General features: G+C 38.4%; 3 protein-coding genes across 3 annotated transcripts in view; 1 reads left to right on the top strand and 2 right to left on the bottom strand.

The window, feature by feature from the left end:
• Window positions 1-396: 396 nt before the first annotated feature.
• Window positions 397-17,070, bottom strand: LOC140242770 (tryptophan--tRNA ligase, mitochondrial-like). Its single transcript, XM_072322529.1, has 6 exons — window positions 16,736-17,070; window positions 9,867-10,118; window positions 8,209-8,289; window positions 2,676-2,761; window positions 1,752-1,870; window positions 397-995 (listed from the first exon to the last, which is right to left on the bottom strand). Exons 1-6 carry the CDS (start codon window positions 16,874-16,876, stop codon window positions 547-549), a joined length of 1,128 nt encoding a protein of 375 aa, XP_072178630.1. The 5' UTR covers window positions 16,877-17,070; the 3' UTR covers window positions 397-546.
• A 3,397-nt stretch (window positions 17,071-20,467) lies between these two features.
• LOC140243034 (dehydrodolichyl diphosphate synthase complex subunit nus1-like) lies at window positions 20,468-28,065 on the top strand. The gene is made up of 5 exons (XM_072322774.1): window positions 20,468-20,845; window positions 23,890-24,045; window positions 24,736-24,885; window positions 26,661-26,760; window positions 27,844-28,065. Exons 1-5 carry the CDS (start codon window positions 20,539-20,541, stop codon window positions 27,932-27,934), a joined length of 804 nt encoding a protein of 267 aa, XP_072178875.1. The 5' UTR covers window positions 20,468-20,538; the 3' UTR covers window positions 27,935-28,065.
• An 11,648-nt stretch (window positions 28,066-39,713) lies between these two features.
• LOC140242400 (uncharacterized) overlaps window positions 39,714-60,948 on the bottom strand; it is a 54,862-nt gene continuing 33,627 nt past the window's right edge. Inside the window, exons 11-23 of the mRNA XM_072322136.1 lie at window positions 59,819-59,890; window positions 56,821-56,892; window positions 55,266-55,337; window positions 54,311-54,382; window positions 53,029-53,100; window positions 51,992-52,063; window positions 48,129-48,419; window positions 47,564-47,670; window positions 46,665-46,992; window positions 45,908-46,020; window positions 44,953-45,065; window positions 43,981-44,157; window positions 39,714-39,926 (exon numbers count right to left, since the gene is read on the bottom strand). Of these exons, the coding sequence (XP_072178237.1) occupies window positions 39,714-39,926; window positions 43,981-44,157; window positions 44,953-45,065; window positions 45,908-46,020; window positions 46,665-46,992; window positions 47,564-47,670; window positions 48,129-48,419; window positions 51,992-52,063; window positions 53,029-53,100; window positions 54,311-54,382; window positions 55,266-55,337; window positions 56,821-56,892; window positions 59,819-59,890 (1,774 nt within the window). The remainder of the gene's footprint in view (window positions 39,927-43,980; window positions 44,158-44,952; window positions 45,066-45,907; window positions 46,021-46,664; window positions 46,993-47,563; window positions 47,671-48,128; window positions 48,420-51,991; window positions 52,064-53,028; window positions 53,101-54,310; window positions 54,383-55,265; window positions 55,338-56,820; window positions 56,893-59,818; window positions 59,891-60,948) is intronic.

Genomic DNA, 60,948 nt, shown 5'->3' with positions numbered 1-60,948 from the left:
TTGGCAGGACACAAATCACAAAGTCATGATGAATGCAAGCATGTGTGAATGCAGCATTGTACAAATAACAAAGTCGTGATGAATGCAAGCACGTGTGAACGCAGCATTGTGTCATCTATGCTAGTGCACATGGACTAGACATTGAAGTGACTGAGTATTAATAGTGATTGTATATTCAATACTCAAAAATATTCAAGCAAGGTTTTGGAGTCATGGGTCTGGAACATAACCCTTCACCACAGAAATTTATATGTTTCTATATCAGAGGTTTCAAGGATCTATTGGAGATCCCATCATAATGTCTCCCACTGTTAGGGTCTAACACACACATCAATGATGAACTTGACACCTCTGGACATCCACGTACAATGTACATCCACCACCGTCATATGCATTCAACTTTCCAAATTTGATTGAAAAAATATAAAAAGATTTGAGATGACTTGTCATAAAATTCCATGAGGCCAACTTGGTCACATTCCAAGCTTGGTATGACAGTTTGATGGAGGATACTGAAGCAGCTCTTTAGGTTTCGCCAGCTTTCTGCTATGACAAGCCCACCATCTTCTTAACTCTCTCATAGTTGGGCTGCGCAATCTCACGTGCCTTCTGCTCCCCAGTCCTAAGTACGCTCTCCAAGTAGGCTACATCGTCCCTTATCTCGTGGAATCTCTCGCGAATTGGCGCCAGCTTCTCGCTAATCACGTCCGCAACCACCAGTTTGAACTGCGCCGTCGTTAGGATCTCAGACCGCCTGCATATATTGGCGGGGTCCTTGCCCGTGAACGCGCACAGGATCGACACGATGTTCGAGACCCCCGGCCGTGACTCCGGGTCGTACGTCACCTCCGTGGTGAAGTCGGTTTTGGCCTTCTTGAACTTCTCGTTGATGTCACAGTGGGAGTCGGTCAGCATTATACGGCTCCTTGGGTCCCGCTCCGACTTGCTCATCTTCTGCTCAGGGTTGCGAAGGCTTTTGACCTTTCTGAATTCACCTGGAAGCATAATTGAAGCAACAAAGAGAAGCTTAATCCTAGCTCACATTATGAATCACTTAGAACAGCCAAATTTTTCTTCAAACACGTTTTTGATGAACACATGTCACACAGGAGGTTTGAACTAATTCAAACTTGATCGAATCTTCTCTAATCAATTTTAGTCATGAAGAATGTTCTGCAGTCAAAATTTCAATGATCACAGAACATGCTGTAGTGTTCCACACTAATGAAGTGTCACTATGTTTCAATTTTACTTTAAAACAAAAGATAACAAGCAAAGGAATACAACAGGAAGGAATACAAAAATCATGCCTCCCAGCCATGAAGAATATCATAGATGTTGGCCATTCAAAGAAAAATAATCATATAGCCTTGTCATGAAATGAACATCACAACAGAGTTTGGAATTTAGTCTCCATATTTACTCATTGCACATCCGTTATAAAATTTTCTGTAAAAAGTTTCATAGCTTTGAAAAACAGAATGTTTGCCAAAAGTGCTTGTGCACTGCAGTCTCAGAATAATGTGGCACACAGGGGGTTCACATAGTGACACACATTGAGTTATTATTGTGATCTCTGGAAGCCAGGCCAGTGCTTTCTTTACTTCCCTCCGAGGTCTGGGGTCAAAGTGCCTACAGTATACACTTTTGTACATGAGTTAGAAAGCTTTACACATGATCTGAAGAGGACGATTATCATTACAGGAATGAAAGGAGCTTGCTTGCTTCTTTTTGTTTGTTTTTTTTCTTACCCACAACTGCCTTTGGGGCTGGAAAGAACTCTCCGTAGGCATTGTTGAAGATGCGGGCCAAGTCCTGGGCCAGTTCCAAGTGGGGGACTTGGTCCTCACCGACAGGAACATGGGTTGCTCTGTGTGAATGTCCATCGTACAGGGTAAAAGGTGTCATATTGTGTGTTGACCAACAAATGCATCGGAGTATTGTATATGTGGTAAACTTTATACACAGACAAGACACATTTGGACATCGATGTAATTAATGCAATATATGTACTTGCTACATGGTATAGACACAGTCATAGCAAATTGAAATGCTGTCACAAATGCAGAAAAAATATGAAAATGCTAAAAGTAATGATAAAACAGTAATAATGATGAATAACACTTATATCTACAGCACTTAATACTAGCACTACTAAGGGCATTGATACAAAAAAGAACTTCAATTAAAAGAGAGTATATAGTTTCCAATATTACAATTATTATATAAAAACACAAAAACTAAAATTATAAAATAAAATATCCATTATATATGTAGAAGATGTTCATTTAGCAAGTGCCATTTTAACCATTGCATACAAGTATCACTAATTTGGACATCATATTTTGCAAGATTGCACTGAAACAAGAGGCAGGCTTTGCACTGTTTAAAAGCCAAGCTCTGCAGATGGGAATCATATCGTAGTAATATCTATGAAAAAGAGATTATGTACATTTCACTGTTGATCTCTCGCAAACAAACCATTTGCATGATCCAATTTGCCATGTTAACACACCAAGCACGATATCAAGTCATTACAAGAAAAGCAAAGAGAATCTTCATCATATTATGGTTTCTGCTGAAGACAAACAAACTGTGACTCTTCTGTACAAAATAAAGAAAAAAGTATACATTGTACATGAGAGATAATAATGCTATTGCCATGGTAACCTCACTTGTAGAGAAGAATATCTGCACTCTGAAGGATGGGGTAGGTGAAAAGACCGATGCAGGACTTGGACTTGTCATTCCCAGCCTTGGACTAGGAAAGAGAGATAGGAAGTCAGAAGACATGACGGTCTGGTAACGAGAATAAAATTATCTCGTAGACAAAGATCATCAGAGCTCCCGTATCAATATCCCGCTCAGTAGATAACATTGTGGCCCACTGGTACTCGAGGTCATATCAAAGATCAAACCTTGTGGGTAAACTTGGAGCGATCTAGTATCGCAAATACAAAACAGAACGGAGGTCCTTTGCCACACAAAATAAAACAAGAATGATTTGTACTTTAAATAGATAGAATATTCCCTCTACAGTCATGAAGTAATAATGTAAAAGCTGATGTTTTGGTGAGGTTCTGATATTGCAAATTTTGTGAATAACTGTTTGGGCACAAATTCACCAACACAAAAATATTGCCACCTGATCCATGACCCATCTGATGGCATTCAAAAGGCTTACTTTCTGCAATCAAAATGCAATTCTAAATATTGTATTTATTTGCACATCAGAGCAATTGTACCATAAATCCTAACCTCTTACTTTCAGAAACATGATGTGCTTCTAATACCAGGGGAGGATCCAGGAATTTTGTAAAAGGTGGGGGGGGGGGGGGGGGGGCGTAACTAATATTTCTGGTGCCACTTCCGGGTTTCATTTAATTTTGCCTGATTTCTTTTGTTTTTAACAAAAAAATAAAGGGGGGGGGGGCCTGCACCGGTTGCGCCCCCCTCTGGATCCGCCACTGAATACTGTAAACTCTGTGGTGGACTTATCTTCACAAAGACAATTAATGCCCTAAACTTAAACCCTTTCTGTACCAGGGACTTTGGACAATGTGTACAATGCTATGGGGTTTACTGTGGCTATCAGCAGCACACAAGGCACACAAAGGGATACAGACAACGGGTTTAAAGGGATAGTACATGGTGGAGATGAGAATTAGGCTTTTAACTTCTTGCGAGATACCAAGAAAACACTTATGAAATAGTACAGAGCATACCATTTTAAGAGAAATTCAAAGTTTATTTGATGAATATCGGGTTTAGAATGACTGAAATATCCAAAAACAAAGTAAAACAAAATGATCGTAATAAACGTTGGGTCCCACACTTTATTAGAATCACTCTGTTTTGGATATCTGTCAATTCAAAACCAATTTTCACCAAATACATGCTAACAATGTAAATGTTGAATTCCTCATGGAATTACATGCTCTTTCATATTTTATAAAAGGTTTCTCATTATCCCACCACAGAATGTTAGAAATCTGAAATTAGGTCTCAACCAAAACTAAACGGTCCCTTTAATAATGACAGGGTTTCATCCCTGATCTGGCAGGGGTATCCCTAGGCCATGACTTTAAGTCCAGGTACACACATGATCTACTCTGATTTACCCATATCTACCCTTGGGGAGCAAGTGCCAATGAACAGATACTGACTGGTACAAGCTCAGGGACAATGGAATGAACTTTGTCCCAGACTCAATCACACAGTCTTGACAGGTCAATCCTTGAGTCTGACACCTGATTAGCAGGGAAGGTCTTTTTCAAGACAGAATTCTCCTTTATTGGACACTACCTCCCTCTCCACCCCTTCCTACCCCCCCCCCCCCATTTCTGTAATGTAGTACAATAGCCATGTTCAGACGTATTTCTAGTCGGAGTAAAAATTTATGCCATGGCAATTAAAATTCAAATTAATGCATATCTTACCACGACCCTTGTGTCCACACGACGGTCGTGGGAAGAAACTCCAACCAATTTATGTGCGAGAGGGTCGGTGTAACTTCCGGAAGTGGTAGCGCCGCGCACATCGACCATGCGATTGTTTTTTTTACCAGTGGCATTTGTCTTCTCCATTCTTGTTGATGGAAATTTCTGCATGAGCGCTAGCTTTTTCGTCACGATCGACAAGGTTAGAATTGCACTACACGCGCACGTGCAGTCGCAAAATGTCAACATTGCAATTTGACCCAGGAAGTTTTACCTAGGTCGTAAGGTATGTACATGTATGTTCATAGATACTCCGAGGGCTTGTCTGCACGGGCAATTTACTCCGACCGGCTAGTCGTGGTAGCCAGATACTCCTGAGAAAACTCAGGAGTATCTCGTTCGGAGGAAGAAGTCCTGGTAAGTTCCGCGGAGGAAGTTACCACGACCTTGTTCAGACGGGCACTACTCCGACCTATCCTCCGAAGTTACTCCGACCAAGCTTCCTCCGACCCTTCCTCCGAAGTTACTCCGACCAAAACTGCCTCCGTCTGAACACAGCTAATATCAATGTTTTGTTTCTGACTGTATAGTAACGAAGCATAATGTACACCTGCTCCTTCCAATATTTTCTGTAATGTGTATTCAGATTCTATGCATAGCATTTGTTCACAAGAGTTGCCCTTAACATCTACAAAGCTTGCCAGAGGCTTGCCCTACCTAGCAGCAACCAAGTGAACTTGCTGCCTATGGAACTGAATGGGAGGGAACAGGTGAATGAAATGCTTCGATTACTAGACTGTAGGAAAAGAAATATCCATACATTGTAGTATATGGTACAGAAGGAATAATTCAGTTGTTGCTATGTGGGGCAAGCCTCCAAGGGCAAGCTTTGTTATTAAAGGGAAGGTAAACCCAAAGAGCAATGTGGATTGAGTGAAAGCAGCAACATTAGTAGAACAAATCAGTGAAAGTTTGAGGAAAATCAGATAATCAGTGCAAAAGTTATGAATTTTTAAAGTTTTGGTGTTGGAACCTCTGGATGAGGAGACTACTAGAGGTTATGACATATGAGTGGATAACAATACAAAGAAAATATAAAGGAAATTCAACAAAAATTCATTTTTCTAGCATTATGAAAAGGCACTTGACTAACTGCTTTCAGAAAGCAGGGGGAATAATTGCTACCCTTAACATATGTCAGTATCAAGTTGATGGAATTTGTAATTTTCATTAAAAAATGCATTTTTGTGGAATTTTCTTTATATTTTCGTTATAAATTGTTGTCCTCTCATACGTCATAACCTCAAGTAGTCTCCTCATCCAGTGGTTCCAACACCAAAACTTAAAAGATTCATAACTTTTGCATGGATCGTCCGATTTTCTTCAAACTTTCACTGATGTGTTTTAATAATTTTGCTGGTTTCACTCAATCCACATTGCTTTTTGGGTTTGCCTTCCCTTTAATAACAAAGCTTGCCCTTGGAGGCTTGCATTGGTGAATGAACCATGTATTGAATTTGAAAACATTACTGAAATGGTCTTATTGCCTTCATTGGGAACTGACTAACCCCAAACCTTCAAGCAATATGTATGACTAACCCCAGCTTGATATCTCTGGCATTCATGTCTGTGCTACAGAGGGTATCCTCCAAGTCACGAGATAAACTCATGATAACAATAACACTTTGCCAATACATCATGCCGCAACAATGTGTGACCTTGTGGACGTGCTATATACTTTGTGGTAGTTCCTTTTTTTTTTTTTCTTTCTAATATGGTATATGAATAGCCTTGTATGCGTCCATTCAACACACAAAAGCCACATCACATACGAACACTTGCCAAAGTCTTCTTTTGTAGACCTGTTTATACTACAAAACTTTGTACACCCTATTCTCTTTGAAGTTTTGAACCACATACAGCTGCCCCTTGCAGCTCCACATTTCAATAGATGAATAGATGACTACCAGGTAGATCCCATGAGCCTTAACCTTTATAACTTGTTGAAGGCTAGTTCCGCGTTAACTCAGTCATATTATCTGTCTGAAATATTGAGATACTGTATCTACGGGAAATGCGGATTGTAGCAAAAATCAGCTCGTCCTCAAAAGATTTAATCTCTGATTTTACAAACATCAGAGTTCGATGTGTTTCTGGAAGTATAATCCACATTGGGCTGCAACCTTGATCTTGGAAAATTATCACACAAATAAATGCACAAGCTTAAAGCCCAAAGAAAGTTCTGGTACGCCTGCAAAAGTTGTCAAATTTTGCTCCAAAATGTGAACGTGTGCCTAGGAAATGTGCGGAATAACGCTGTAATAACAAGATATTCGATGGGTAACAACGAAAATGGGAAATATCAACCAAAAACGTTCAGTCTCAGAACTTACCCGAACGGGGTCAGGCTAGACTCGGACTCGGGGATAACTCGGTCTCGCTGTGCTTGACGGCGGGATGAGTTGTATTGGTTGTCCCTCTGGATTGTACAGCGTTGTACTATGCATATGGGAGCGGCCTGTATAAACTACATTGTAGCGTTCTGGCTACTCGCAGTAATGGTCCGAGTTGTTACAACGCGCGCATCAAAAACCTCTTTGGCGCGCATGCAAAATTAGTGTGCGCCTCTCAAGCACCTCTAAAAGCAATCAAAGACGCTTGATAAACAACAACAAAAACTTCAAAGACCGCGCGTCTCAGCAACTGAGGTAATGTGCGTATTTAGGCTTGAGGACCGCGCGCTGTCCATTTGTTTTGTACAGGATTAGCACGCACTTTCCTGTCTGCTCATCAAGGCCTCGTTTGGTACCTGCAGTATAGAGTACTGATGAACATGGCGATCACGAACTGTGTGTAAATTGTCTGAAATAGGGTCGAGTTTTCCCTAAGACCGAGTTAGTCTGGAGCCTTCTGGAATAAAAGTCAGTCTACCGACTTTTATTATTTTTCTCAAAATACTCCAAAACGACTCATCATTCCGGCAAACCGCGTCAGCCAGGTAAGTTTCTTTGTAGACTCTTTCGATATATTGCAAGCAAATATGAAATGGTGTCAGACGGGTTCTCAGGCCCTTACCAGAACTTAGTTTTCACTTTAAGCTGAAGCAGCAAAGAATGTTTTCATCTTTCACCACCAAAACACTTTACAGGTTTACAACAATTTGACTGCCAAACTAGTGAAATGTACAAACAAAAACATACATTACTTGTAGGGGCCTATTCTTCCAAATTACATTTCTTTTGTAGATTGCTTTGTCAAGATACTGCCTCATACAATGTACGAACTTGCTAGGACTGCATAACACACATAGCTCTTGGGGAATTTGTTCTTTTGATTGAATCATTCTTTATTCAAGAAAATGTTTATACATAACCAGGTCAATTATCCCTTTAGATAATTGAAGGTATACATTGAAAGTATTTTATGCTGAAAATGCCTCTTCCATAACAATCAAAGGATATGACCTTAAAGACTGGAGATATTTTCAATAAGCATTCTCCCTTCCCTATATTAAGACCATCTTTACCAGACATACGGCAGGGCTGCACACTAAAACCCATTTTTTTCTACTGGTTCTGCCTGTCTGTCGAACCAGTAGGTAGGCCTACCTAGTTTTTCCATTTTTTTTTCTGGTCCATTCCTGTAAAAGTTACAAGTTGTACTGGTCCAACAGTGATTTTTATGGTCCTGGACCGTCGGACCAGTGCCAGTGTGCATCCTTGCATATGGGTATGTAAGAGTTTAGTTTAAGGATGTGAAATGGACTCACCTTCCACTGAGGGAACTGGCCTAGTCTTGGTATGGTCGTCTTACAGCCAAGGATCCAACTCAGCTCTGCATGCTGACTTACCTATAAGCCAATTCACATCAAAAATTTGTCCTCCTGTTAACATTACTGTTTCGTGAAATCTTCTTGTAAAGCTACTAAAAACACTAATCACCGAGGCACTACATAAAAGTTTATTCACACGATCAGAGTGTGTATTTTTTGTACTGTACAATGCACAATTAACATTTGCTAAAAGAAATTACAAAAAAACCCTTTCTAATACTATACTTAATTTGTATGTCATGCCATAATCATGACACACTGATCCATAAGTATAAGCAAATTTTGCATCTTTCTATTACAGAGAACATGAGAATGACCCCCCCCCAAAAAAAAAAACAAAAACAAAAAAAAAAACACCTTTGCTATGACCCTCCCTCAAAAAAAAAAAAAAAAAAAAAGATAGAGAAACCCTTTGCAACAGCATCAACAAAAAACAAATGTTGCAGCCTTTATTTAACTCTTCATGTGCCACGTTGGCACATCCGGCTCAGTCGACGGCGTGCCAACTTCGCATATTCTGCTCAACAAACAAAGCCGCCAAAAACGATCGATAAATTGCTAATCACTGGTAATCCTGCGGCACAATGAAAGCGTTTTTCATGCTTTTGTTCCTCTCATTATATGGCTTGCATTCTATGTGGTGATTGACTATCAAGTGGTGTTCCCAACTAGATTTGCTCGTACATTCTAAGTTTCTGTCACGGTTTTATGTGCAAAAGTCATGCCTTTACAGTAATGTAGCAACTAGTCATTCGAAAGAGAAATTGAAAATAGATTCATCATACGATTTATATCGAAACAAAGTTTGGCATTCCTCTTTAACTTTGCCTACTATTATGCCCATCTTAACAGAAATTTGAAGAGGTTATAGAAATTGGAAAAACAGAATTCTTTCTCAAATCATGACTACTTTCGTGTCTCGGAATAACGTGGCACACAGGGGGTTTCCACCATGGCACATAAAGAGTTAAAAGGGGAATTATCAATGCAACAAGTGCTTTGAAATGATGAAATGATAAAGAAGGTTGGTAAATTATCCTAAACTCACTCCCCAACATTTTTTTTGTCAAATGATTGAAAATAAAAAAATTTTGGTAATATATTTTGGAGTATATAATGACAAAACATGGAAACGGGAGTGAATCAGAGTGAATCTTTCCCTAACTCATGCTGGATGGCTGAGCATCATACTCCAGCTTGATCTCAGTCTAATGATCATGATGATGATGATAGCCATGATAATAATGAAAAAGGGCATTCATCTTTACCACAACATTTGTCAAGAAAAGATAATCTATGAAGTAACATTCACAAAACTGTATTTCCCCCCTCGTATGCCATGACATGGATGACATGGATGACATGATGATGATGATGATTGCGATGATGATGATTATGATAGTGATGGTGTTCATTCCTATCATCATTATCCTTTTAATACCATCATCACTCATCAAGCCTGCATGGGAGGGAGAGAGGAGAGATTTTTAATAGCCATTTGATTCCACTAATGGAAGACGATTATATCTAAACCTCTGAAAATAATTTTAAAAAAAGAGGGGGGGGGGGGGAGCTGAATCTTGACCCCAACTCACACTCGATTGCTGGAAGAGGATACACCTGTCAGGATCGATGCCGCAAGCAAGGAGCACAGCAACCGTCGTCAGGATGCTCTCCCGGAGCTGGGCGGGGTCCTGGGGCAGCGTGATGGAGTGCAGGTCGGCGATGCTGAGCACCATCTCCGTCTGCGGCTCCTTCTGGAGCTCCACCCAGCTCCGGATGGACCCCAGGTAGTTGCCGATGTGGGGCACGCCCGTCGGCTGGATGCCGGAGAAGATCCGCCTGACCTGAGCACAGGATTGTGAAGAATGCAGTGTGTTTGTTTGTGTGTGGGTCAAGGTTCGGCGATCATGCTCATACACTTGTTCAGTGTATTAAAATGGTTCACAGTTCACTGCAATTTACTACATGCATAGTATATCCAAATCTTTATGAACCATCCAGTCTTTAACTATTAGTTAGCAGCATCAACTCTTTAAACATACGACCTGTATTATTGTAATAAGCGATTTTAAGAATACATACAGTATAACAAAGTATCTGGCTTCTACAAGTATTTAGTGGTTTAGATACTGACAGTCTAACAGATAAACACATGTCTTTTTTTATGATCAGTTTTAATTATCATTTCCATCTCTTTAAATGCCATGTTAAGAATGTAAACAAACACAGGAGAACACAACAGAAATGTGGAGGGGTGGGAGGTCTCAGTTTGACAACTCACATAGTAATGAGAGATAAATAAATTGTGTGAATTTTCTCACTTATACTAATTTTGATGTGAATTTGTTCATCTTTATAATAGATTTTAGTGCTACAGCTCTCAAGTGTTCATCTTCAATAGATTTTAGTGTTTGACAGTATTCTCATGTTGACATTATTCATCTTGCAAGGCAAGACAACAAGAAGAGAAAAAAAAAATCATCCTACTTGCCAGAATGGACATTTTGCCTTTTATTGGGACCACTTTGTGTTGCTTTTAGTACGTACTAGAATATTTCAGCCCTTTCAAAACTGATTTTCATCAAATAAACTTTTAATTGCTCTTAGAATTGCATCCTCTATAATATTTCATACGAGTGGTTACTAAATCATCTCGCAAAAAATGTAAAATATGAATCCCCATCTCAACCAAAACTATACCATTTGTTTTAAAGTTATGACTGACTGACTGAACACCCAGGACTGTTTTGTTTTTCTCTTACAAATTAATTTCCCTCTCTTCACTCCTATTACTTGAAAACGCACTTTCCAATGTGTGTGCGTGTGTGTGTGTGTGTGTGTGTGTTTGCATTCAATTGAGTGGGGCAGACCACTTCACTGAACTTGCACTCTGCTCTCTGCAATGAGCAAAGTGGGATCATTTACACCGTATATAATTTGACATGACATTAATTAATGAATTGTGATAGCTAGACACCTGGGACTTATTTTATTTTGTTTTACAGTTGAACCTCTCGTATCCGGACAAGTCGGGACCGGGGCTCATCTGGATAAGGGATTTGGTCGGATACGGGAGACTCAATGCTTTATACACTTACGTATACATGTACTGATGTAGCGAATTGTAGTACCACATGTAGTAATGTGTATACTGCAACCTTTCGTTGTTACATTTGGGGATGTTTGGGGATGTTAAAATGTCTGAAGGTAAGCAATTTGGAAGGAAATTTGATGTAATGTATGTTAATCATGTTCGAAGTAATATGTAATTCATGTGTGTTTGTGTAGGAGTTCTCAAGGAGTTAGGAATCCCCCTTTCCTCCCGTAATTATTAAAACAAAAATCACGGCGAGATTGCGTCCGTATAATAGAGAGATCCGGATAAAGGGAGGCCGGATAAGAGAGGTTCAACTGTACTTGAAAACGCACTTTCCAATGTGTGTGTGTGTGTGTGTGTTTGCATTGAGTGGGGCAGACCACTTCACTGAACTTGCACTCTGTTCTCTGCAATGAGCAAAGTGGGATCATTTACACTTTATATAATTTGACATGACACCTGGGACTTATTTTATTTTGTATTCTTTCTTTTTTTAAATCACATCTGCTCAGGAAGAGTGCTTACATACCTCTCACTAGACCTGGGATAACAAGATGACACACAAAATTGTTCAGCAAGATTTCCTGGGCCTTACACCACAGCCTCGCAATCGCAAGAGTTACCGACTGAGCCACTGCATTATACATTTGTAACCGGAGCTGTATTGCCATGCTAGATGCTATGGAGCTTTGTAATACATCCCATAATTTGCCACAGATTTTAATATTTCAAGGACAACACCCACGATGAAACTGATATGATGCCATTATGCACCAGCGTAGAACAATACAGCTAAAACTGAGATAAGATGACTAGTAAACAAAGACTAAAATCAATGAACTGAACAGCATGATTCATTGACACATACTGTAGGACACCTGAATGACAATTCATGCATGGTTTGTGGACCATTGCACTTCTTGTCTGAGCTAATTTGCATGAAAACTGCCTTTCATTCTTGTGACCAAAAAGGCACGAAGTTAGCATCCCAAATCACTGAATCTCACATAACTTAACCCCTTGAGGACCAGTCCCGAGTATACTCGGGTAGGTGTCTATGGGAAATGCGTGTTGATAGCAAAATCAGTCCGTCATCAACAGGTTAAACAACAGACCCAAGCAAGGTAGAAGGGGGGGGGGGGGGATTTACCCATAGAATGTTTTGAAATCACTTCAGCAATATTGTAACGTGTTCACATATGAGCCTGTTCAAGATACAACAAACTGATTTCTACAGACATTTGATTTTATTTGTTTGCTCTTTAAAATCTCTAAATTCTAAGCTGCTTGGTGGGGCATCATTTACCCCATTTCCTCTCTACAACAACCTAACATCATTTACCCATAGAATGTTTTGAAATCACTTAAGCAATATTGTAACGTGTCCACATATGAGCCTGTTCAAGATACAACAAACTGATTTCTACAGACATTTGATTTTATTTGTTTGCTCTTTAAAATCTCTAAATTCTAAGCTGCTTGGTGGGGCATCATTTACCCCATTTCCTCTCTACAACAACCTACCATCTTAATGTCAGAACTGCTGGCTATCTCGTACAATGTACTAGACAGAGGGCTGAGAAGAAGGGGAGGGGGGGGGGGGGACACTGTAAAGTCAAGATGAGGACAGGAGTACAAAAGATCTAACAAACATTTGTATGTACTTGGGCAAATTAGTAGTAGAACATTTTGGAAACATGTAGTAGAAAATTTTGGAAACATGTTGCCAAAAACAAGTTTTTGCCCTTCATGGAGAAGTATGCACTGAAGATCTATTTTTTGTTGTAAATGGGGATATGATTTCATAATATTTGGAAATCATTTGTGTGTGTGATATTTTTCCTCAGTTAAAAAAAAAAGAAGAAGAAATGGTGGGGGAGAGGCAGAAGCACGGGGGGGGGGGGGGGGGATGGGGACAGGATGTCATGCTACACACTGACTGGATAGGATGTACATTGTAAATTAATGCAGTCAAACCAAGCCTAATAAACAGAAAAACAAAAATTGCTGGAAAAGAGACTGATCTCTGTTCTACTGTATCTCCTTCTATTCTACCTGACCATGCAGCACTGGAATATGAAACAAAGAGGCTAGCTTCAGTTCGGCCATATAGTGACATGACACAGCACACCACAGCCTAGTACTAGAAACTTTGCATTCTAATGTTACACACAACCTAACTAGGAATCAAAATTGATAGTCCTCCAAATAACACACAAGACACAACTTTGCATTTAATACAAGGTTAAATTTTGAGTGACTGGACCCAGAACTGCTAGAAAACCTCCTCCGCATCTACATGACTTTAGCCACAAGCATCAAGAAACCTTAAAGGGCACTGTCTAATATTGTCTCCAGTGTGCAAAATCTTAACCCGTTGAGGACGGTTTGATTTTGCATCAACACAGGACTCATCCTCAACGGGTTAACTGCATGGAGCGACATGCCACATACCCCAGTCTCTGACATTGCGTAAGAAAGTTTGGAAAAACAAGGGATGAAAATTGCAGGAAACCAATGACCAAATACACTCACAGTGTATAAAAGTGGATCGAGTGAAAGTGCTCAGCAATATTAGTACAACACATCAGTGAAAGTTTGATAAAAATATGACAATTTATTCAAAAGTTATGAATTGTTAAAGCTTTGGTGCTGTCGTTGCTGGCTAATGAGACTTACTACACTTCATTATGTCATTATGGACAACAACATAAAGAAAATATATAAAAGAAAAGTCTAAATATTTTCACTTTTCTAGCATTATTAAAGAGGTGAGCATTTGACTTTTCTCTTTCAGAAAGCAGAGGGAATAATATCGCCCTTTTTCTACCAATTATACATCTTGTACGCCAGTATTCAAGTCCATAGAATGAGTACTTTTCATACAGAATTAGACTTTACAAAAAGCGGAATTCTCCTTACATGTATATTTTGTTTATTTTGTTGTCTAAAATAACACCACAAACTGTAAATCTTGTAGTTATCTAGTCTTCTTTTCCAGCAATGATGGCATTGAAACTTGTAGAATTCGTACCTTTCAATTGTATGATTTTCTTTAACTTTCTCTGGTGTTCCACTATAAATATTGCTGATGAGTACTCGCACTCAATCCACACGTTGGGCTTTGGTTTCCTTCAACACTGAATGCTACAAATCAGTGAAAATCTGTGAGAGACTGGATTTACCACACTTTATACACTGACCACTTACTACTTACCACACTTACATTGTACTTGTCACTCAAAATTTCCAATTATTAGATTGTTGCAATGAACAAGTGCGTAGATACGGTAGTCTACACAGGGTGCTCCCATTACAATGAACATGGTTATAGTGGAATTTGTTACAGCACGGCCGGCGGAACTGTGTGCACCATACAAAGGAATGTATTCAAGGTGTCATCACTTTGGGCCCCAACACTTTTCTTAACCCGGAAGTACGTAAGTGGCACTAAATAGAAATAGATAGAGATCTTGAAGTGTGAGCGCGGTAAGGTTATGTTTTTCCACTGAAGATCTTTATTTTTTATTGTTTAGTTTGTTTGTTTTTTGAGCCGAGGACCTTTTTTTTTTTTTTTCTTTTTTGCTTGTTAGCTCATGAAACCTGAAAAATGGGCCCCAACACTTTTGAAAACACTCCGCCGGCCCTGTACAGTACTAGAAATGTGAAAGGCAGAATTATCATCATTTACTGTCTTTGGTGGAAAATTCCCTTTAGCTTTAGTCATAATGTTATAATACAATTTTGATAGTTTGATATGATGAAAAATTGGCTGACAAGCAGCCGGATTTGGGGGGGTTAAACTCCCTAAACCCCAAAACAAAACAAACAAGGAAAAGTAGAAATTACGCGGTGCGTAATATATGTCCCTGGAAGAAGTAGCATTTAGTAGCAAAATGTACAATATAGGTAAAAAGATCAAGGTCAATGGTCAAAGAAGTCAAAGGTCAAAATTCTATGCAGAAGTTTTGAAGCCCTCACCTAGTGCCATCACATAAAGCAAACGAAATCGAAATCGGGTTAGAAATGGCGAAGGAGTAGCATTTTGTTGCCAATGTACAATATAGGTAAAAAAATCAAGGTCAAAGGTCAAAGAAGTCAAAGGTCAAAATTCTGTGTAGAAGTTTTGAAGCCCTCACCTAGTGCCATCACATAAAGCAAATGGAATCGAAATCGGGTTAGAAATGGCGAAGGAGTAGCATTTGGTAGCAAAATGTACAATACAGGTCAAAAATCAAGGTCAAAGGTCAAAGAAGTCAAAGGTCAAAATTCTGTGTAGAAGTTTTGAAGCCCTCATCTAGCGCCATCACTTAAAGCAAACGGAATTGAAATCGGGTTACAAATGGCGAAGGAGTAGCATTTTGTAGCAAAATGTACAATATAGGTCAAAAATCAAGGTCAAAGGTCAAGAAGTCAAAGGTCAAAATTCTGTGTAGAAGCTTTGAAGCCCTCACCTAGCGCCATCACATAAAGCAAACGGAATCAAAATCGGGTTTGAAATGGCGAAGGAGTAGCATTTTGTAGGCAATGTACAACATAGGTCAAAAATCAAGGTCAAAGGTCAAAGAAGTCAAAGGTCAAAATTCTGTGTAGAATTTTTGAAGCCCTCACCTAGTGCCATCATATAAAGCAAACAGAATCAAAATCGGGTTAGAAATGGCGGCGGAGTAGCATTTGGAAGCAAAATGTACAATAGACACTATAGGTCAAAGGTCAAGGTCAAAGGTCACAACTGAAATTCTGTACAGAAGTTTCAAAGCTCCCATGTAGTGCTATTATATAAAGCAAACAGAATCAAAATCGGGTCAGAAATGGCGAAGGAGTAGCATTTTGAACATTTTGATCGATCACACACGGACGCACAGACGGACGGACAGACGGACACACACACGTACGGAGCCCGTTTCATAGTCCCCTGCTCGAACTCGTTCGGCGGGGACAAACAAAGGGGGGGGGGGGGTTATCGTGTACCTTTGGTTATTAAAGACCTACAAGGTAACTGCAAGCGATCCTAATAAAAATTGGAACCCACTTTACTGTTACGATCACTTTGTTTTCTTGTGCTTTTAGATGTCTCAGCCATTCCAAAACTGAATTTTCATCAAATAAACTTTGAATTCCTCTCAGAAAGGTATGCTCTGTGATATTTGATAAGTGCATGGTTTCTTGGTAGAATCTAGAGTTCTATCTCACAAAAATCAAATTAAGGCAAAAGCCCAATCCTCATCTCCACCAACACGATCTTATCAAGTTCCATCACTTCTACATTCACAGTAGTCCAAGCTTGATCTACTTAGTATCAAACAAACTTACACTAAAATTACATAGGGGCCTACTGTCAAAATGTCATACACTTGCACTCACCTCAGTTTCAGCATCACCAACAACAGAGGCGGCCGCCTGTGGGTTGGCCACACTGCTGGATGTATGAAGCGATTTTAGGATACTGGTTCGCCTTTCACAAAGTGACACGAGACATCGCATTCCTCGACAACTAAACGCCATGATTCAAAATATCCACTAAATCCGATGGTACGGTGGCAATAGTTCAGGAAACTGAAGTTTTCCCAGCTACAGGTGTAGTTTGGAACATACACGCGATACACCGAGCGAGCGAGCATACGACACTCGCCGCGGCGCCGCCGGTCCGTGGCTACCAGCCAACTGTGTCTGTAGTCCAAGTGTGTGGTGCAACAGCCCAACACGATCGATCGCTGATGACTCGAGCTTTCGCAACACGCGAAGGTCAGATTTCGTGCGGCTTTTCTGAATCCTCTCAGTGAATCCACATTTTTTCAGCCTACTACCACCACCACAGAAACCACTCTACTAATATCTGTACAATTACCACGTACTTTATACCTTGGCAACACCAATCCCCACTGATGAGCTGGGTGGATTAAACTGTCTAACGTAACGCTGCATGCATGCTCAGAATCCAGCTAGCAGCCGCGATGTCGATGGGGCCTTTGTCGAAGGAAAGTATCTTATTATTTAGGAGCAGCTGAAAACTAAGAGCACAATAGTGAACTAAGTGGGCGCTTGTTTACTGTTGAAACGATGAGGTTGATATCAATTTTATAGACAAACATGGAAAAAAGCCTCCAAAGTGATAGATATTTTTATTTCTACATAAATGAAAAACATCACGTAAATTGAACATTATCTATATGCCTGTAACAAGGCTATAATTTGATCACATGTCCCTGGCTTGACCGTGGGAAGCTCCTCCCACTTTTCTCTTCAGTGATCTACGAATCCACTGATGCAATACAAACTAAACATACTAAACATTTTACTCCTGCGCCATTGCTATCGCGTCTTCAAATATAATACAAAGTACTGCTGTTTCAAATCAAAGATCGTACAATTTAGAGATTATTGTGATAATATACCAAATGGGTCCTGCATGTATCAAAATGTCTATAGTAATGCTGAAAATTCGTATGGACAGATAAATCGTAAACAACGAATCTTGCGTGAGTAAGTGAAAAAAATAACAAAACACAAGACACTTTATGAACTATAGCCTATTATATACTAGCCTGAAACCGTTATAGGCCTACAGGAATTTTGCCGAGAGTATCACAGATCTTTGATGCCAGCACCCAATGCACACTCACCAATTCATTGATATACCATTTAGTCGAATATTTGTCTCATACATGTCAAAATATATAGTCACATTTAACAAATTATTGCTCTTAATTGATTCATCTTTGAAGTATGGTTGACCGTCAAAGGAAACGTAATCTAAAAGTTCACTTCCACATCATTTTTATTCAGGCTGGCCGTAATGAATTCAGTGAACTAATCAAACAATGGTAAACGTTGTTCATCAAAATCGGACCTGACATATGGGCTGATATAAGAAAACTAACATGATTTTATATTCAAAGAAGTATTATTCCCAGACCAGTAGAAACCTGCAGGAACCAGGAAGCAGTTTATAACTGGTCTTTATACTGGTTTTAACTGGTCTTAACTGGTTTCAACTGGTACCAGTTGAAACCAGAAGGCAACTCCAACTTTCCAGTTACAAAATAGGCAATTCTAATTTAAACCAGTTGATTGATTCGATCCGCCAAGAAACCGTGATTACTATCGCTATTTCGTAGGCAGTATGTCTTCAGCACAAACAAAGAGGTGATATAATAATTTTAGAGACATCATCTAGGCCTACACATTGGTGAAAATCCGATCATCCGTTCTTGAGTTATTGGGCGACAGAAGCTTATCGATGTTCTTTCATGACCATGCTCACCTTTTAGTTTTACCATTGACCTCATGACCCCCCGAAATTTAATATTAAGAGCTGATCAAGCTTCATTCTTGTCTTTTATGACTCTGACATTTGACTTTTGATTTATATATATATTACCCCATATGGTTTCTTTGTTACCTCATTATGATCACACCCTGCAAGTTTGGTGAACTTTGATTGATTCATCTGTCTTTAAGTTATCTTGCAACCAAACAGACAGACAGACGAACAGACAGACACTAATACAATACGGAACCGAAGGAAGAAAAACAAAAAGAAAAAAAAAAAAAACCTCCGTCGACCGGAGGCTACTGACGGAGGTAATTAAATGAAAATATTGAACATGCTTTGCCTTGCGAATCACCCATTAAGATACATGTATCTATTAATCATCACTTAATTTCCCTCTTTGACATGAAAACCATGAATTGGTATTATTTGTATATAGACTCCGGGACATTTTGTGTAAAATGTTTTTAGAAATGAGTATACATATGTACACACTCATCCTCCCCTATTTCTCTTACTGCAATTTGGTATGGGCATGACAACCGCACCTTAAAAAGAAACAAAAAAATTGTCTTCAAAATAGAATCATTCGATCAATAGATAATTGATACATCCCCCATGGCAGAAGTAATGCTGAACAATGCTATTGTGTTGAATGAGGCTATGATGACAATAACATAATACTGCATTTTCGACATGGTATTTTATGTAACAAAAGTATATTAAAACCATACAATCCTGTTTTCAGAGATCTTCGCCCTCAACAAGTGTTATTCTATTTGAATTTAAATGAAACTGAATTGGAATGAAAAGAAAACAAAGATGCATGGACTTACATATCAAGTAATCACATTTTTTTTCAAGGGTATTGACTTTAAGGTATGGTATGGCCTATAGATAAAGCATGCTTCTCTTGATATTTTGGAAGAAACCCCTATTTAGGAAATCGAGGAGTTTTTTTTTTTTTTTTTTTCAAGCTGCAACCATAATACATCACGTATAAGCAATATCTTTTAAACTTCATTAACTTTCTTTTTGGATAACCGTTACTTGCGTTACTCCTGCGTTATGTGTTAAAAACAATGTAGTCTGAACTGTTTTTTGGTTTGTTTTGCTTTTTTTTTGCATAGGGAAGACACAAGAAGAATAGACTGAGTGATATGATACGATTCCATCGTCACTCTTTATAGTTACTGAACAAACCATCATTTTATTCTTTGCTATAAAGTTTGGTGGATGATGCATAGCCGATTTAAACATCAGGGGGCTTACTCATCTTACTCAGCTGGCGCTATTGCACATAAAATGAATTAAATAAAACAGTCGTAGAAAATAAAACTGGATGATACTACTATATAATCAAAGTGTTCACTTATATAATTAATGTACGAACAAATAGAATTATGTCATGGCAATTATTGGGACATGAATGATTGACTCAGGCCAAACCATTCTAAACACATTATCTTGAATTCAAAATGGATCGAATTCACAGACATGTGATCATAGATAGACACAAAATTAGATAAGTATTCTGAGCGCTCTCATTGCAGTTAACATGGATAATAATAACAATCGGATGAAAGGTATATCGACTGTTTCAATTTTGGCAGCTGCTTCCCGTATCACCTTTAAAGATACCATACAATGAATAATTGCTTCCTTCAGTTAAAAATGTACCACGTTCGCAGAGCTTAGAGCTAGAGAGAGGAGAGAGAGCAGTACTAGTATTCAACACACGTACAGAGTAGCGCTAGCGTATCGCGATCGGGGATCGTGCACTCGATGCCATGGATTATGGAGAGAAGGTAGAATTCTAGTTGTCTACATGTAGATTCTCACTGCCTCGGCTTTGTGAAATATTTGTATTTTTATGTCATTTCAATGAATTATCATGGCTGTTGACGCATGTTCAAGTATACTCTTGCGTTTTGTCCACGTACTGATATGGATTCGGATACAAATCGCGGTTCACGTGAGTATCATCCTGAACCGAGTATCGGCTGCCCTCTGCAACTTTGACTTTCAACGTAAACGAATGAGGGAAAGATGCCGGACCGACTGCAAGCAACTCTCCAAACTTCCTTTACACCTTGGAATTCAGATCCTCGAAAACCAAATGTCTGAAAAGGACGTAGCCAGTATGCTTGTTTGGTGTATGACAATGGGAATCCCATACGTCACTATGTTCGATGTGAAAGGTAAGCGCATGCAGAAAGCAAAATATTTTACAGATGGAGATGGATCACAACAGCACAGGTGCCTCTCACTAACGTTGGAGTATCATTGTGATTCATTCATGTATCTATCATCAGATCATCTGATCTATCATGAGTCATGCATCAATAAATGTTAACAAGAATTAAATAACACAATCTAGGTTTGAGAGTTGGAACTTTGCAATCCTACATTCTTTTTGATGTTTAATCTGTCAATACCAATTGCAATAGAGGTCTAGTCTATGGAGATTTTACCACTCAAGAAGAGGTTGCTGAAATGAATTGTCAAAGCGACAAATACCATGAATACCTGAAATTTGAGGCTAATTTGCACAGAAGAAGGTAAACATCAGACAATTTTATCAAATGTGCCAGGTAGGTTACTCACGTCTCACCTTATAATATTTAAAGCAAAGCAGCCCCTAATTCGACGATAGCTCCATCCAAAATTTGACTGTCAGCTACAGTGTGTAGAAACTATCGGCACTGAACTAAAAAGTCTATAGAATCTAGATGCTTTTGCGCACAATCAAATTTTGGCATGAGAAGTCGAACCCTGTGGTATGTTTAAATTTACGAAGGTGTTGTAAAAAGGGTAAATTGGCACCTCGTCTACACCCACCCTGTCCACTGTCCACCTAGTCTAATGCCATCTCGTCTAAACCCACTTCGTCTACTACCAACTCGTCTACCAACCATTTTGTCTATATGCCAATTAGTCTAATTGTCATTTCGTCTACTAGCCATTTTATCTAATGTCCAATTCGTCTAAGTCACATTTCGTCTAACACCCATTATGTCTATTGACTATTTCGTCTAGTAATCATAAGGTCTATGAATAGAATAGTCTACAGCTCATTTTGTCTAATACCCAATTGGTCTACAACTCATTGTCTAATAGTCAATTAGTCTAATAACCAGTCAGTCTACTGCCAACTAGTCTACTGCCAACTGGTCTACTCCCAACTCGTCTACTCCCAATTGGTCTACACCCAATTGGTCTACTCCCAACTCGTCTACTCCCAATTGGTCTACTCCCAACTCGTCTACACCCAAGTGGTCTACTCCCAACTCGTCTACTCCCAACTAGTCTACACCCAACTTGTCTACTGCCAACTCGTCTACTCCCAACTCGTCTACTCCCAATTGGTCTACACCCAACTCGTCTACTGCCAACCCATATCTACTGCCAACTCGTCTACTGCCAACTAGTCTACTCCCAACTGGTCTACTACTAGTTATATATATATTTTCATTTTTTTTTTTTGTTATTTAAGTTTACTTCATCCATTTTCTTTTTTCCCAGTTAAATAGGTTGAACACTCTTGGTGCCCCATTTGGTTTAAATTTTTATGTTCTAATTATGACAATTTTTTAGGAAAAAAAGATAATGTCACAGTGTGTAAAACTTACTGTGTTATTTTTGTGTTGGATGTGTAATTTATATCAGAAGCAATCATGCAGCATTTATATGTCCAAACTTCAACACTCCATCCATTCAACTTTGATACACAATCATAAGAATAATAATCCATCCAACTACACGCCCACATCGTAACAACTAGAATAGTCTAATATTGATTTTTGTGCTAATCAAGGGCAGGGTTTGATATGAATAGTTCATGACAGTGAGACGGACTGGACACTGGACAAAGTGGTATATTCATTATTAGCATGACCAGATGGAAATGATCAGTTTGGGTAAATTGTTGAGAGTAAAACTATATCAGTTGGGAGTACACCAATTGGGTATAGACGAGTATAGACCAATTGGGAGTAGACCAGTTGGGAGTAGACCAGTTGGGAGTAGACCAATTGGGAGTAGACCAAATGGGAGTAGACGAGTTGGGAGTACACCAGTTGGGAGTAGACCAGTTGGTACGGTAGACCAGTTAGGAGTAGACCAATTGGGAGTAGACCAATTGGGAGTAGACCAATTGGGAGTAGACCAATTGGGAGTAGACCAGTTGGTAGTAGACCAGTTGGGAGTAGACGAGTTGGGAGTAGACCAGATGGGTATAGACCATATTGGGTATGGACAAACTAAGGGTTGGACGATATGATAACTAGACAAAGTGAATGTAGACTGAATGACTTGTAGACGAGGTGGGAGTAGACTAACTAGTAGTAGACAAAATAGATATTAGACGACATGGCAAATAGACATTGTGAGTGTAGACGATTTGGCTTTTAGATCAATTGTTTTGTAGACGAAATGCTCCTTAGACGAGTTGGGTATTAGACAATACGGGTAGTGGGCAAAGTGACTATTAGACAATATGGGTACTGGACAAAACGAGTTGTAGACCAAATGGATATTAGACTAATCGGTAATAGACGATATGCCAGTAGACCAATTGGAAAATAGACATAGTGGCTGTAGACGAGGTTACTATAAACCGTAAAAAGCAGGGTCTGGTCCCTTGACACAATGCAGCATACATGTAAGAGCACAGTAAAGTTGAGAGAGTTATCTAGATATCAAGCTGCCTAATTAACGTGTTAATGTTAATGGCGACGTTGGGACAATCAAATTTCAGATGTATTGCAGATGAAAGATAAGTTTTGTAGTCCCACCCACCCATATCCCTGTTAGTACAATGTATAGACCTGCATTATGTCCTTTATGAATAGAAAAAAAAAAAGGTGGTCCTTGCTATCATAATTGTTCTTTTCTTTTTATTTCATTGAAATACAAAATCCTAAACGATCTTGTGATATTATGATTTCTGGTGGTTACCTCAAGCATAATATATCTTGAGGCCGTCCGATAACTCACCTTATCAGTTTTAATTCTGCATATTGTATCTTAGATAATAAGACCACACAGTTGGACACAATGATCTTCATAGTGACCCCCACTTTCAGTAATCCCTGCTTGTTTTGAAACAGAAAGTATAGTTGGCAGCAGATATTTCCAAACTTTTGAACTTCCAGTCTTGATTCAAGAGTGTTTAACTATTTTAGTGAATTGTTCTTCAGACATGATCAGTTCATACTCAATGGTAATTTTCCTCTCTTTTCAGGTCATTTAAAAAATACTGCATCTGATTTTGGCAAGATATTGGAGAAGAGAGTTTCTGAGGTCTGCACAACGTGTGATCAACTTGTCTTCCAGCTTGAAGTTCCAGAGAGAAATGGAAGTTTGTCAGCAAAGATAGTCTATAAATCCAGTTCAGAAGGTTTGTTATATACAATGGTCAATATTGGTTCATGCTGATGTGAGTTTCAGCTTTAACTGGAGTCTAATGATTACAGGTCACATTGCTCATATCACAGTTGATGGGTTCTCTGATAGTCAATTACTGCAAACAGTGCCCAGCAATAAAAGAACATTAATGAGTCCAGTGATCATAGAGTTTGTGCCTCCGTGCAACGTTGAGGATTTGTGTTTTTCACTAACGTTGTTACTGCATGTAGAAAGGAAAGGCTGATAAATATATATGTGTATATATATATATATTTTAGAGTGCTATAATGCGAATTGTCAGATTGTTTTCCTTGATTTAAATTCTTGTAAAACTGATTTATAATCTCCGTATAGTACTCATGTATTACTTTTTAATCCTGTTGAGTTCTGAACAGGTGTTAAACAAATGAAAATACAATGCATCCTTTGTAAGATGAATAGTCAAGTCCCAGTTGAATGCAAGTTAAATTGTGAAGTTAATCAGCCAATTACCCAAATATTTAGATAAAAATGTATAACTATACCCCAGTCCCTTTGATGTGTGAATTGGTTGCATTGTCTACATTACTGCTATATGAGTCAATTTGTGTTGTAGATTTAATCATCCCTCTTTCTCTCTCTCTTTGACCTTACCTGGCACTTGTATGGTTGAGCATGCAGTTTCTGTGTTTTGTTGTTCCAGGAAGTGATAAAACAAGAATAGCCCTCATTTCGTCGTCCGACGGCAGGCAGGATATTGTCAGTGCTGCCAGGAAAATATGTCAGACTGTTGCCGATAAGCAGTCCAGAGCGTCAGATGTCGGCATTCCACAACTCGACGAACATATTAACAGTGAGTGTGTTATCTGATTGAGAAACTCTCTTTAAAGAAGATTTTTAGATAATTTTCAGACTTTTGCATTTGAACATATCTATAAATTGGTTAAACTGGGTACAGAGTTTCAGAATTTATAGTAATTGGGATAAGGAATGGGAATGTTTTTAAAATTCAGAACAAGTCACAGTGAACAAGGATGATGACATACAGTAGCAGCTTCATGTAAAAATGCATAATTCATTTATGAAGCAGAACAAGGCAAGGAGAAAGTATGCATGAATTCTACACAGATGAAGTTGTTGAGCAAGTGGAATTGTAATGGAATTACACGGCGACATTAGGATATGTGAGCCTGCTACTTCACCATCCTTGTTCAGTGTATAGGGTATGGAATGAGTTTTTTATTTAGTTTCTCTGCTCAGCGACCATACTAGATTCCACAAATTCATACATGGAGCTAGCGATTTATGTACTACTTGATATGAAATTACATAGATAATCTGGATTGTCCCTTTAATGTTATGATGGCTCAAGCTAAAAATCAAAACAAGAAAATAATTGTTTCACTTTGCAGTCTGAGCTACAAGTACAATATATCTGTAGTAATATTGTTTAACTTTGCAGTCTGAGCTGCAAGTAGAGTGTATGTAGTAATGTTCAAATGGATTGAAAGTTACTTCTGCATTCAAAAGTTTTGAAGATTTGTTATCACTGAAGTATTAAATCCAGGTTATGTCATCTGAGATGACTTCTTCTTGCGCAAAGTCAAACTGAGAAACTGCTATGAGAAAAGTTTTGTGACAATGATAATTTGATCCAAAAACAAAATTAACAAAGTGTTTTTGTACTGACTAAAGTGTTTTATTTTGAGGAGTTCCTTATGCTTTTGGCAACAGAGTAGACAAAACATATCTTTACTTTGGTATGAATAGGAATGTTTTTATGGTCATACTATGTATCATTTTTTTTCTTGAATAGCTGACCTTATTGAACATAATTTGATTTTTTTTTTAATGTTAGTTTAGTATCAAATGCTTCTTTTGTAGAGGCCATCCTGTTCTGTGGAATCATTTAATACTCTGTCAGGTACAACTGTACTTTGGTCTTGCCTTTTTCTTATTACTGCATGTTAAATATTTGGGTATTTGATAAAGCTATCATGTACAGCTCTCTGATTGTACAGCTGGGGGAGGGGGTGGGAGAGGGGGGATCTTTCTGTAATATGGGGTATGCAATTAAATTCAGAGTTGCCAATAATAATGATTACATGATGATTTCTGAAGGGAATTCCCTTAGGACCTCATGAGCAAAAAGTACACCTGACCAATCAATATTGTACAACCATATGGCATTCCAGACCTGACAGGTACATGTACACTGTACTTGACTTTGTAGCACACAATCATCATAGATCATGGTTCTTCCTACAAATCAATTTTGTTTTTGACTTTCCTTTTACTGCAAAAGTGGATATTTTCGTGCGACTAATTGTCGCTCTAGGCAGGGTAAGAAGAGTTTCGTGTGTTTTTAATTCCGCGGAATCAAGACATCATGCACAGGAACACATGGCAAGCAAAAATATTTGTGTGCTTTTATTTTCGCTCTAGTTTCTGGTTGCGCGAAATGCGCGAAAATTTCAACACCACGAAAATTTCCACTTTTACAGTTTTGGATTTTGAGGTATGTGATACATAGTGAGAACCATGAAATATGGTGTCATTATATTTATTTCTGTTTGCAATTGATAATTCTTTCCCTCCATTCTCTACTGCTCTCTCTGTATTCTGCAGCATCAACAGTATTTCCCGATCCCGAGTTGATTGTTCAATTCGGCAGTGTCAACAGTTTGGTGGGATTCGCTCCCTGGAAGATCAGAGTCACAGAAATAATGTGAGCTTCTCTCGTGTTGTGTTTGATGCTTTCATTTGCGATTGCTTTGTTGCTTCTTTTGAAAGATAAACAAACAATATGTTCGGCTGGTTTGTGTTCATTACGAGCCTTCCAAAACTTTACTTTACATTAGATTTTGTAGATTGTTTTTTTCCATGAGTGTTTTAGGTACATTTGCAAGCTTTGATCCAATCTTCCATTAAGGTTTTGCAATGATTTGATGTTAAATAGCTATTGAGTTTTCTTACATTTACTATTATAGTGTGTAACACAAATTGTCATTTATTCTCTAATGTGTACAGTATTGATTTGACTTGAGTATGGGACATGGGTATGTGTCATCAAGTTATAATAAGTAAATAAATGTCTGCCATTTAAGGGAATCCTGCCATACTTAGTTGGTTTATAAAATGCTACTACATGCTCTTCCATGGCAAACATATTTTCCTCCAAATGTTTGAACCTCACCATGGACATCAAATGCTCATCTCAGATCTAATTCCATCTGCACTGTGGATCTGAATTTGTAACAAGTGTACCAAGTACAAATTAGTATTGGAGCCACTGATAGCACTCTGCAAAAGTGGTGCATGACAGGTGTTGTGCTATGTACTAAATTCATATCGTCAGCTGAGAACCAGAAGGGTGCTATTCCGTTCTAAGATTTTGAGCATAAATTAAAATGAAGCAATCCATTTTGATGTAATAAAAAAGTTTATCTTATCAAAACTGGGTAGATTCATAAGAATTGTCCAAATAGAGGATAAAATAGCTCCCTGTAGTTCTGATTATTAACATTTTACTGAAAATTAAAATAATTTAAAATTTACACCATAATGTAGAGGAGATCAAACTCTACAACATGATACCAATAACTCAATACCCCCCAAAATTGCATTAAAGCCCTTTGGCCTTCTGGTTCTCAGCCGACGATATATTCTGTACCATACTCTTATTATGATGACCATAATATTTATGGTAATGATAACAATCTGTTTCACTATCATCATCACCATCTTTCTCAGCATTGTTACAGGTGTAGTTATTATCATCTTGTTGCAATGATTTCCGTCTGTTGTGCAGGACATTACCAACTCACCGCGGCCTGAATTACAGCAGCTTCCTGCACGTCCTCCACTCTTTCTCCCAGACGAAGCAGCGGTACGGCAAGTAGTATACAGTCTGTAAGCACTGGCGACGCGTCCTTGGCCAGAGTAATAGAGGAGATATGCCACGTGGACACATCTACACCCAGGGAATCTCGATCTTTGTTCGATAGATTCTGTCACTTTGGTTCCATGCGTTAGGTGAAATGCATATTTTGTTCTCTTTGGTGATGTACTGTAGTTGTATATTTATTTGATTTTTCTCTATTTTTCAAAAAGCAAATTGATCAGTGATATCTTTCAGTTTCTGCAAAGAGACTTTCAGTTGGCATTCTTCTCAGATATGAACTCTGTTGATCTCAGTTTTTAGTAAGATGTGATACCTCCGAGTGTGGATTAGAGCATTTTATGTGGGACCAAGTGCCACCTCAGGATGGGGATTACAGTCCAACCTCGATTATCTGGCCCTCTCTTATCCAGACACCTCCAAGCAGTGAGGCCCCCCAAAAAAGTGATTTCAAACACAAAACTTTTACAAAACTCACACAATTTTAAGAGGTACATATTTTATTCCCTATAGAAACATGTTATAAATTTTACATTGAAACATTTCAATATCATAAACCGATTTTAAGGTTGGCATAACTTGCCAACCTTATGTCCCTATGTACAATGTAACTACCACTGGGTTGGCAGCCTACTTGTACACATTATATGTACATAAACATTGTTTCTCTCATATCTGCCTAATTCGCTTATTTGGACAGGCGCTGGTCCTCAGGCCCGCCATGGCCTAAAAATAGAGGTCAGACTGTAGTTGAAGTATGCTCCAGAGCTAAGACTTCTGTCACATTTTTTGCAGCTAGAATTCACCAAAATTTTAATGTGCTATATAAACTCTTTAGCACTGATTGCTCTTGAAGATTGCAAAAGACTCATAATAGGTCACTGCTGAGAAAATTTTAGAGGTCTGTACTTATGTCCTGGGATTTCCTTTTATTTATCTTTTTTCACTTCATTTTTCTAAGGCCACTAGGATGGAACAGTCACTACTGTGCATGCCTGATTAACTATATGTAGTGTTATGATACTATTTTTTTTTTTAAAGCAATATTGCTTAGGAATATTTGCCACTGGATTTTACAGGGTTAGAAGGGAGCTTGAATGCATTGTTGGTTGGGAAGTGTTGTGTGCACTTAAACCCCTTCACGGAGCTAGAAGTGAAAAATTTTAGGAGAGTTTTGATAGTGATACTAGATTACATTGTGCAGTCCCATTCTCACATCTGAAGATTAAAATCTGCTTTGTCAAGTGACAGCTTGCTTACAGTTATCAACTGTTTTCTAGCCGAGTCTAACCCGTTGAGGACGAGTCCCCGAGTATACTTGGGCAGGTGTCCATGGGAAATGCGTGTTGTAGCAAAATCAAACCGTCCTCAAGGGGTTAATAGTGTCCATGAAACATATTAAGTCAAAGTTGCTTAGTTGACCTCGCATAAGTCGAAGGTCTTGAGTACTCTTCTCTTATTACAATGTATATTCTATCGATTTTATTCCGTCATAAGTTGAAATTTCTCTGAGTTGAAGCTATTTCTTCAGTCCAAATAGATTCAACTTAGGCAAGGTTGAATGTGTAATCAAAGTCTTGTAGTGTAAGGGTAGGACCTTTTCCGCTATTTGAAATGCCACCAAAGAAATGTGTGTTGCTACAAAGCCACCCACTGGAGAATTTATGTATACAGAGCCATTGTGCCATGTGTCTGTACTTACTTGTAGGCAAACTCATGCGAAATCATGATTGAAAATAGTTGATGTAATGAGAAAAGTACAGCTACAGTGCCTATGATAAATCACTAGGAACTACACATTGCATTGTTGACGAGAACATCCCGAAAGATTCATTATCAGGTATTTTCTTTTTCCTCTCTATCTTTCTACACTTGTATCTCTACGGTGATTTGTAAAGTACTGTAAAAGCAGAAATGTTATCACAAATTATTTTTCACCTTTGACCGGGTAAGATGAATTTGTGTTTCTATTACTGTGGAATAGAAATATTCATATTTCCATACATTTGTATAACAAATTGTGTGCTTTTATTTCCCAGCTGGTTTCATGTCTTGCGAAGTGAATGAAAAATGCTACTTTTACAGCAGTTGGCTTCTTGCTCGTTTCTCATTTCCCAATATTGTCATGAATGCGAGTGATGTTGAATCAACTGTTTTATGGAAAATATTGCACAAATACTAAATTGTATGTTTCTCAAACCAGAAAGGCAGTTCATTCCAACATGCAAAGAGAAAAGTCAGCTTTGATTTACAAATGGTGATTATTGTTGTCATTTGTTCAATTCATCCATTTGTTCATTCATTCATTTGCAGTTGGGGAGTCGCAGAAGACAGGTGATGTATGGGCTGGGGGCATCATACGACTGTAATGTGAACACAGCTTACTCTTAAACTTTGTTGGGTTTTTGCCTACATGGATTTTCTTCCCAGTCAAAACAAATAAGTGCTTTTTTTTTTTTTAACCATGTGCGTGCTTTGAGTGCTGATTAGCTCAGAAAATCCAAAGTCCCTGGCATGGAAAGGGTTAGGCCCACATCTGGCTCAGAACCACCAGTGACATTTTGGTCATATTAGGGCTGCTGCAGTGGACATGCACTTTGATAAACTCCTTGGGCCCAACCCAGTGAAATCACCTTATACCAAAAGTTTGTTATATCAGGGTTTCAAAAATCAGTAATATACAAAGAAACATTTTAACTTGGGTGCTAGAAAAATTTATGTTTTATGAAGAGTTAAAATTGATTTTAAAGGGATAGTACAGTATTGGTGGAGATGAGAATTGGGCTTTTATCTTTTTGCGAGATACCAAGAAAACACTTGTGAAATAATACAGAACATACCATTTTAAGAGGAATTCAAAGTTTATATGAAGAAAATCGGGGTTTGGAATGACTGAAACATTCAAAAACAAAGTAAAACAAAGCGATCGTAATAAAAGGTGGGTCCCACACTTTATTAGAATCGCTCTGTTTTGGATATCTCAGCCATATCAAAACCAATTTTCATCAAATAAACATTGAATTCCTCATGGAATTACATGCTCTTTCATATTTCATAAGAGGTTTTTCATTATCTCACCACAAAATGTTAGAAACCTGAAATAAGGTCTCAACCAAAACTATACGATCCCTTTAAAGTTGATTTTAACTGTAAGTCTATGGCAACCTGTGTGGTAAGGAAATTTAAAATCGATTTTATATTTTGATAAAACGGGGCCCTGATATAACAAAACTTTCTTACAAGTTGATATTGCTGGACCCAAGTCTGTATATTTCTTTGTTTTTTGCACCCTGATATAGTTAGAAACCTGATACAACAAGGTAATTATGTTTTAAGGACCTCATCACAGTGAGGTTCTCCTGTATAGCCATGGATCCATGCAATAAGATAAGGGTAGGTTTCCCCAGGGATATGTGACAATAACCCCCCCCCCCCCAAAAAAAAAAAAAACACACACACACAAAACAAACAAACAAACAAACAAACAAACAAACAAACAAACAAACAAACAAACACCAAAAACTAAAACAAAAACAAAAATCAACTTTCCTTTGACAGTTGATCTGTCAAGACTGAGTGCTTGGCAGAGTAGAAAAAAAAAAGACAACAGAAAACCACAATCAACAACTTGCTCCACCCCCTGACAAAAATCAGGCCTTTTTGTTTAGAGTTGCAGTATTTAATATCACAAAACATCTACATGTACAACATGGACTTAGAAGTTGAGGATTGGCAAGCCAAAGGCCATTAGCTCATGATATACACTGCCATATCTAAGCCTGCACTGTCCAATATAAAACACTTGGTCCATCTACACCAGTGAATGGTGCACTCGTCTAGTGTATAACACCCGAGTTTGCTTCATGTCTCGCATGCATGGATGGACTTTGACATATCCCCAGTACTGAACTTTGACCCAATCATTTTTTAAATTCCTCTGTCTTGTTTGTTTGTTTGTTTGTTGTTGTTGTTTGTTTGTTTGTTTGTTTGTTTGTTTGTTTGTTTTTTTTTTTGGGGGGGGGGGGGGTCGTTAAGTGTTCTTGATGTAACTTTGTCCCACTACAATGGTAGTGGCTGCTTGTACGATGTTATTGATTTTGTGTTGAATGATATATCGTACATTCCATCTGCCGTAAAAGATGATATAATGCTTACGTCATCAAAATGAAATATGTATGATAATATGGAATAAACTGGATTTTGTTTTTACCATTGAAATCAAGTTTTCATTAGTGATAATTAGTCAGTGTTGTCTTCTTGTATACAAGTTGAAATCACCATCGTAATTTACATCTACATGGGCATATACACATGTACATAGGTCTATACAGTCGTATGTATCATATGTATATGAGGCATGGACATAAGGTTCCATGACAATTTTGTTCCTGTGACAATGGCTGCCATGAAATATCTGCTCGGTAAGCCTAACATAAATTCTATTCACAAACAAAAACCTTAAATCTATAATCCTAATCATCATCTCAAACTAAACTCAAAACGCTATCACAACCCTAACCCTAAGTCTTCGGGGGAGAATAAGACCGGAGCAATTGTTGCAGGAGCAAATGTAGTGTCACCCAGACATAAAGCGTATTGTGACATATATATGTACATGTAGGAGTAATTTTACATGAAGTGTGGACTTGAGGCTGTGTATTGTTCACTTCTTTCTCTTCTTCGTGTAGTCTCTTTCTTAGCGTAGTCTCTTTCTTAATATTCTTTAGATGCTTCTTGTCATCTCTGTTTTTCCCTGCCCTGTTTATTGAAAGTGCTTCTTTTTCCTCTTCTATTCGTCCTCCTCCTTTCTGTAAATTCTTCTCTTAATCTTCCTGTCATCTTCTGCTTTCCTTACTTTTTCCTCTCCCGCTGTTCCCCTCTTTTGTTTTCGTCATGTCTTGTTCCTCTTCCCACATTCATCCTTATTACCTTCCAGTGAGTGGGTCTCTTACCATTTCTCTTCTGCCTCTATCTAGTGTTCCCTTCCTCCTCTTCATCCTCTCGGATATCCAATCCCAGCCACTTTCTCCACTTTTCCCCCCTCCCACTGACTTTCCCATGCTCATCTTTCATTTAGTGCCCCATTTACTTCTTTTTCCTTTTCTCTTTTCTTTTTACCACCTCCACTTCCTTCTCCTTCCAAGCTAGTCCAGCTTTTGCTGCTTTTCCTTCTCCTCCCGTCGATCCACCTGTCCTCCCCTCAAGCACTCATCATCCTCCTCATTCTCCCTTCTTTCTCCTCTTCCACCCCATCTTTCTCCACTCCTCCTCTTCCTCCTCCTTCTTCCCACCTCTGCCTGTTCTCCTCCTCCACTTTTTCCTCCTCGTCCTCTTCCTCCACTTCCTCCCTTTCTTCCTCTTCTTCTCGTCCTCTTTCATCTTCTCCTCCTTTTCCTCCTCCTCTTCCCTCTCCTTCTCCTCTTCCTCTTCCTCCTCCTCTTCCTTCCCCTTCCCACCTCTCCTTTTTCTCCTCCACCACTTCTTCCTCCTCATCCTCCTCCTCTTCCTCCATCTCTTCTTCTTCTTCTTCCCCTCCTCCTCCCCTTCCTCTTCTTCCTCCACTTCCTCCTCTTCTTTTCCTCTTTCTTCCCCTCTTCTTTTCCTCTTTCTTCTCCTCCTTTTCTTCCTCCTCTTCCTTCTCCTCCTCTTCCTCCTCCTTCCCACCTCTGCCTTTTCTCCTCCTCCACTTCTTCCTCCTCTTCCTTCTTCTTCTCCTCCTCCCCTCCTCCTCCTCCTCCACTTCCTCCTCTTCCTCCTCTTCCTCCACCTCCTCCTCTTCTTTTTTTCCTCCTCCTCTTCCTTCTCCTCCTCTTCCTCCTCTTCTTCCTCCTCCTCGTCCTCCTCCTTCCCACCTCTGCCTTTTCTTCTCCTCTTCTTCTTCTCGTTCTTGTTTTTCTCCACCTCCTCCTTATTCTCCTCACCTATTTAGTTTTTCTGTCTTTCTCCCTCTTTCTTCTTCCTTCACCTTTCAGTTATTCCTCTTTCTCTTTCTTTTATGAAATTTTCGATCCCTCTGTTGTCATGATGATGTTAGATAATTACATGTATGTCAGAGGAATGTTTTGTGTTTGGAAGAAGAGGACGCATTGATGACGTCACTGTACTATATACATGGAATAGTCCACATTTATTGACAATATCTATTCGTAGAATACTTAAAGCATCACGAAATTATGTAAACATATTGACCAACTTTCTCTAAAAAATCAAGCAAAAACTATTTACATTCGTGTACCCAATCAAAAATCAACAATTGTCAAATCTGCATAAAAATAAGGTAGAAATCTACTACAGTTACATGTACATGTACGAAAACTTTCTATTGCAGGTGTTCACTGGTTTATTGAAATTGTTCGCCTATACTACCAGTGCCATCCTTTTACACGTCTCATACAAACATGATCATGTCTAATAATAAATCAAACTCCACTTAATGTTCTACTTGTCAATAATAAAAAAGTAAAAACAAAGGAAAGCGCCCGGACTTTAATCACAATCTTAACCTTCGTTTATAAACCATTATACATAATTATACATGATCAAGTCAATCGGAGTAGGGGTAAAACGTTTAGTTGTTGCTGAGTTGTTGTGGTCCAGCGGATTATGCATTGCAGTTTTTGAGCGTTCAAAACCATGTTATGACCTTGCACTCCTGATCGAGAAAAGGCAACTTGAATAGGTCTGATACACGAGTCGTAACCATTTACAAAGTCCCATTAATGGTCGAAATATTTCAATAAAAAAGGTTAACTAAACAAGAAAGACCGTCTGATCTTCATGATCTTAAGACAACTGGAAGACGGCTTTAACACTCCGAGAAATGGGAATTTGAAGGATATTAAAGGGATACCTTCACTTTGCCATTCATCAACGACAAGGGGGGGGGGGGGGGGCTAAAGCTGAAGTAAACCACCAGTTTCTGTTTCTGATACCTGAATAAACTCTAAGAGACTAAATTTTACGGAATATAAGAGCATTTGTCAAATGCAGCTTCAGGATGAAATTGATACTCAGCATTAGAGTCGACATTTAAAAAGTCGAGCTAGAAGAACGGTAGAGATTGTTTTACAAAATCGGGTACAAACCAAGATATCATCCAATCTGACACTTACTGTATACATGTGATATATCACGAAACCGCAACAACGGATATTAAACTAAGTGTCGATGCCATCGCTTTAAAATCTTCAAAATCCCCTCCCTCCAAAGAAGATGCACTGCAGGTAACCTAATCTTAATATTCACAACAGCCCTTTCTCCCTTCCGATTCACTCACTCAATAATTCCCTTCCGATTCACTCACTCAATAATTAAAACTCTAGCATGAATTCGCCGAAAGGGACAGTTACTATATAATCACAGATCATGCGTTCATTTTGATTGCGTTACAAAATAGAAAGATTTAGATTCAAGACGAGCAAATGACATTTCCATTTTCCGACAGTATGACATACATCACTGTGAAACACATGACACATTAAAAGATTCTCAAACTAAAGTTTAATTAGTTTTTGTGTTCAGTTCTACTCAAACTTAGCTCCCATTCTATGGACTTGATTCTATTCTGAAGGAATCTTGAACAGGAAATAACTTTTCGATTTAGTTGTGAACAGTAAAATCAACAGTTTTGCATGCAAATGTCCCCATAAAATTTGAAGTGGATAAATAACTGTGTAGTCCATAAATGAGTCACAGTTCTTGAAACTCCCACACTAATTAAGCCGGGGTAAGTAGGGCGGTTTATTGAAATTATTTTACATATTCCACTGCTTCATATAGCGTCTTTAGGGACATTCTTCCGACCACAAAGTTCATCATTAAAATGCAATACTTTGACGTGGTTTATGATTATATTATTTTGTCTCCCACAATGTGGTAAAATCTGTCACAGTACTATAAGTATAATATATTGTACATATTAAAAAAACACATACACGCTTGGAATGTGTTGTCAGTAACAAACTTCGCGCCTCTCTTCTCGTCATAGGCTTACACAAAGCTATATCATGAACGAAAAATTAAATTTTATCTGTGTATGTATACGTTACAATTAAATGATGATGATGATGATAATAATAATAATAATAATAATAATAATAATAATAATGATAATAATAATAATAATAATAATAATAATAATAATAATAATAATAATAATAATAATAATAATGATAATGATAATGATAATAATAATAATAATAATGATAATGATAATAATAATAATAATGATAATGATGATAATAAAAATAATAATTATTATTATAATTATAATATTGATAATGATGTTGATGATAACAATAGTAATGACAGTATCATGGTTGCTATCTTTTCTTGCTTGTCAGCCGATTAAGCCCGGAAGTGGCACCAGAAATAAAAACTAGGCGCCCTCACTTTTAAAAACGTAGCGCCGGCCCTGATAGTCTCTCTTTCTTCTTCGGCTAATGAAATCCTTTGGTGTAAAAAATTGGTTTGGGCAAAACTACTACCAACATAACCAAGCGGACGGGGGTCATCCCACAACACCGACACCCGCGAGTCATACAGCCCACGAGTCATACAGCTCACGAGTTATATAAGGCCCATGAGTTATACAGTCATACAGCCCATATGAGTTCGACACTAAGCTAACAAGGCCCATGAGACCGACACATTAGGCCTCGTGTTGTATCTGTCGAACTCGTGGGCTGTTTTTACCTAGTGCGAACTCATGGGCTGTATGACTCGTGAGCTGTATAACTCATGGGCTGTATGACTCGTGAGCTGTATGACTCGTGAGCTGTATGACTCGTGAGTTGTATAACTCATGACGTGCACCCATCGACAGAATGCCAACTTGTTGTCTCGTCTACTGCCTGTTTGAATGATATGTATGAATAATCTACAGTGCGTTCTATGTCATCGACAGCCCACAAAATGTGTATCCGTTTGATCAATGTAGCCCAAACAAAAATAGCATGTCAAAAGACAGCAGCATGGAAGAATGAAATGTGAAGTATAAAAGATACGATACGACCTAGATGATTTGGTAGCTTTAGTTGCTAGTTATACAATTGTTTGATTACAACAACTACGCATGCATTCACGTATTCACTTATGTACTATTTACAATTCATACAGCCAATGAAACAATCATTGTTACTATGATACGCCGAATTAAGACCGATACAAAAAATACATGAGTACATAAGAAAATATAACTCTATTGAAAATTGACAGTTTCCTATGCAAAAACGTTTATATCGATTTTGTTATTTACAGTGACTTTCGAGGAATAACCTAAACAAATACCTCGGCAGGCGTACAGTATATACACGAAACAAAACTTTACCGGGACGGATCACGCCAAATACACTATAAATCTACAGTACTTAGGTTTTTAAGGACATAACAGTCAAGTCAGCATATGATACGAGATAACAACTTGCTCGTTTTCATTCTCATACTCGTATTTACAATCAAACATAAAGTCATTTTCAAAATACACCGCATACATAAGAATTAGATTGTTAGATGCGTATTTGCAATATCATTGATGTATCAATACTTAAACAGGCGTAACGGAGTAATTAACTACCAGTGGTATATGACCTCTTTTGCAAGACACTCGCTTCACACTGTGCGTGAACTGCAGCCACCTCTAGTTACCCCACCCACACACACACATACACATACGCTCTTTTCTTTACAGAATGAAAAATTTAATACATTTCTGCATTAAAAAAAAAAATCAAATTTCTAACAAAACAAATTACAACTTTATACACACTCAAAGGTTCCAAGATTTCCAAGGTTCCACCTCAAGAACTCCCGGACAGGGTGCGTACAGACCCCACCACATGCAGACGGGCCCTGAATCCCTCCCTCACCCCTCCCCCCCCCCACCTTTCCCTTCCCCGAACGCACAAACTGCAAGAAGTTCCGCTGCTCTTTTGCAGGGAGGAATCTCTCTAAAACCTTTTTGCTCGGTGAACAGTCATGCAGTGGAAAATATACAGAAGTCTGGGAGTCGAAATATTTGTGGTGAAGAATCCGACCCATCTCACAGATAAAAGTGACTGTGAACAATATACATGTCGTTCGCGGTCAGTGAGTGTTTGAGGTTTGCGTTTGAAAGTGATGAGATTAAATTCTTATTTCCTAAATCTCCGACCTACCTACGGTCCGTCTTTATCAAATGAAATATGTCAGAACGGAGGGAAACAAATCTGTAGGAGTTGATTGAAAGAAATGCAGTTACACGTTCTTACGTGTCATTAATCTATGGGGATAGCCACGCTTAATATGAAACGCTTGCACATAATAAATACACCATCATTTTCCCGAAAAGAAGAATACTACGCTGTCTGTTGCAGAACAAAAATATATGTTACTGTCATAGTTTGATGATAGAGCTTACTTAAGCCACACCCAAAAAGACATCTGTCCAAAAATAACGACTAAAGTGATCAGTCAGTTAGAAAGAGATCTGTTGTTCGGTGTTTTATATATATTTTTCTTACTTAAATAGCCACTTTCAAATCGTCGATACCGTTTGTGCATTGAAAATTTTACCGGAACCCCTCACCGCCACCCGTCTGCATCCAAAGCTTTGGCGATGTGGTATAAAACCGGAAAGATGAAGACTTAGACGTGGCAGAAGACGTGCGCATCGTGATGGCCAGTAATTTGAGGTCATCCCAAGAGACCAACACCCACGAGACACACAGCCCACGACATTGAAAAAGGGTCCGTGAGTCATACAGCTTATGAGTTCGACACCAGGCAAATAATGCCTATGAGTTCGACACTAGGTAAAAACAGTCCAAGAGTTCAACAATTCAACACGTTAATGTGTCGGAACGTTTCGTGGGCCTTGTTTGCTTAGTGTCGATCTCATGGGCTGTATGACTTGTGGGGTGTATACTAGTAACTCGTGAGCTGTATGACTCATGAGCTGTGTGACTCGTGAGCTGTGTGACTCGTGAGCTGTGTGACTCGTGGGTGTCGGTCTCGTGACGTGCACCCAGTTATTCTTGTTATTGACTGGTATTCAAACACAGTGTGTTCAGGGGACATTCGGCGTCTTCTCCTGTGTCTCTGCTGCTGTTTCCACGTCAGAAGCACGTCCCAGCTACGTGTATACACAACCCTCTACGTGGATAACAATACTAACTTACGTACATACACGACCCAAGTAATCCCGGGGTCATCCCACAAGACCGACACCCCCGAGTTCGACATTGAAAACAGGTCCATAAGTCATACAGCTCACGAGTCATACAGCCCAGGAGTTCGACACTAGGCAAAGCCTATGAGTTCGACACTAGGTAAAAACAGCCTACGAGTTCGACAGATGCAACACGGGGCTTAATGTGTACGTCTCGTGGGCCTTCTTAGCTTAGTGTCGAACTTATGGGCTGTATGACTCGTGGGCTGTATATGACCTCTGGATGTCGGTCTGGGTGACATGCACCCAGTATCCCAAGCGTGTGGCGGGTCAAGCTTCTGAAAGTATCCTCATAAGTCACTATTATTCTATACGTTGCATGTATCAAACATAGTATAGTAAACGTCAAAATGATCAGGGTTATCAAAATACAATGTTACACCAAGAGGAAAATACCATTATCAAAGAAACAACTGATCTTGCGAAATATCAATCAATTTATCGTGATACTGGATTAACAAAAGTATTCAAATGGCATAACATTTGATGTCACTAAAAATGTCTCTTTTATAACAGTGATCAAGGAAAACGGCGAAGGAAAAACAACAGTAACAAGAAGGTGGCAAACATGTATTCAGCAATCCGTTCCACCGTGAATCTCCATCAGCGGTTCGACCGCGGCATCGACGTTGTCGCACCGGTCTTGGTCGCTGTGGACAACTACCACGTCGCCGTCTCGACCACTGCACGTGTCTTCCACGCGCACCGTTGGCCTCTTCGGCTTGGTGGACGAGTCGGTCGACAACCACGGCTGAACTTCGCTCGCCCTGTGGTGACCGTAGTGGTTCTGGAAGGAATATGGATCAGATGGGTATCATTTTACATGATATTATGTAAGTTGTGTGTAGGTGTACCTATACATTCACAAAAATAATATAATAATAACGTACGATGAATATCAACAGAATGATGACGTCATATGAGAGTGTTTCGTGCAGTTAACATATTCAATGCTTGTCTGGAGTATTAGGGATTGGCTGCCTGACATAAACGCACGTAGTCAAAAGGCGGGGGAAACGGAAACAATTAAGACACGAAGAAGGAGATAAGCACCATGGCAGTGGTAGTAGTAGTACTACCGGTGGTAGTACTATCACTAGTAGTAGTGGAAGTAGTCATAATGGAAGTAGTAGTAGTGGTGTAGTTGTAGTAGTAGTAGTAGTAGTAGTAGTAGTAGTAGTAGTAGTAGTAGTAGTAGTAGTGGCGGTGGTGGTGGTAGCAGTAGCAATAAAAATGATAGCAATAGTGGTAGTAGCAGTAGTAGTAGTAGTAGTAATAGTAGTAGTATCAGTAGCAGTAGTAGTGGTGGTGGTGGTATGTAGTGTAGTGGTAGTAGTAGTAGTAGTAAAAGTAGTAGCAGTAGTAGCAGTAGTAGTAGTATCATTAGCAGTATAGTGGTAGTAGTAGTGGTGGTGGTGGTATGTAGTGTAGTGGTAGTAGTAGTAGTAGTAAAAGTAGTAGCAGTAGTAGTAGTATCAGTAGCAGTATAGTGGTAGTAGTAGTGATGGTGGTGGTATGTAGTGTAGTGGTAGTAGTAGTAGCAGTAGTAGTAGTAGTAGTAGTAGTAGTAGTAGTAGTAGTAGTAGTAGTAGTAGTAGTAGTAGTGTAGTTCTAGTAGTAGTAGTAGTAGTAGTAGTAGTAGTAGTAGTAGTAGTAGTAGTAGTAGTAGTAGTAGTAGTAGTATGAGAGAGGGGGTATTTAAAGTGATCAGAGGGAAATACAAAGAAATGGAGATCATAATTATCATAGGATGACACTACAAGAGCAGAACACGAAAGCAGTATGGTTGATACAAGGACAATATGTTTGAATGTCCTAAAGAGACGAATCCATAGCCAATACGATTATTGTACATTCCTTATGTGATGGACAAAGAATTGAAGATAGGCTGATGTCTTCTACGAAGGGCTTCTAAAAACACACTATAAACTGATAAATCGTGACAAAATGTACAGTAGGTGTTTTGTATTAATGTTGAGAGCTCGGGAACACTGAAATACATCATTCTTCCATCTTAAGCGTATTTTGGCAAATTCATCGGTCACTCGTGTAAAAATAGTTCATTGATAAGACGAGACAAAGAAATCATAACTTACAAAAATATCGGCCTACAAAAAAAAAAAATGAAAAAGAATTCAAATAGCGCATAAAGCGTTTACAATCGGAGACATAGACGTTAATGTCGTATATGTTTGTGAAAACGGAAGTGCGGAATACATGCTGTATGTAAAAAGAAGGTCGAGAAGTATACATGGTATATGAATGATTATTTTTCACGATGCAATTTAATGATGAATAGGAAAGGGGAGAAAAAAAAAGACAGATTGAGGAAAGGGAAGAGAAGGGGAGAGGAGGGGGAGGGGAGAATAAGTTCGGTAAAGATAAACGTGAGAGAGAGAGAGAGAGAGAAATGGCAGAACTATCGATATATGATAATAAAAGCAAAATGCATTTCAAAATTGATTGATATAATGACATAGAGATAGATAGATAGATAGATAGATAGATAGATAGATAGATAGATACGACAGAAAGAGAGAGGGAGAATGGAAACTGTGAGAGCAATTGATACAAGATGATTACCACTGATTAAAACCAAAATGCATTTGTAAATTAATGTAGATAGATATATATATATATATATAAATAAAAAGAGGAAGATAGACAGATGAAAAGATAGATAGATAGATAGATAGATAGATAGATAGATAGATGGATATATAGGTAGACAGATAAATAGATAGATAAATAGATATTGATAAGTATAGATATCTAGAGAGAGAGAGAGAGAGAGAGAGAGAGAGGGAGAGAGAGAAGGGGGAGAGAGAGGTGGGAGGGCTAGAGGGAGAGAATGAAAATTATAGATACTGAATCTGAAGGGAGAGAGAGAGAATATTGTCATGAAACCAGTGCACTGACACTTTCTTTTTCTTGATTGAAAAGCAATATGACATCATAATACTCTAACTTTTCCATCTGGCAGATGAAAGCTAAGACATACATGCATTTTGAAACAAGTGTTCCGGAGTAAATACCACTATGGTGGACGTTGGGGGATTAGATGACAAATTACAATCAAACCCAGGATTTAGAGGCTGTCTTTATCAATATTGACTGTGGCCAATATGGCGACCCTTCTTTATTCGTAACAGATCTCACGGGACGGCCCCAACCCTCTCCCCAAAAGACTGCATTAGTATTATTATCTTTAGTAAATACGTACCAGTATTAAAGTCACCCCAACAAAAAAACAAAACAAAACAAAACAAAACATATTGTAACCCCATCCACATAAGCGGAAGCTAACATCTACTTATAATTCAAATGACATTTTTGAAATTACAAGTATAGAAGATTACACCAACTGTTAAAATACAAACTGCTAAAATACCAACAATGGTGTCTATCAAAGAACAATGGCAGGGTGCACCTGGTGGATCGATAAGATCAAAACAACTTACAAGCAGTCAGATTTTCTGACTCACCAATCAATTAAATGACGACAAGTTGTTCAGCAGATGTGCGATGCATCCTCATTCTTTTTGACCGTGCATGCGGTGTGTGTAGATTACGCATACATTTTAATTGTGCAGATGGGTGCAGCGAAATGGTATGATGATGAGAATGGACATGGTGGAATGATGGGATGAGAAAAAAATAACAACAACAGCAGTGTGATGATGAGAAGCGAACAAAATAACAACGTGGCGATGATGTTACATCAACAGCGAGGTGAACGAACTTCGTCACCTTTCCGATTAAGTTCATGCATGAAGCATACATTCATAATGCGATTATTGATATAACAATGATACCGTTGATATTATATTCAGGCGAACTAAATGAATCGACAGCAATGTGGAATACTGATTACAGGCAAAGCGATCTGATTTCTTTTCGTGAAAGACAGAGCAACTAACAAAATCATATCAAAGTTATGGTTTGGATTTGGAGGACGATTGGGAACGGTATTGCTGATAATCATAGTAAAATGCCTTTGATAAGATTATGTCCACAAATTTATCATAAGCAACAATCTTATTCAAAGTGTGCGCAAATCACTGGGACGCTGTTCAGAGGGGTGGATGATGCGTGAAAACGATGAATAAACAGGTACAATGTGCAACTAAACTTCCCCCTGCATTATAAAGTCTGCACTAGGCTTGTTGTCTAAGATCTCATGGATATGACGGGATCAATAATTTGCCATCATGCCCTAGGTCCGACAATCATGACTGTAAATACCACTTGTAATCAAATGCATAAATACCAGTATTTTTAAACGGAGTTTCCGAAAGAATGAACTGTAACTTTCCCAATATATTTGTTATCCTGGGCATATATCACTGCTGTAAGAAAGTAATTCCTCGTGAACGCGCGAGTGATATGAGTAAGATCCAAATAGCATGCAAGAATGATAACACAGATAATGTTAAAAGGTAATTTCTCCATTTGAGGGTGCCGATTTCAATGTAGAATTGAGACAAATCAAGTAGGGAGACAGAATTGTTCTCAGAATATACAACCCAGTGACTGTGCTCCAAACGCATAATTACATAATTATTTAGTTAAGAGTCCATGCAGTGCATCTTTCCGTGTTGACTTCTAGTGTCTATTCAGTGTCTTTATTCGTGTCGAGTTTCAGTGTCTTTTCACTTTATATCTATTCGTGTTGAGTTCTAGTGTCTCTTCGGTGTTAATTGCCCGCGTTAAACTCATGTATTCACTCAAAGTATTCACTCGGGCTGGGTTATACTCTATTCATTGTATTGAACAGTGTTCAACTAGTGTCTACCCGGTGTGTACTGTGTTCAGTGCTAAGGTCTACTCAGTGTATTTACCCGTGTTGAGTTCAGACGGCCACTCAACGATCCCGCCCGTGGCTTGCCGTTATGCGATATTATCGATAACTTAGTGGCCGATATCTTTGTGCCGGTGACGGAGTCTTCGTAGGACCCGGATGTGTAGGTTCGGCTAGGCTTGCGTCGGCCACATAGACGGCTGACTGGCCGCACGAACTGGTGCATCGACGAAGTAAAAGCAAAAGTTTCATGAGCGTGGGAAAGGAACAGTTTCAATGACAATGATTTGGGAATAGAATGAGAAAGAAATGCTTGTCGTGATGAAAGCGATGCAAATTTGTTCGAATGCGGATGGATATCATAAAGAAGATTATTAAACACTCAAATCATTGTCTTGGTATTCTGGAGGTCTTTTGTGCCACTTTCATAATGATGTTGTTGTCTGACACAAACACAAGAGCAACATTTATTCGTTGCCCTCGAACAAGAGGGTAGATTAATCTCTTAGAAAAAAATGGGAAGGAGAAATAAATGAGGATTTTTGCTTTCAATTGGTGTCATTTCCTCCATTTAAGACAAAAGATATGATAACTACCTTGAAGCTCCGAAGCCATTCCCTTGGTTTTATGATAAAGTGGAGAGTTTATGAACGACACATTTTTACTCTATATACCTCTGAATTCACTGAATGAGTACACTGTGACACGATTGTGACTGGTTGATGATGAAAACATCAATAAACAGTCTGGCAGTATGGAGGGTTACGAAATGACAATGGCAATGAGTTGTTGCAAGATGTTTTGGGTTGCGTGGTAATAAAAGAAAATCAATCCGACACATCATCGTTTGCAATATGAGTATCAGATGACACCTGAGTACGAAGATTCCATGTGCCCAGGATATGAAGATGGGTGTGAAAAGGATGGAGAATGAAAATGGAACTGAACCATCACGTGATAAGAACGCAACAATAGTTTACTGCATCGACTCTGCAGAGATTTTGCTGCTCACCCGTTGTCTGAAGAACTGTGTGGTGACGGTGTAGAGTATGGGGTTCAGCGCAGAGTTGACAGGTAAGACGAAGACGGCAAACCAGGCGTGGACGGATTGGGGTATGGCAACACCTGTTAAAGAATAAATCATTGAGTCTTGAAGAATGAACTGACTCTGGAATGATTTTGAATCCAGAAAAACCCTACCAATACCATCATTTCAATCTATTAACCTTTTTGCGTGCTTTGAGTGCTGATTGGAACAGAAAACATTATAGCGTTGCACACACTGTCCAAAGTCTCTGGCGCAAAAAGGGTTAAACCAACTTCAGTGACAAACTGTTTAAAGACCATAGTGCACCTGTCCAATAGCACCACTTCAATTATTCCCCATCAAGGCATTTTGCATGTTAGTTCATGTGTCTACAAAGACCCCAGTCCTCACGAGGACTGCTCTCCCAGCCGCCCTGGGTGTTGTTGTTTTTTTTTTTTTTTGCCCCCACGTTTCACACATGAAATTACTAAAATATCGTCAGCATGCGCCTAAAGGGGTTGTATAGTTTTGGTCGAGACCTAACTTCAGGTTTCTAGCATTTTTGGATGAGATGATGAGAAACCTTTTATGAAATATGAGAAAGCATGTAATTCCCAGAGGAACTCAACGTTTATTGGATGAAAATTGGTTTTGAAATGGCTGAGATATCCCAAACAGGTCCACCATATATATGACTGCTTTGTTTCACTTTGTCTTTGGATGTCTCAGCCATTCCACAACCGATTTTCATCGAATAAACTTTGAATTCCTCTTGAAATGATTCGCGCTGTACTATTTCATGTGTGCTTTCTTGGTATCTTGCAAAAAGTACTGTTGAAAGTCCAATCCTCCTCTCCACCAATACTATACCATCCCTTTCAAACAAACGTGAAAAAAAGCAGATTTGGACTTAGGTAGTGCGCCATCTCGAACTCGATACCTGCGTACGATGCAATCTTCACGAGGATGATCGGCATCCAGCAGATGAAATCGGTCGCAACGATGATCGTGAATCGCTTCAGTAGGTTCCAGTCTTGCGACTCTTTCGTTGACCTGTATGTGGGTCACCAGAAAGAGTACAATCAAGACTTTAATGTCGGCGATATAGGTTTGGGACTAATTCGTATGAAACCATAACAAATGAAGAATAAGAACAATCGATTTTATTTATTTCAATTAAAATTCAAGTCATGTTTAGAATAGTGCCCAGCAAATTAAACTGTGAAGTCATGAATTACCCATGTGATTTCATCAACAACTGATCAAATCTATACTTTGCTTTTTCTCGCTCTGTAGACATGGTAGGAATATCCTAATTATTTTTTATCACGGCAGGTGGTATAAGGAGGAATGTTCTTCCTCTTAGAAAAATTGACTTATCTTTAATATGAATTTGAATTTAAACGTGACATAAAATTTGGCTCGTGCGATATTGCGGACAAATAAGAAGATTGATATTACTTGACATAACTATTCGATTCTCCGATTCCTACACTGAACGCGCGTCGCTAATTAAAATATAGTTTTGCATGCGTTGTTCAGTGCTGTCAGGCAAGCTGCAGCAAAATATCCAGGTTGTCGAGGTCAACCACCTTTGTTTTTCAAAGGTACTTATAATGACTGTCTTATACAACAGATAGCACACAAGACACACATCAAGATCTCTTGCAGGTGGCAAGGTGCCATCAAACACTGACCTCATTGCAAGACTGGACTTTCGCACGGTGGCGAACATCTGGGCGTAGGCGTAGAGGATGAAGAGGAACGCGAAGAGGTTGAAGAGCACGAACACGACCAGGGTGAACTCCCAGCCGTCGTCGAAGGGGCGGTCGAACTGGAGCGGCAGACAGACGCCGTTGCCGCCGTAGAAGAACTCGCCAAAGTACGGGCGATGGAGCACCGGAAGTATGGCTATCAGCATGGCGGCCAGCCAGAAGGCCACCATGAGCGAGACGGCGTGGGCCAGGTGCCGCTGACGGAACTTGAACGGGTGTACGATGGAAATGAAGCGGTCCGACGTGATCACTGCGTTTGGGGTGGGGAACAAAATGAGTTCGAGACAAGGTAATACGGTATGTAAGGTCAACAACAAAGAGTGTAACTGTGAGAACGAAAAGATTATCGCCACTCGTATTATGCTAAAACTTCGATAATGATGATCCTGAAGCAGAGTGATGATAATTAACGTGTTGGTGATGTAAAAAAAATGATGATAACTATACAATTCAGAAGATCCTAAAAAAAGAACAAGGAAAGAAAAGGGCAAAAGCATCTGACGAAGAAGAAGAAGTAGGAAGAGAAGAAGAAGGAGAAGAAGAAGAAGTAGTAGAAGAAGAAGAAGAAGAAGAAGACGGAGGAGGAGAAAGTAACAAAGGAATAATATGAATAGAAATCTTACTTAGGAAAACATACTTGACAATTTAAATATTACGCCGTGCGTGAATTCTGTTAGGTGCACTTCTTCAGTCCCTGTTTTCTGTTGAATCATCTAATTCTACATTGCATCAACTCAAACCAAATCGAAATGAAATGAAATGATAAAGAAATAAAATAAAATGAAATGAAATGAAACGAAATCAAATCAAATCAAACTTACCAGTCAGAGTGAGAACGGACATCTCGCTGGAAAGAAGACTGAGCAGCCCACACATCCGACAGACCCATCCACTCCTCCAGTCCAGATCGTTAAAGATGTACTTACCCCTATAAAAACCAGAGGCAAAAAGGCACACGGAATACCAAGGTGACGACTCTCCAAAGATTACGTCAAATCAACTCAGGTATGCGCAAATACAACATAAAGACATTTTATAGAGCGCTACAGAAGGTGAACGTTCATAACAGACATCACAGCAAAGTTCCTTCACACAATACACTTTCTCTATGATTTTGCGCTCCCTTCTTATTAAACGTGGCACATTAATTCCAACTTGTTATATATATCATATTGATTATAAAAGTATAATTACAGTAAATTGAGTTGAATTGAAATGAATAAAAATTTAACATTACAAGCTTTAACTAACTCGTAAATTTGGGTCGACGTATTCATAGCAGTATATTTACATTTGAATACCTTAAACAATCAAGAGTCTTTCAAACTTTTGTGAAAATCAAACCATAGGTATTTAAAGGTCATCCATCATTGTTCTGCCACCTACCGAAACATGACGTCATGCAGGCCGATAACCAGGAGATAGAGACCCATGAGGAAGTCAGCCACTGCGAGGTTCATGATGAAGAACGAGTGGACCTTGTTGTCCTCACTGACGAAACACCGGGCCAGGATGACGAGGAGGTTGCCAAGGGAACCGAGGAGGGCGACCAGCCACACAGCAGCTCGCAGAACCCAGTTCCCGAGAAGGTTTTCGGCGGTCGAAATCCCGTCCCCTTTCGGCGAACAGACGCGAACGTTGGGGGCGTAGCCGCACATGAAGAAATAATCAAAGTAGCTGCAAAAAAGGCGGTAATGATTATATTCATGAAAACGTGAGTGCGGATGCAATTGGAGAATGCTTCTGGACCCCCTACCATGCCTACCCTGGATAATGCACTTTGAGGCATTGCGCCACAAAAGTGATTTAAATTGAGCAGTAATCTTTTCAGCTGATGACATTTGCATTCACTTGCATTCAATCAATAGATATTTGGGGAAAGAGATGGAGACATTTTCTCTCTCTCTCCTTTCGTTCTTTAAAACAACAACAACAGACTGAAGAATCTGAAGGAAGAGCAATACGAAAAAAAAAATTAAGAAGTAGAAGAAGAAGGAGAAAAAAAAAACATTGAAAAAGAATAAGAAAAACGAGAGTACAAGGAGAGGTAAAAGAAGTAAAATAACTAAAAGGAGAATAGAAAAATGCAGCCTGGTGACGCTTTTAATGGACCTATTCTCAGAGTCCTTTTCATCTTCTCCTGGTTTAGCCTATTTCGTAGTGAGAAAATTATGCCGCAGAAAAATTTTATCTTGTCAACAGCAACAATATAATATGTGATGTTAAACTGTAGGCTCGGGAACATTTTCGAGTTTTAGACTCTCGTGGCTTCATTCCTTTGCAAGCTGAAATTTTGGTTTTCTTGATTTTTTTATTAACCCCCCGAAAAAACAAAACAAAACAAAACAAAACACCTTCCCTGGATAGCTCCAGGAGATTCTACCTTTAAAGGGACTGTACAGTACTGGTTGAGGTAGGGATTCATGTTTTCAACATTCCTAAGTGAGATAATGAGAAACCTCTTATGAAATTATGAAAGAGCATGTAATTTTAAGAAGGATTCAACGCTTATTGGATGAAAATTGGTTTTCAAATGGCTGAGATATCCAAAAAAGTGATAAAAATAAAAGGCGACAGGCCACGTCTTTTATTATCTCTTTGTTTCACCTTGTTTTTGGATATCTCAACCATTTCAAAACCGATTTTTATCAAATAAACTTTTGATACCCCTTAGAACTGCATGCTCTTTGACATCTCATAGAGTGGTTTCTGAATATCTCGCAAAACGTTAAAAGCTAAATCCTCACTTCAACCAGAACTGTACACACCCTTTAAGCATTTCTGTGCCAATGAGTCAAATTTGCACACATTTTACACACAAACCTATGGGCTGGAAATTCATGTGGCGCACAAAGGGTTAATGCAACTGTTGCCCACTCCCTCGGTGAAACAGTCACCACCGCTGCCCTACAAACAAATTAATGTATAGGAATTGCTCGACCTGGACGCGGAAGTTACAATTTCTATTGCATCTATCCTACAGACTATATACTTGTGGCTCATACAGTTGGATCCCAGCGAAGGAACACTGGTCTGTCTTGTGCAGAGAGGTAATATTCATGATAAGTTTGTGATTTAACAAAATAATGCGGGGATTTGCGCTTATATACTAGGATGAAGAATAGCTTTCGCGCGCATTATCCAAGTGACGCAGGGGCGGATCCAGGAATTCCGTAAAGGGAAGGCGCCTTTATATAAAATTAAAGGGGACGCACGCGCCTCCCTATTTTTTTCTTTTTATTTCTTCTGTTGTAAAAAGAGGGGCGCGCCCCCGGTGCGCCCCCTCTGGATCCGCCACTGCGATGATATCACAAGCGTTGAAGTATACTACCAGAGGAAATCAAGACTTGTTATCATGTCATTATAAGTGACTAGAACCGTTAGATCTCCTACTCAAGCCCATAATCTCTTCATTACGTACTTATTCAAACGGACTCATTCTTCACACGCTATAGTGAAGTTTGAATCATCCGAGTATAGAACATAAAATGGCAAATATTCTTTTTTCTTTTCCTTCCTTAGGGAAGCCGTCGTGGAAGATATTATTATGGGTGATGTTCGTTATTCCAAAACACACAAACTCCCTTAACCTAGACGTTCGTTAATTCGTGTTTGCACATATTCGTTCGATTTGATTGTGGAGTTATTCCGAAGGTTCGTTAATCCGAAAGTAAGAGTTCGCTAGAGTTCGCTATTCAAACGCTTCGTCAATTAAGAAATGAAATAAGGTTTGTTTATCCAAAAAGAGGGGGGGGGGGGGGGAGAGAAAAAGTGCGTACAAACGATCAACCTTCAGAATTTCGATTCTTATTTCATTTTGTGATAGACGAACCTTCAGAAAAACGAAGGGTAATCGCTGTATCACCCAATCGGCTGTGTGTTGCACCGGATGTTCTTCTTCCCATTCCAACAGCTTTGGAGCATTGATTTCTTTCCCCTCGCCAATACTATTTGTACCTATAGTTACTGCATTTAGGTATATGACAATACATTATTAAGTTGGTATTGGCACGAGTAACCTTTGTAGTAAGGAGTTGTTATGCCGATTTATTTCATTCGACAACTGGCCTACTGTTCCAACCACTGATTTTTAAAATGAACGGTGCAAATTGAGTGTTTCCTGCACTACAATTTTGTCGTTATCTTTATGTTCTCTCTGGCAAACTTAAGAAAAAAAAAACTTTTCTTTTTGTGGGTCTTTATACGGGCTGCTATTTAATGAGGAGTCGAAATGATATTTTGGCTACATGATCTCAACAAGAATAACATTCAGTCTTTGCATTCGTGCTTGAAAACTATTTCATTTTGATCACTCAGTGAAAAGGGGTCATCCCACGAACTAGATGCCCACGAGTCATACGGTCCAAGATCTGTTAGACATTGAAAAAAGGTCCACATATCATACACCCGCTAGTCATACAGCCCACCAAGCAACATAGGCCTACGGGTTAGAGACACCGGGAAAATAGGGCCTATCGCTATAGTTTCTTACTCGTGGACAGTATAGCTCGTGGGCCTAATTTGTTTGATGTCGAACTCTTGAGGCTTTTTTTCACTTATTGTCTAACTCGTGGCTGTACAACTCGTGGGCAATATGACTGGGTGTAGGTCACGAACTCTACACCAAGTTATACAGCCCACGGGTTATACGGTCCACGAACTCGACATCAACTACAATAGGCCCCCACGACCTAAGAGCTCAACATTGCATCACGAGTTCTAATATGTGCAGTGCCGAAGTTATGCACCTTTTCTCCCTTTTCATAGTGTCGAACTCGTGGGACTTTAGTGTTCGCCTAGTGTCTGGCTAATGGGTCTGTTTTACTTAGTGTCTACCCATGATGGGCCTGTTTGACTTGGTGTGTAGCTCATATACGGGCTGTATGACTCGTGAGCTGTATGACGCATGTTATGACTCATGGACCTCATTTCCACGTCTAGCTCATGGGCCGTATGCCTTGCGGGTGTTGAGCCCGTGACGTGCCCTTGGTGAAAACTCGGTTCAAATTAATGTTAACCGAGGCGAGCCCCAATTCAACAACCATTGATAATCTCCGAAGATTTCCAGAAGAGATGAATTTCAGGTGACACGAAATTTACCAGAAAATTGGGAAATTTCAGTCATGCCGCAAGAAAACCAGATACATGATTGAAATAAAAAGAACACGTTAAAAAGTAATCCCAAATCAAAACATCGTATAAATACAAGCAGTTTACAACAATGCAAAAAATAATAAAGAAATACTTACATGTTGTTTAGTCTCTTCAGGGTGTCGAAGAGCCCGCGGGGCACTTCTGTCAATTTGTTCTTTTCTAGGTCCCTGTTTGAAAACAAAATATTATACAACCCTCAAACAGTAGAAAAGCAGCCAGTCATCTGCAGTCATAAAATGGATTGTGCGTTGCCGAGTCTGATTCGAAAAGCGATAGTGAGTATCAATATCTTTGGAAAACAGCCTACTTTCTTTTTTAATCCTCGCAATAGGAAAGGAAATACATAGCGCTTTTTTTTTTCTTCCCTAAAACTACACCCTAGCTGTGCTTTGAAAGAATAAGACTGAAAAAAAAATCGCTCTTACTTTCTTTGAAGGATTAAGAGATCTGCCGTTGCCATCGGAAGTGTCCAGCTTTTTCCCCTAAAGATAATACGTCTTTGTACTAATAGTTACTTAAAATGAAATAAGTCCTCCTCGTGATAACCATAATCTACGTATTACAGCCGCCTACATATACATGTATAAATTGTACAGTATAAAACAGCAGGGCGTTTATTTGTTACCATTGTCATGCAATGTGTTTGATGCCGAACTCTTTCCAGGTGAAACCAATAACAAAACATATGCATACAATTATATATATGTACATAACCATATTGCTTTAAGTGGAGTAATGTGCACGCTTTAATTTCTGTTGATAGTTATTATTCTTAAAATGAATGACGTGTGCTAATAGTAAGAAGGAATATATCGTCGGCTGAGAACCATGAGGGCGCTATTGAGTTATTGGTATCACATTGTTAGGGCTCAATCTCCTCTACATTTTGGTGTCGATCTTAGATTATTTTCTTTTCCAGTAAAATGTTAAGAATCAAAAACACAAGGGCACCATTTTACCCAATATGTGGAACAATACTGAAAAATCCACCCACTTTTTGAATGACTAAACTTTTTTTTTTAATTATCATGAAAATGGATTTTTTTTTCGTTGTTATTAACACTCAAATCCTAGAATACGATAGCGCCCTTCTTGTTTTGACCTGACGATATTATGTCTTTTAAGAACGTACAGTGATTCCAGCTTTCTCATTGGATCGAATGAGTGTTCCTCGATGTCCGATATTCCGTTATTGCGTAGACTCCTGGACAAAAGATTGAAGGTTGAAATCAAATTATTTATTTTTCATTCTCACACAAACATTTTTCTCTCTTGACATACGGATAGATGTACATAATGTAATACAATATTATGTATATTTATTATATACATATACATATACACATACGACATATACATATACATATACATAATAACATATTCACATATACACATATATAAATATAAATCTTTGGCAGTTGGCCCTATTCCTCGTTGCAAATTTATGCTCATTTTTTGTGTTCTGCTATCTTGACAGCAAAATGTTTTCGCTTTTTTTTATAATAATAAGTTATAATCACATTTTACATCAACTGGCAAAAAGATTTAAGACGGTGGTGAATTATAACATCTCAGTTTACGACTAAAATGACTATGGTAAAGTTGACAAAATAAAGGCACTATATTATTTTTCCTCATATCATCATTAATGCTTTTTCTTGTATTTCACCTTTCTGTCTTTTTTTTTTTGCTTTATCGCCGGCTTATATCAAAATATGCAGTAAGTTGGCTATTCATAGTATAGATTATCTTAAGATTTTACTGTACACGAGAAGACCCTGACATACAATGATCACCACAAAGACTTTAAGATAACTATTAATCATAAATGATGATGATGATGATGATGATGATGATGATGATAATAATAATAGTAATAATAATAATAATAATAATAATAATAATAATAATAATAACAATAATAATAGCAATAGTAATACAATACATTCAGGCTCTTAATATGGATGTTTCTAAGTGCAAATTTTACCGGAAAATTAAGATATAATCTGAAATGATTTAAAAACACAAAAAGATTAAAAACCGTATGTAATTCAAACAATAGATACAGTGTATAAATACGATAAATGAATACTGAAAATCAAAGTCAGTGTGTACCTCCATCGACCGACCCACAACTGGGGGTTTCCAGAGGACTATCTACTAAAAAGATAAATTCAGCAGGGTCTTAAACTGATTAACGGAAGTGGCTAGATGCACATAGGCAGGTAGAGAATTCCAGAGAGAAGGGGTAATTGTAGAAAAAGCACGATCACCATATTTTGTGAAGTGCGAGATCCAGGAGTTAACTGCGTTGTAGAGGATGAACGGAGGGATCTTGAGGAGGTATAGTGGAACGCAAGCAAATGAAATCTGTGAGATAATGATAAAATGATTGTGTCTTCCTTCAGACTCACATAGTTGTCACGTTGCCGAGTCCCTCGAACATTCCGACCTTTATTTCACGGAGATGGTTGTTCATAATTGTACTATAGATAAAACAAAGAGAAATTGCACCAAAGTTACAATGATAGCATGGAAAAGCATGAAAAATTGCATGTTACACTTCAACAATATCTATCTCACCTTATTGCATGAATGAGAAATACTGTATGTTCATTATTCAATATTGCATGTTACGTAAATGGTTAATACCAGCGAAAACAGGTAGCACCGAACATAACAACACACATCAATAATGTCCAATCACTATACCACTACCACTACAACCGTTATACCTCTCTACGTGCTCTACCTCAATTGAAATAGTCCCTACACTATACTACCCCAACTATACCACCACTGCTAGTGTCACTGCTAACGTTCCAACACGAAAGAAATTACCAGTACTACTACGTTCAATACCCATTTATGTAACTATACTGTCACCACGACTTCCCTGGAACCATATACTTAAATGGGCCCCATACTACCAAGTTTAAACAAAAATTTTTACTCCATACAGGACATCTCGTATCACCACCATCATTTTGCTCACTCCTTCGGTCCTTTTATAACCCAGTAATAGTCGCACAGATCATATTGTGTGTTCTTCAGTTTGAACAATTATTTCACAGATTATTGACATCTTTACGTGCTTTGTGACGATGATACCTAGAAAAAACCGATAAACAAACAAACAAACAAACAAACAAACAAACAAACAAACAACCCCCTCTGTCTCAGCAAATTCCAAGTACCTGAACAGTCATGTATTGCTTAGTGCTGTTTCGTTCGAAAAAGAAGTCGTTTCCCCACTTCTTAACTTTAACAGCATAGTGTAACACACCTGTTCTTCTCAGCTTTAAAATAAAGAATAGCAAAAGAAGAAGAAGAAAAAGAAGAAGCAAAAGTTAACTCCATCAAACTCACAAGTGAACGACGTTTCTGACCGCAGCAAAGGAACCCGGTTCAATAGTGTGTATCAGATTTCCATCAAGCTTTCTGTAAAATCAAAGAAAAATAGCAGAAAGTAAGATAGTGTACAGCAAACGTTATAGAGATCTGCATTGCACGAGACACAGGCATCTTACAGTGAGCGCTATTATGCAAGAAATAGTGAGTCAGCTCTATTATACACCGTTAAGGGCTTCTTTGAAAAGCAGCGATCTGCTGGATATTGACATAACTGAGTGGAATGTCAATGTTAAAGTGTACGTGAAGAAAATTATAGAAATAGATTTATAGGTACTTTACACTTGCCATCCTATTATGTGACCTTTTGGTACCTATCATTTGAACATTTGAAGATTTGCTGAGTCCAAACACATCAACAACAACAACAACAAAAAATGCTAAACAAAGTCATATGAAAATGGAATATGGCGAGGCGCTCCCACTTCCCTTTGAAAATGATATATCAGGGCGGAACTTCTCATTGTACTGAAAAAGGAAAGGAATGCTTCAAAAGACCTCATTAAGGTCACGGGGAATTGGATAATCACTCATCGATTCACGCAAGGTGAAGTTTTCTTCAGCACCCTGGTTTTCGTTTCCGTTGCTGGTTTGTAGTATCCACTGCCGCACGAACGTAACTCAAGATTTCAAGATGATGGTTTTTACAAATATGCAGTGTACTCCACACATTCATTCTTCCATTCTTTTTCCTTGGGGGGGGGGGGGGGACAATATAAGTCCAACCATCATGACTTTGAAATCTGTATTGATCTGAACACAAGTATGTAAACCAAGAATAAACCTACAAAGACCGGTACAATATGTTTGAAATGTTTGTTTATTTCTTTATTTTTTAAGATTTGTATAAGTCATGCTTATTCTCAATAAGATACACGAGTAGGATGAAACCTTCAAATAAACTCATGATTCATCCTGACCAGACTAGCAACTTGTTGGGTTTTTTTTTTCAACGTCTCCTGTCATAGTATTACAAGAGGAAAGTTCTCCTGTTTATTTCAGTTGGAATACTTGTCGCATACATCAGTTATTGATAGGTCGTCAAACCTCCAGCAAGTGCTTGAGTTGATATTCTTGGCTAAACTGTCTTACTGATATCATTTCATAAGATATGAAAGTATTCTGAAAGTAGTCTATAGTGTGTGTGTGTGTGTGTGTGTGTAGAGTACGTTTGTGTGTCCACATAGGAATGATGAATATGTGTATGTGGGAATAGGGCTGGAGCACTTGTCTATGGCTGTATGTATGTATATGTCATATGAATATATACATATTTTTTTTCATATGTACATACATAGCGTATATAAATATATTCAAATTTCATCCTTGCATTTACATTTTTAACCTAGTCCCTCTTGACCCAGGTGTACAAATTGGTACCTTATAATGACATTAGTATAACCCTCTGGTAGAGGAGTTGATGCTACTGTAGAAAAGGAATTATACCTCCTTTAATGACATGTGACTGATGACGAAAAGAAAAAAAAATTAATAGAACGATTGTCACACTTACAGGACTGCTAGCCGCGGTAGAGGAGCAAAAAGTCCCGTTGATACGTTGGTTAACCTGTTGTCATGTAACATCCTGAGAATTATGAAAAGAAATCAAGGAGTGACATTGTATACTAGCTATACTCCAGGAAGAGAAAGATGGTCCTTGAGCAGAGAAGCCAATACTCTGATAAACCTAACACAAATTACACTGAACAAGGATAATGACATAGCAGCTTCACCAAAAGAATGCATGAGTAGGAGGCTCAAATACTTCAGAAATGCAGCATTGTACATTTATTACAATACCGCCTGCTTTAATAATGACAAGGTCACCTGTGTAGAATTTATGCATGGATTCTTCTTTTGTGCTGCTTCCTTCAGCTCCCACTCATTCATTCATATGGTGAAGCTGCTATTATTATATCATCATCCTTGTTCGTTGTGATTTTTTTTTTTATAAATTTTGAAAACATTCTTAATCCTTATCCCAGTCGCTGTGAATTTTGAAACTCTGTACCCATTATAACTAATATATAAGTTGTTAATGTAAAAGTCTGAAAATCATCCGGAGGTCTCCTTTGACGGAAAAGACATAGAGAGAGACAGAGAGAGAGAGAGATAAGTATCAGACATTTTCTTTTCTTCTTTCTCTTACACTGAGTTTAAAGCCATTATGTGAAGAGATTTGCCGTCCAATTCTAAGGGGATAAAGTGATAAGATGGGTGGAATGATGTGTCCTCGCCTTCTTGTGGTTAATATTTAATACGCATCCACGTGTGCTGGCACGCGCATACTCCGAAGAAAACAAACATAAACATTCGTAAACGCAATACAATGCACTTACATACATAAACACACACACATACACATACAGACACACACTTGTACATATACACTTTTTCATCTTTCTTTTATATCTTATGGGCCTTTTCCTACACTATGTATTTGCATATATCTATGTCGTATCCGTCGCTTATCCATCAGTCCATCCACCGATCAAATTCACTCAATTATCAGATATTATCGTATTATCGACAAACACGTAACGTGTGCCAAATTCAAAGTGATTCGAGGAGGGATGCAAGTGAATTAATAATAAACTCAAATAAACCAGAGATGGTTTGCAATGGAATGGTATGAAGACGCCTCATGATATGCAATGCAGTCACTTTTATACAGCCTTAATTGACATCATGTACAAGTCAGCTTTCATTTCATTTCATTTCATTTCATTTTATTTCATTCTCCTTTTTCCAACAAAACACAACACAGTATGAATTAGGTTATCATCACAATCGTATACACACAACTAACAAATGATATCAAATGATACAATAATAAAGTAACATATGTATACGCAAAATAATACAAGACTTTGTTTCAGCTGAAAAAAAAAGGAGAACTGAGAGGTCCACTAAAAAGCAAGCTTGTAGATTGTGAACCACTCAAGAAAATCTAACTAAATACTTATTTGTATATGCTGGACACAAGTATGATTTACACAAGACGGAAACAAACGGGAGACACACAATAACATGACACGACTAGACAGATAGGTGGAAAATGAAAGGAAGGAAGGAAGAAAGAAAGAGAATGCCTACACGCTGATCAGAGAAACGAAAGAGAGAATTGAAGAGGGAATTGAAGAAATTCTTTAAACAGCCGGTGGTTGCATACAGCTGTGTAGAAATTATAATGGCTATTTCATAAATTAATGAATTCAGAAATTGATTGATGGTTGGATGATAAACCCTGTGGTTGTTGGAACTTGATTAATAAAAACGAACATCAGAGAGGGTTTAACAGAAAGGATTTCAACTTACGCTTAAAGGAATACAAAGAAGGAGAATTTTTTATTTCGCTACTTAATGAATTCCAGAATCTAGGGCCTGTGTATATAAATGTATTCTGAGCCAATAATATTCTCAGAAGAGGTAGATGAAACTCAGAAGATTGTCTGGTGGGATAATTATGGAAAAATTGATTCCTTGTAAACATTGAATTGAATATACAGGGAAGTGCATTTGCGTTGAAATTAAACATAAACTGTCCAAGTTGAAAAAAATACAAATCTTTAATTTTTAAAATCTTATATTTAGTGAATAATGGATCTGTATGGGAACGTGGCGGGACACCACAAATAACACGCTTTAATGCGTAGAGTAAGATTAAAAAAACAAAAACGCTTAACGCTTTAATCTTACTCTACGCTTTAATGCGTAGAGTAAGATTAAAAAAACAAAAACCAACACACCAAAGAATTAGATAAAGGATGCTAAGGGCTTTCTAAAAGTGGACCAGAAATTTAAAAAAGAATATGAATATCTAAATGCCCTCAAGTTTCCATAAAACTTTCATATTAATAGCAGACGATATGTAAATCATATGACCTGATGATCTTACCAGATTTCCGCTGGTTTTCAAACAGATCTTCACTGAATTTCCTCTTTTTTTTGCATGAATAAAAGATCTTTTATATTTCATATCAAACTTTTGTTGTGTCGTTATAACCAAGCTAATATTACTGTTTGGGAGGAAAGGATTACAGTTGTTCAATCATTGACAAAAGCATGATATTTCTAAACAAAAAAGGTCAAGTTTAAAAATACAGTATCCGAACAAATTTGGTAGTATATGATAAGAATAATACAAAAATGCACGAAGAAATGCTGTGAATGTAATTCTTCTTCCGGGATTGACTAACATATGGCGATATGCGGAAGAAGACGAAGGAAAAAAATGAAGTAGAAATAGTAGGATGATTTAGGAAAAGGAGAGGTAATAAATTGAAAGCAGGATATCTGAAGAAGACAAAAGCACAAAACTTGTAAATTGCCGGCATCGCGATGAAAAACAAAAACACAACACACATACACATATATTTAGGCACATGGAAACATATATCAGGTACATTTATGACACACACAGACATGGAAACGACATACTCATTTAACAGAATAGTATAATTGAAGATTTTTCCTATATGTTCATATTCATGAGTGCCAAATATACTTACAGTTTGAGAAGTCTATCCATTTCTTCAAACACTCCTTGTTCAATGTAGGATATCTGGTTATGATCTAGATGCCTGAAAAAAAAAGTGGTAGATAAAGTACGATAATGATTATGCTTATATTGTTACAAAATGTAAATGATTATCAGACATTATGTCAAACATTACAATAAATCGTACACAGAAACTGCGGCTCAGTTGTTTCATCTATTTTGTAAAATAAGGAAAATATATTTTACACTTTTTCAGAACTTTTTTTTAATTGTTGCATTGACAGATAAGTTTTATTTATGTATATTTTTTTTATAGTGCTAATTCGCCTTTATAGATTAACTCTATGGAGCAAAAGCAAATCCAGTAAAAAGACGATATATTTGGCTGAGAGCTGTAAAACTTCTTCGAAGGAGTAAATAGTGTGAGTAATTTTTCAAAGTCAATATAAAGAGAGTAGCAGTGCGCGTCAGTATTTATTCGTCACTTACAGAGTAAATATGACGCAATAGAGAAAAGAAAACACCGAATCGCACAAAATTTAGATGAACCTCAAATTCATATTATATATGAATATCCAATGGCGCTTCACAACATGATCATCTGTTTTGCTCTCGGAAGCGATTACTGTTTTTCTTCTTTTTTTTTTGGGGGGGGGGGGAGAGGGGGTCTAACTCAGCATTCTATCGATTACTTCGATTGAGGAACATGTAATGCAGACCGATCAAGTGTTGATACGATATGATATCAGATACGTATATTAATGGCCGTCCAGAACATAGTTTAGTGTATGCTCGTTCTCTGAAGCGCTTATTGTTCTCGCTATCGCTCAACATCAGCCATTGTCAGCGTTAGATCGATTACCCGTAGGACTGAAGAATATAGATATCAGCAGGGAGGTGAGAATGCAGACCGACTTAGAAAGGATCTGGTGTGCAAAATTCATCCTCATGACAGAACGAGAGTGGATTTAATAGCATTCAAATACACAAAAAGAAAAGAAAAAAATCTCACTCTGACTTCAAAGAAAAACTGCAGTCATGACAGCATTCTGATGATGATTAAAGGGGCATTCCAGAAGATTTTCATAATATCACATGCTGTAGTACATAAATCAACAGCTCCACGTATAAATGTGTTTA

This window comes from Diadema setosum, chromosome 19 (genome assembly GCF_964275005.1).
Source record: "Diadema setosum chromosome 19, eeDiaSeto1, whole genome shotgun sequence".
Lineage (NCBI taxonomy): Eukaryota > Metazoa > Echinodermata > Echinoidea > Diadematoida > Diadematidae > Diadema > Diadema setosum.
The sequence above is the reverse complement of the archived record's forward strand: the minus strand, read 5'-3'. Positions and strand labels throughout refer to the sequence as shown.

Bases quoted from the DNA above. Each gene is read 5' to 3' on its own strand.
- LOC140243034 (XM_072322774.1), top strand. From the start codon at position 20,539: ATGGCTGTTGACGCATGTTCAAGTATACTCTTGCGTTTTGTCCACGTA. The intron at 20,846-23,889 runs GTAAGCGCATGC...CTCTCTTTTCAG, and splicing joins CACTATGTTCGATGTGAAAG to GTCATTTAAAAAATACTGCA. The intron at 26,761-27,843 runs GTGAGCTTCTCT...TCTGTTGTGCAG, and splicing joins ATCAGAGTCACAGAAATAAT to GACATTACCAACTCACCGCG.
- LOC140242770 (XM_072322529.1), bottom strand. From the start codon at position 16,876: ATGGCGTTTAGTTGTCGAGGAATGCGATGTCTCGTGTCACTTTGTGAA. The intron at 1,871-2,675 runs GTGAGGTTACCA...ACATTCACACAG, and splicing joins GCAGATATTCTTCTCTACAA to AGCAACCCATGTTCCTGTCG. The intron at 996-1,751 runs GTAAGAAAAAAA...TTATGCTTCCAG, and splicing joins AGCCCCAAAGGCAGTTGTGG to GTGAATTCAGAAAGGTCAAA.